General features: G+C 34.5%; 7 protein-coding genes across 28 annotated transcripts in view; 5 read left to right on the top strand and 2 right to left on the bottom strand.

Moving 5' to 3' along the window:
- Positions 1-7,770: 7,770 nt before the first annotated feature.
- On the top strand, positions 7,771-17,624 carry LOC115967250 (serine/threonine-protein phosphatase 7 long form homolog). Of its 3 annotated transcripts, none has more exons than XM_031086309.1 (11): positions 7,771-8,506; positions 8,607-8,697; positions 8,869-9,267; positions 9,523-10,278; positions 10,380-10,472; positions 11,996-12,083; positions 12,164-12,367; positions 12,449-12,704; positions 13,590-13,680; positions 13,807-14,023; positions 15,019-15,391. In XM_031086309.1, exons 1-5 carry the CDS (start codon positions 7,779-7,781, stop codon positions 10,470-10,472), a joined length of 2,067 nt encoding a protein of 688 aa, XP_030942169.1. In that variant the 5' UTR covers positions 7,771-7,778; the 3' UTR covers positions 11,996-12,083; positions 12,164-12,367; positions 12,449-12,704; positions 13,590-13,680; positions 13,807-14,023; positions 15,019-15,391. The 3 variants fall into 3 exon arrangements, with proteins under 3 accessions (XP_030942169.1, XP_030942170.1, XP_030942171.1); XM_031086310.1 differs by having other exon boundaries at positions 12,025-12,083; positions 15,019-15,116; XM_031086311.1 differs by lacking the exons at positions 11,996-12,083; positions 12,164-12,367; positions 12,449-12,704; ... (1 more) ...; positions 13,807-14,023; positions 15,019-15,391 and adding exons at positions 16,935-17,287; positions 17,374-17,624.
- A 94-nt stretch (positions 17,625-17,718) lies between these two features.
- LOC115968472 (tyrosine--tRNA ligase 1, cytoplasmic-like) lies at positions 17,719-18,514 on the top strand. Its single transcript, XM_031087876.1, has 3 exons — positions 17,719-17,906; positions 18,043-18,188; positions 18,412-18,514. Exons 1-3 carry the CDS (start codon positions 17,766-17,768, stop codon positions 18,512-18,514), a joined length of 390 nt encoding a protein of 129 aa, XP_030943736.1. The 5' UTR covers positions 17,719-17,765.
- An 834-nt stretch (positions 18,515-19,348) lies between these two features.
- LOC115967251 (plasma membrane ATPase 2-like) lies at positions 19,349-20,984 on the top strand. 2 transcript variants are annotated; one of them, XM_031086312.1, is made up of 4 exons: positions 19,349-19,884; positions 20,211-20,243; positions 20,380-20,461; positions 20,667-20,984. In XM_031086312.1, exons 1-4 carry the CDS (start codon positions 19,777-19,779, stop codon positions 20,744-20,746), a joined length of 303 nt encoding a protein of 100 aa, XP_030942172.1. In that variant the 5' UTR covers positions 19,349-19,776; the 3' UTR covers positions 20,747-20,984. The 2 variants fall into 2 exon arrangements, with proteins under 2 accessions (XP_030942172.1, XP_030942173.1); XM_031086313.1 differs by lacking the exon at positions 20,211-20,243.
- Positions 20,985-22,717: 1,733 nt separating this feature from the next.
- LOC115967980 lies at positions 22,718-24,410 on the bottom strand. The gene is made up of 2 exons (XM_031087165.1): positions 23,098-24,410; positions 22,718-22,988 (listed from the first exon to the last, which is right to left on the bottom strand). The coding sequence occupies exon 1, from the start codon at positions 24,358-24,360 to the stop codon at positions 23,098-23,100; it is 1,263 nt and encodes a 420-aa protein (XP_030943025.1). The 5' UTR covers positions 24,361-24,410; the 3' UTR covers positions 22,718-22,988.
- A 32-nt stretch (positions 24,411-24,442) lies between these two features.
- LOC115968470 (glutamic acid-rich protein-like) lies at positions 24,443-27,611 on the bottom strand. Its single transcript, XM_031087875.1, has 4 exons — positions 27,439-27,611; positions 25,127-25,878; positions 24,526-24,743; positions 24,443-24,448 (listed from the first exon to the last, which is right to left on the bottom strand). The coding sequence occupies exons 2-4, from the start codon at positions 25,869-25,871 to the stop codon at positions 24,443-24,445; spliced, it is 969 nt and encodes a 322-aa protein (XP_030943735.1). The 5' UTR covers positions 25,872-25,878; positions 27,439-27,611.
- Positions 27,612-45,249: 17,638 nt separating this feature from the next.
- LOC115967258 (TMV resistance protein N-like) overlaps positions 45,250-68,176 on the top strand; it is a 35,163-nt gene continuing 12,236 nt past the window's right edge. The window contains exons 1-13 of one of the 19 annotated variants that reach the window (XM_031086327.1): positions 51,309-51,441; positions 51,523-52,287; positions 52,389-53,421; positions 55,187-55,520; positions 55,692-55,988; positions 56,077-56,124; positions 56,275-56,314; positions 57,446-57,491; positions 57,872-57,969; positions 59,423-59,490; positions 59,605-59,688; positions 59,766-59,858; positions 61,048-61,134. In XM_031086327.1, the coding sequence (XP_030942187.1) occupies positions 51,400-51,441; positions 51,523-52,287; positions 52,389-53,309 (1,728 nt within the window). In that variant the 5' untranslated portion in view covers positions 51,309-51,399 and the 3' untranslated portion in view covers positions 53,310-53,421; positions 55,187-55,520; positions 55,692-55,988; ... (6 more) ...; positions 59,766-59,858; positions 61,048-61,134. Of the gene's footprint in view, positions 45,580-45,830; positions 46,337-49,875; positions 50,981-51,168; positions 51,442-51,522; positions 52,288-52,388; positions 53,422-55,186; positions 55,521-55,691; positions 56,315-57,445; positions 57,492-57,866; positions 58,511-59,422; positions 59,491-59,604; positions 59,689-59,765; positions 59,860-61,047; positions 61,135-68,176 lie in introns of those variants that run through there. The other 18 variants (XM_031086325.1, XM_031086326.1, XM_031086322.1 and 15 more) reach the window with 18 other exon arrangements.
- The window catches only part of LOC115967256 (TMV resistance protein N-like), a 15,866-nt gene continuing 11,246 nt past the window's right edge, over positions 63,557-68,176 (top strand). The window contains exons 1-2 of the mRNA XM_031086317.1: positions 63,557-63,859; positions 64,106-64,611. Of these exons, the coding sequence (XP_030942177.1) occupies positions 64,112-64,611 (500 nt within the window). The 5' untranslated portion in view covers positions 63,557-63,859; positions 64,106-64,111. The remainder of the gene's footprint in view (positions 63,860-64,105; positions 64,612-68,176) is intronic.

Here is a 68,176-nt window from a genome sequence, read left to right as displayed (position 1 = left end):
ATCTTTTGAAGGGAAGACAACCCAAGTGTGTTACGTAGAAAAAGAGAACGACTCATTCGAAACCTCCTTCGAAATACATTAGGAGGATACACTGGTGTTTCAGCAAAATAATCATGGAAAAGCCTATCATGACCTTGCAAAGGATTACGCCAGATAAACCTGCGAGGTTGAACCGAACAACGATGTGATGTTGATGCTCCTTCATTCTTTAATTCTTCTATGGCAATAGCTAGAGTAAGTTCCATCTCATCATCATCAGAAGATGAGTCAAATGGAGGCTCATCATTTGGAAAAATAAAATCAATGTCATAATGGAAATCCATTAAGAGAGAACAAAAACCGAATGGAATAGATAATTTTGTAGAAGTGGGTGGAAATTAGAGAGAGAATGGTCATATTTATAGAGCAAGAACGTGACTTGAGTTTGAATTTCAAAAATTTGACCTTTAGGTTTGAATTTACCATTGGGTTTAAAGTTAAAAAATATGACCTTTAGGTTTGAATTTACCATTGGATTTAAAGTTAAAAAAAAATATGACCTTTAGATTTGAATTTATCATTGGGTTTAAAGTTAAAAAAAAATATGATCTTTAGGTTTGAATTTACCATTGGTTTTAAAGTTAAAAAAAAAAAAAAAATGACATGACATTTAGGTTTGAATTTACCATTGGGTTTAAAGTTAAAAAAAATATGATCTTTAGGTTTGAATTTACCATTGGGTTTAAAGTTAAAAAAATAAAAATAAATAACATTTAGGTTTGAATTTACCATTGGGTTTAAAGTTAAAAAATATGATCTTTAGATTTGAATTTACCATTGGGTTTAAAGTTTAAAAAAAATATGACCATTAGGTTTGAATTTATCATTGGGTTTAAAGTTAAAAAAAATATGATCTTTAGGTTTGAATTTACCATTGGGTTTAAAGTTAAAAAAAAATATGACCTTTAAGTCTGAATTTACCATTGGGTTTAAAGTTAAAAAAATATGACCTTTAGGTTTGAATTTACCATTGGGTTTAAAGTTAAAAAATATGACCTTTAAGTTTGAATTTACCATTGGATTTAAAGTTAAAAAAATATGACATTTATGTTTGAATTTACCATTGGGTTTAAAGTTAGGTTTGAATTTACCGTTTGAATTTCAAAATTATGACAGGTGGATATAACAATAAAAATTATGACCGTTGGGTCAAAAAAAAAAAATATGACTGTTGATCGGAGACATCGATTCGACAGCATCAGTTTGGTCACCGATTCTAGCAATACGGTGGTCGGAGACATCTATTCGGCGGCGGTCATCGGAGACATCGATTCGGCGGCGGTCATCGGAGACACTATTACAACAATCGGCCCACCGGTGATGGCGGTACAATGGTTGGAGACACCAATCCGGTGGGCCATCAAACCTCCACCACAAGTGGCTCCATTGGCCGAGCCACCGGTGTTGGTAGTTTACTTAAAATATAAGTTTAAATTAAAAAAGTATAACCATTAGGGAAAATAATAAAAAATTGATGAATAATGAATATTTTATTGAAAAGTCTTGTAAAATAGATAAACTGATGTGAGTGTTTTGTAAAAGTAATGATGTAAAATAGAAAAAGTAGGTTTTTTAAGTAAAATAGACGGAATCTTTTCCACGAGCTGATGTGGTTGCTCTTATTCCCACACTTTCCTCTTTTATGTAATCCCCTGGAAACACGCCCCTCAACTTGTCAAATCTCCCCATCTCCATATCAATTTCCTTGAGCCTTTCCTCAAACCTATCCCCTGATTCTCGGCCACCGGATTTTACCAGCTCAGCAGTGCCATCCGCTGTATCAGACTCCTCAGAAGTCCCATTTAATGTCTCCTGGATTCCCGCTGTAACCTCGACTTGTGCGTGCGCCATCGTGGGGAGTTGGCTGCCGTTTCGCTCCACCGGCGAGTTCATCCCATGCTCCTTTGTCCCCTGTTTTTGCTGGGCTTTTTTTGTGGTGTAGAAACCCGGTACCTTCACCACATGATTCCTTCCCTTCACAAACGGAGCTGCACGAATCCATGCCCCATAAGCTTGACTCTCCTTTGTGAGGTTGCCTTCACTCTCAATCCAAAGATCACAGTCTCTGTCCCCATGGTTCAAGCACCCACACCAGTAGCAAATGTTGGGTAGTCTTTCATACTTGAAAGACACCCAACTTTGCTCGCCATGAGACAGAGAAATTAACCTCCCCCTGCACAGAGGTTTGTTAACATCAATAGTGACCTTCATCCTCAAGAAACTTCCACCATCCGTCTTTCCCTCATCGATATCTATGTGTAAAAACTGGGTTATAGTGACCCATTTAATCCTTATGGAATGGCCAGAAAAATCTTCAACTTTCTTACAGTTAATTATCCTCTTCATGATGTCCATAATTTAAATTTCTTATGACAAAAGTATTTATGACTAGAGGAATTGCATAGTGTGTGTGTATGTTGGATTGTATTGACAGCCCTATACTGTTAAGGGATGTTTAGCATATCACAAAACGAGGCCAACCAAGAACAACTTAACTGTTTTAATTTTTTAGTTCAAAAAATTGGTTCAAAATGGGACGCAATATGTTCCATTAAAAAACTAGTTTTAACTGTGGTTCTTTCATATATACATTCTCTCCAAAATCAAGTTCTAAAAATTATGAGGCCGGTTAGGTAATGTTGTTCTAGTAAGTTGTTTAAGTGGTATGAAAATACATGTGGGTGAAATACATGTTATTGAAATACGTGTTGTGTTATTTAAACAAAACAACCAAATAGATGTTTTCATATGCATATTCTTACCATAATCTAGTTTTAAATTAGAAAATTTTGCATACCTATTAAGTAAAACTGGTTTTGATATGATTCTAGACAGACTCGAAATAAAATAAACTAGTTCAGTTTTGATTTGGTTCCGCTTGTATTAGAACTGATTTAGTTCTGTTGTTTGCCAAACATCCCTTATTGTCTGAATTGGTCGGTGGTTTAATGGGATGATCGAGGGAGTAACTCCATTTGATCATGCCTATTGGATTTGTGACAGACAATTGAGGTTGTGGCACATCATTTGAAAGGGTTTATCACTTTTTTCTTTTAATTAGATATGATTTTTTTTTTTTTTTTTATGTGAGATTGATGTGACATGGTGACAACTGTCCAAATCCATGGAATTCCCTTTGGAATCTCCAGAGTTCCACATCCCTGATTCAATTGATAACATTTAAAAAATTGATGAGTCACACTTGAGCTCTTTTGTCATGATTACCGATTCTGTCTTTATGAAATTTTAAATTGAAATCAAAGTGCAATTAGGCATCATTTGTGATCCTAACTTTGGGGACCTCCAAGAATTTGGCTTTGGTTTCCCCTTTGGAGGAATTGAACTTGGTTTACTAATTGCAATGGCTAATTATACTGGTTCTCACCACCGGGTTCTATTATGAAGCTCAGTAAACATGTTGCCCACTTACCAGAGAGAGTAGTATATTCCTTCAATCTCATTTTATGACTTAATATTAATAGGGCAGCAATTCTGGCAGTTAGGGCAAGACACTGTAATTTATTGTGACAAAATTCTCCTTATATATTTTATTCAATCATTGGATGGCTTCTTCAATCATTGTGTTTCTCATTCAATTTTGATTTTTGTCAAATTTTTCTTGGGCTTCCGTTATCTTTATGATTTTTTCAGTATCTTGAACCTCTTTAAGTATTTTCATATCATTATTTGTCATTTGCTGTGAATTTCTGCTGCTGATACTACTGACATCATCATCACTACTGCTGCTGCTGCTTGTGCTACTATAGATATCGTTTGTTGCAACCTGCGCATGGTATTAACGCTTGTTGATGATCGAGGCTTGGGTACTCAAGCATCAGCAGGTCAGTCAGCTGGAGGCTCAAGCATTACTAGCCTAACCTCTCGAATCGAGAAGCTACAAGTATTGTTAAAACCAAAGAAGAAGCCACCTGGTCTCAGTCAGGAGGCTCTAAATTGTTTGCACCTGGAGGTTTTTTCAGCAGCAAGGTTGAAGGGGCGGTATCAAGAGCTTCACAGGATTGTAGTATATGTCTGGAGACATTCATAGAGGGAGACGCGCTTATACGCTTGCCCTGTTCCCATAGCTTCCACTCTGCCTGCTTGGATCCCTGGCTTCGAACTTGTGGTGACTGCCCATATTGTTGCTGAACTATAACTATAGTAACAAGTCACAACAAAGCATCAAAGAGTTGGATTTTTTTACTAGAAATGTTTTTGTAATCTGGGTTTTCCTACACGTGTGAAAGTTTTGGCACTGACCATTTTTTTTTTTTTTTAATTTTGTAATTGTGTGCGTATGTAATTATTGTATCTCCTGCTCTGTTGTACACACACGAGAAAATCTGGTCTCATTGTATTTCTTGATTGCTATTTTGAAATTTGTTGAATACGTGTTTTCTGTGTTTTTACTGTTTTAGATTACCTTTTAATCTCCCTCCTCTATTCAGGAAATTTAGAAGTTATTGGCAGTCAAAGCTCACAAAGCCTATGAATGAGATTTTCGTTGCTAAATAACTGTAATATGCTAAGTATTTTGTTAGTTGTCCTGTTGCGAAAGTATTTGTAATAATAGCATCTCGAGTTTCTTAAACTCGAGATTCAATTTAAAAATCGACGTTTTAAGACTCGTTTTTGTTGTTTTTCATCTGCTGACATGGCGCAAGTGTCCAGTTGGATAGCGAGTTTATAAAACTCGATTTCAAAAATTGAGTTTTATAAACTCGCTTTCGCTTTAACGTTTCTCTCCCTTCCCACTTAAAAGAATCTACAGAGACCCGGTTCAAAATCTCTCAATCTCAGACACCGCTCTCTCAAACTCTCTCAAGCTCTGTCAAACTCTCTCAAGCTCTCTCAAACTCTTCCCCTCACTGTAAAAATTTCAGAAACAACTCACTCTCAGACACTCCGCTCTCAAACTCGCCGTGCCGAAGGTGCTGCTGCGATTGACACTCAGCCATCGAAACTCAGTTCTGCTTCCATTGACAGTCAGGCACTCAAAGTCAGTACTGCTCCCATTGAACCACCATGCGCCTAAGGTACTCTCTCTTTCTCCAACTTCAATCTTAGGTTTTGGAATTTCATGATGTTTCCTATTTCGTTTTTCAATTTCGGATCTTTCTGGGTTTTGGTGGTTCATGTCATTTCGGTGAATGCATGTATGTTATTCTGTTTGGTTGTTTGGGAAATTAAATTTTTTGAACTGATTGAGCATTTGATTGGGTTTCATTAGTGTAAAAAGTGTTAATATCTTGATTACATTGATATTTAATCTAGTTTGTTGGGGTTTCATTTGATTTGTTCGTGGGTTTTGTTTGATTTGTTTGTGGGTTTTGTTTGATTTGTTTGTGTATCTTGATTCATGGTATTTTCACTGATTTGTTTTGGGTTTGTTTTAATTTTCTGATTGTATTTTCGTTTGTGGGTTTGTAAAGCAAATTATGGGTTTGATGAAATGCTTCTATGAACGGTGTATGAGTTGTGAAGTAATAAGTGAGAATATTCATTTCACAAAAATGAGAACTTACACCAGAACATCTGTATTTGAGCGTGGACAGGGTTTTGGGGTTGTGCCCCATTTGGTTCAGCCATGGGAATAAGGAATGAGTCATTGTTTGGTTTCCATAGATTGATATCTGTCAATCTTTATCATTCTAAACAGAAAGAGACCAAAGAAAACAAAGAAATAATTGATAAAACTCAATTTCTAATAGTTCAATGGGTTAAGTGTAATGAAGATAATAGTTTACTGTGGGAAAGTGTAATTTGCTCTTGTTTTTATAGGCTTATTGATGTTAATTCAAGAGGTAAAGTAGCTTCCTCATTCCTTTCTTCATATTGTTAGGAATAAACCAATTTTGTTGAGACTCATGATTGATTTCGATGTTGAGAGCTTGAATTTGTCCATCATCATTGTGAAAATTAACTTTAGCTATAATCCTCTTATAGTTAATTTAAACTAGATGATGTCCTGTGCGATACACGGACTATTTTACAATTTCTCTTGAACGTGTTACATGACAAAACCATAGGCTACCATAACCGAATGAATTATATATATATCCCCTAACCAATCTATATATCTATATATATATAATAGCAGAAGCTGAGAGAAAATAAGTTCCTAGAATTAAGGAGGTAATGACAAATAAGAAAAATGACCATTTAAAATGCTGCCACGTTTACAATTTTTTCTTTAAAATACCGTACGTTGCGTCGGGAAGACTCACCTATACACCTATTCAACCCGAAACAATCATAATAAAAGCCACTAATTGGCCCGCATGTTACACCTGTTCAGCCCAAAGCAAACGTAACAAAAGCCATCCATTTCTCTTTCCTTTCTCAATTCCTGTAATAGTATTTGAAGAAATCCTTGAACCAAATTTCCCCTACCTCCGTCCAAAAATTTCTGCCTTTGCAAAATTGTTAAGATGGACATGCAATTTATATTGGAGTTACACGCGCCAAATGTGTGACACATGCAAATGAAGGAGATGTTTTATTAGTTAGTTAGTGTCAAGAACTTACAAATCTTTATTCTAATTTTAATTAGAATGTAATAATGCAGGATTTTTAATGGATTGTAGCATTTGGGTAGTAATGAGCTTGAGGGAGGGCATCCATATTATTATATAAACAGTTCATAGAGAACACATATATGGCTCATTGATCTTACTTTCCTAACATTTTTTTTCCTCATAGATAGAGCTTAAATTTTTATAAGCAAAACTAATTAAGTTTTGTGTTATTTCAATATTGCATAGCATGGGGTAAGTTTGTCTAATTCCCATTATTAGTCCAAAATTTTATGGAGACTTTGTGGCTGAATGAGTTTCAAGATTCTAATTTTAATAGGCTGGGTGTTGTTTTTATGTGTTTTAATTCAAGTTGTGACCAAACGATAATTGGAAAAAAATTTCTCGTAATTTTAATGGTTTGGTTGCGGGAAAAATGAGCAATGCATTTATGCTTCAATGTAGCACAGGCGTCATAATCTGCAAATCATAAACCTAGGTGAATTCTATTCCATATTCCCTTTGGTGGAAGAATTGACTGGATCAGTAAAATACTAATGTTTTGGCATGCCTTATGAACTCCCTTTTTCTTTTACGTGAATATTGATATTGGGACTGGTATAGTAAGCAATTCTAATTGAATATTTAACTGCAATTATTAGAATTGGAAAATGTGTGTGTACGTGTATGTGTTGATCATCCTTATGTTGGGTGGTACATAATTCAATTTCTTTTAATTGTAAAAGTTTACGAAATTATTCCAACTCCAAAAAATTCATTACGTTTTTTTCTAACTTAACAATTCTAATTTCTTTGATTGCGTAAACATCATCGATTCGCATGTTTTTTGGTATGATTGCGAACTTATCTTTTTTGAAGAAAATTCTATTTTACAGTAGCACTCCTTTGCCCCTACACTATTAATGATCTCACAGTTGCACTGTTTGCAGTATGGAGCCTCAGATTGATGAGGAGTTAGAGGTCTTGGACCCCGGTCCGCGTCAGAGGTCATTGTTGACACGACAGCCATATCATCGATCAGAGGCCATTTGGAATGGCGAGGTGAAATTTCTAGTTGTAACAACTGCTTTAATATTTACGTTGTCTTCGACTGTTAGTTAGCTAGTTCTTTCAATGTTGTATTTCTAGTTCTAACGATCGCTATTATTTTGATCGATTTTGTAGGACTCAGGCCCACTTACGTGTCGTGGTCGCACTAAGGAGATGGCAAACGTTCAGATGGAAGATAATCGAGTCATTGATATTATCAAATTGCTAAGGCTAGAAGGATTATTTAGAGCCCCTTCAAGAGAGATAGATAATTGCTTAATATCGGCCCTAGTTGAGCGATGGCGGCCGGAGACTCATACTTTCCATCTTCCACATGGTGAGATGACAATCACCTTACAAGATGTGGAGGTAATTTTCGGACTTCCTATAGACGGTGACGTCTTGGTTGGGCCGACTGCTGTGGTGAATGATGGGGGTTGGAGGCAATTGTGTACGGAGTTGCTGGGTTTTAGTCCGCCGAATGACAATAAAACATTGGTGGGGCAAAGAATTCTCATCAGCCGACTTGTTGAGGCCGTTGCAGCGCCATTGCCTCATGACGCAACGGAGATGCAGATACACCGGTATGCCCGGTGCTATATGTTAGCGCTAATAGGGGACAAACTTTTCATGGACAAGTCAGGAGATAGGGTGCATTTGATGTTCCTAGAGTTCCTGCGTAACCTTCGTGATCCGCCACAGTATAGTTGGGGTAGTGGTTGCCTGGCGTGGTTATATAGGGAGTTGTGTCGGGCAAGCGAGAAAGGGGCATCGCAGATTGGTGGGGCGTGCACGTTGGTCCAGTATTGGGCATGGGCAAGGTTGCCATTCTTGTGCCCGAGAATAGAGCCCCCACCTGGATGTGATTATGGCCCATGGCCATATGCTCCACTTGCATCTAAGTAAGTCTTTTCCTGATACCAAGTGTGTTCTGCAATGTACTCTTATTAGTAACTAAATTGTATTATTGTTCTTATGTTATTTGCTTGCTTGTAATTGTAGGTGGGTGCGGGTGCCAAGCCCGAAGAGTAGGCCATTCGGCATGGCCTTGGTCCACTATCGCGAGCTATTAGTTAGAATGCAGCCAGAGCAGGTAATAAAATTAAAAAAAATTGTTTGGTTATGATCATCTCCATTAATAATATGATTGCTTCATCCTTTAACATATCTTTTGTTATAATTTTAGTTTTACCCTTTATCTATGTATTTTCCCTTGTTTCACATTTGAAGATGCTATGATAATTGTTTTTTTTTTCTATCGTAGATCGTGTGGCAGCCATACGAGGCACACTTCGGCCACCTTCCTGAGTTCTGTGTTGCGGCCAGGGATACGTGGACAGCAAGGGTGCCGCTTGTGTGCTTTTGTATAGTAGAGAGACACCACCCAGACCGTGTCCTGCGACAGTTTGGCTTGGCGCAAGAGCCGCCTGACCATGTTTTCTACGATGATAGGCTGCATAAAATCGACTTACGTGGGAAGGTGGAAAAGAATTGGAGGGACGAGCATCGACCATATATCATTTCCTGGGAAATGAGACGACAACAACTTTGTCATGCACCTCCTCAGATTGGTGAGATGCCCCGCAATCATGCCTATTACGTCTGGTATCGTCCGGTGACTCGAAAGTATGTCGACCGCAACAGCGCTAAATTAGATATTATGGTAATGTGTTCTACTTACATTTGATTGCCTACTTCGTTTTACTTGAGTACATGTATGAACATAGAATTAATTTCTATGAATTTCTCGGCAAATCTAGTTTGATTTGACTGTCATGTAATGAAATAGTTTTTGATACATATAATATTCTAATAGAACTGTTAGTTTTGAGTAGATTCATAACTATTATATTATTCAATCATTAATTGATACATAAATGTGTCAAGTCTAATTGTACTGGTTCTTTCTCCGTTTCAGATTCAAAGCCATTTAGCGCTGTTGGTGATGCTTCCTGAAGGCAGCCAAGCTCACAACTATGTCCGGCGTGTCCTAAATAATGTGGCTGGCCTTGATGGTGATCCTGCAGTAAATGAGCATGCAAACAATGGGGATGAGACTGAACTAGCAGCTGCTGCAACCCCAAGCACAAGTGCAGCACCCGTAAGTACACCGACCCGTGGTCATCGTGCTACTACAAGCCCAAGCACAAGTGCAGCTAGGGGTCGTCTTCGGCCTGCTACAGCAACCCCAAGCACAAGTGCAGTCAGGGGCCGTGGTCGGCGTGCAACAACCCCTCGGGTTGTAACTACTCTTGAGATGCCTCCACCCATCCCGCAGGCATATCCTCATCCTGAGGTCCCTTCACCCATCCCATATGCATCTCCTCAGCCCGAGGTCCCTTCACCCAGCCCACCTTCGCAGCCCAATTTTGATGTCAGTATTGACCAAAATGTCACCCCTCCTATACTCCCTGAGACACCCTCATACCCACACACCGGCTCTAGTGCACCCACTCCTAGCCTCTACATAGAGCAGGATTACCCACCTACCGCATCCTCATCTGACCCTATAGGACCTCCGGTTGGGATTGACACTGTAGAGCCACATACTGATGTACCGGACGAGCATCCCCCTCATGAGCCCTCACCCCCACGAGGTAGACCGCAACGCAGTAGAAGAGCACCGACTTGTGGGACAGGTGGACACAAAATAGGACACCGAGGCCCTGCTATGGTATGATAACTTTAATTTGAATGTAATAATATATTTTCTACTTCACTTTATTCTTACCATTATATTGAATATTGATTGCATGCATCTAATGGAATTTGCAGCACGATGATGACCCTAAGGTTGATGCCCCGCAACCTCCTCCCCCACCGAAACATTACACGAGGGCTAAAAAACACAAAATTGGTGAACCTTGAGTAAGTGCTACAGTCATGGAATTGGACCATAATATTGACTTCTCTATATGCATTACTGCGTTCTGAAACCTTAGCTCACATCTAGTGACTCTCTTCCTCTTTTCCTTAGCTCTCTTTCCAACCTTTGGTCATTAATGTTTTTTGTTTTTCTTCGCTGCTTCTCTTTTTTGTACTTGTGTTATGCTGGTGCTATTTGGCATGTAGTAGTTTTTTGAATATATTTTTTCTTACCTATCAAAAAAAAATAATGTTGACTTATAGAGGTTTCAAAATGATATGAAATCGAATGTTGTTGGATGCATGTAACATTAGGAGTTGTACTTGTTGGAAGGGATCCAACTTAGCTTTCTTGGAAAATACTGGGAAGATAGAAATAAACTAGCTGCTTCCCACAGTTGGGTGGCTGACTCCAAGATGTGGTATGATGTTATTAGGGAAGCTTTACTTTTGGTTTTGAGGGAAAGCTTTTACTCTGTGTCTCCGCGTTTAACTAATTGTTCTGAAGGGGTGAAATTGCTATTTGGGGTTTGAGCGAACTGCTGGACATTAGAACTTGTTATAGCTGAGATTGGGATCCTGCAAACATGGTTACCACTGTGCTATTCAGCATCCCATTAGTAAATTGGGTTTGGTAAGGTCAGGCGGTTAGCATTAAAGGCTTCTAGTTGTACGTCATATCTTCTGATTTGTGTACCCAAAAAAAAAAAAAAACAAAAAATCCATACATATTCATGTATTTAGTTTGGTAAGCTCAGGCGGTTAGCATCAAATCTAATTGTTTTTCATTCTTTTTTGCTTCTAATCAATCTGATTGGTTTAGTTTAGTCGCATTGTGCTGCACTAGTTTGGATTTTTATTTCAATGCTTGGACAATGTAATTAGTTTTTGGAATTAGGGTTTTTAGGTGAACTGGTTGAGTTATCAGATCCATTTTTTGGGGGGTTGGAGGTTGATTATATTTTTCTTCAACCAATTTGATTAGTTTAATGGCATTGTGCTGCAAAAATTTATTTTTAATACATAATAAATTTAAGTGGTTGCTAATTTTGGAAATTAGGGTTGGTTTATAGGGGAATTGGTTGAATTTATAAGTTCCAATTTTTGGTGTTTGGATTGTGCTGTTTTTGAATGCGTGGCAGTTTTGTTAGTAAAGAATAATTTCATTGTAGATGGTGGTGGTGGTTGTTGAAGAGGTTCGTGAGGAATGAGGGTTGTGGTTTTGTAGTTTCGGATGTTGACTTGGCTGTAGTGGATTTTTCCCAAGGGGTTTTGGTTCTAGTTTCGCTTATCAAGGAAGAAATTGAGATTGAGTTTTGGTTGTAGTTTGGCTGTAGTGGATTGCCTTGTTTCTAATATCATTTCATTTTGACAATTTCTGAATTCAACTCTTTATTTCTTTCACTGGATGATAGTAAATTAGGTTCCATTTGATTAGAATTTATGATACTCTCTTGTTATTATGCTCGTCACAACCAGCTGTTTCATTTGTTGATCAAATGAGTTTTATGTTTTATCTTCTTCAGAATTGAGCATTCTGCTGTTAACCTGGCAGAATCTATTCAGCATGGTGGATTACCAGCACCTGGCTCTGTTGCACCGTCAATATTAGAGGTTTGCATCAGTGTGATGATCCATACCATGTTGCTTATCAATGTTGCCAATTTGCTTATTCCTTACCTTCAATGTTACAGACTGGGAAAGCTTTTACAGCAAAGGGAATGCAAGTGGTTGAACTTGTAGGCAAGGAGACTATTGATCTACTAATTACTGAAACTGGTATTGAAGTTGAGAAGAATTCAAAAGAAACTGAACAACAAACTGATGAGGATCAGTTGTACGAGGAAGTGACATTTGATCGATGCTTCTACATATATGGAGGTCCAGAATCGTTGGAGGTCATTTTCTTAACTTTGGAGTTGAATTTTGATAGTTAAAACAATAGTATCATTGACATTGTTAAAGTTTAATACTGGCAGGAGCTGGAGGCATTGTCCAACCATCATGGCCTGTTATGTAACCGAAGAAAAGCAAAATTATCATCGGAACAGAGACCTGCATGTGACTACTGCTTAAACAGGTCCAGCAAATTTTTAGTTTGACTACTGAAATGGATTGAAATGGTGTAGAGACAGACAAAGGGAAGAAAGTAGACACTGGGGCTGAGGGAAGTGATGATGAGATGAAGAAATTACACGACTCAAGTGTGAGCAAGGCTGCTGACATGGCTGTGGGGTAAATTTCTTGTAAAGTTATCATCTTCTCAACGGTTAATGGATGTTGCATGTGATTCTGCACTGGTTTGTTAGTTGTCTTGCTTCAGCTTGCACTTATATACGACTTTTGATTTAGTTCCCATTATCTAATTTCCAAATCTTGTATAGCTGATATGACTGCATGTTGTAATCACTGTTGCTTTATAAAATCCTCTAAGTCTCTTTTTCTGATTACTTATCAAAAAAAAAAAAACCTGTAAGTCTCTTGTTTATCCTGACTTCTTTTCCCCTCAAGTTCTACATTTTGTGCAAACACAAAGCCAAGATCAAATTATACCAGCTGTAAATCTGTGGATATTTTTATACCAGTAACTGACTTTTTGTGTGATACATTTTGCACTAAGCCCATTTTTAGAATATGTCATTACTCTGTGCCAATTTCCCTTCTCAACTATTAGGTAATTGGAATTGGGAGCTGTCTTGTCCATATTGTACTCAAACTTGAAGTTTCTTTAAAGAAATTTATCTTTCGATTTAGTTTGTTTCAACATCACATTCATTTGACATTTGGCATGGATCAACACATACGGGAAACATATAGTTAAATGGTGGAATTGGGGACAGTTGAATGCTTTAGAAATTAGATAGTGCAACATTGTTAGTTTTAGACTAGATTTGTAGTGCCAAGAGCCCCCATTCTAACTATCAAATTTATCAAAAAAGAAGAAGCTATTTTTAGTGTAGTGGTTATTCAATCCTCTGTCATACATAAGGGATTTTAGGGTGTGTAGTTTTCTGTCCTGTAGTATTGGTGATACCAGCTGGGTTACTGTTAATGAAATTCTCCATGACCTTGGTAAACACCGTTTTCACTATGCTGCAATTATTGCTTTCAATATTCCAGGTTCAGTAATGCATTAGCAGGAGTAGCTGTTAATGATATGATCCAAAGGACTGCTGGCAGAATAGACTCGCTTCACTCAGAGGGAGTTCATGTATGTAGATATTAGGGACTTTATTGGAAACATGTGACCCAAATCTCTTATTTTGAATATGGTTGCTTACTTTTTATTGTTGGTAGTTGAAAATGAAATTTTTATTTATATATAAATTTTTTGCAGAGACTCTCAGAAATGTGCTGTTTTGCTGTTTCTCAACTGTTGATGCTTGGTAAATCCATTCTTTCTAATGCTAGCAAAGTTCAAGATGAAGTTGCTGATGAGGATATTGCCACAATTGACTGGCCTGGGGATTCTGTTGAAAAAGCTAAGATAATCAGAACAAAGGCACAGTCAATGACAGGATATGTGGACGCTGTTTCCAACAGCTTTATTACAGGTTGGTTGTCTAGCACTTCCTCTCTTTAGTTGAACTTTTTATTTTTTTTTATTTTTATTTTTATCAACAGTGCTTGCAAATTAAATATAGTCTTTTTTTCCCTGATACAATTTTGTGTTAGTTGGGAAAACTCATCTCTGATCACGTCTAGTCATATCTTGTTACGCTCCCTATAAAGGAAGTGGCACACTTTATTTATTCAGAAGTTCACTGTCCGAGATAATGAAGTGATTGCAAATAGCCTTTGAATACTTTGTACACTCGACTGTCTTATTTTTCATAAAAAATAGAGGATAATTTATTCTAAGCCAATTGATTTATTACTAAGTGAAAGGTTTTTCTGATTTCAATACTTAAAAAATTAGAAGACCATGAGATGGTTCTGGTCTATTTAACATAATAAAATTTGAATATCAAATATGAGAAGACCATGAATTTCATTCTGGTTTGTTTTAGCATATAGATTTGATGGGATGGAAAAGGATCCCCTTCCATTTAAATCCCCCCAACTTTCTCTAAATTTAATCCAGATGTAAGACATTTTACATTTAAAGATTGCAGAGGTCATAAAGAACCCATGTGAACTACACAAAATCAAATAAATGCTTCATTTGTCACATCTGGATCTTATCCTAATTGCAGGATCTTTACCTCATTGGGTAATTGCAGGACAATTTTCCATGTACTTTTTTTATCAATCGATTTGTATTTCAATACTTGAAATGAGGTGTATTTTGTATTGGGTTGAAGAGGGTTCAAGCTGAAGTTAAAAGTGCATACCAAACAATTTCGGTTGAGCAAAAATTCAAAGCAGTTATGATTTGGGAAGGAAAAAACATTTGTTAAGTTTTCTTACCTTACGTGTTTTGGACTTGTAATAGCCTTATAATGCAATTTTGTTGAATGTGCTAATACGTTTCTGTTACTTATGCTCTTCAGCAGTTGACATTTTAAGGTCGGTAACTTTTCTTCGCTAATGGTTTTATCTTGCACAGAAGAAGAGAATGGAGAAACCCATTCTGGACGAATTGTACCACATATTTACCAGTCCTGCAGTCCAATTCATCGACTATGGCATGATGGGTGATGGTTCCAAGTCTGAAAACGAAAAAGAATTAAAGACAAGTTCTTTAGGGCATTTCGCGAAGAATTTGGTGAGGAAGAGCCTGGGCGAAGGTGTAATGTTCCCTCCAAATCAACTACTTCCTCTTTTTCTTGTAGGTTAAAGCTTAGTCATTGCTTTTCTTATTCTTTTTTATCGCAATATTACTGTCACTTTTTTTATTACAATATTAGAAGACAACAACTGTGGAATTTGGATGAGTATGATCTTGTATACAACAAATACAAATTGTGCAATTTGGATAAGTATCACGTATCAATTACTTATATTGCAGTGACCTCTATTTCGAAGCATACAATATATAGGCAAAGGAGAGTGATTGACCATTATATACATATTACTAATAGATTTGTAAAAAAAAATTAAAAGTAATAAATAAATTGGCACAGATTGAGAAAAATGGAACAATTAATTTTTTTTTTTGATAAGTAAGAAAGATATATATTAAAAGCTACTTCATGAAAAGACAAGGCAGAACAGACAATACAGATAAGGAAACAAACAAAAAAGAGAGACAATGAGATAACTAAAACAATAAAACAAACGGAGACAACAAAGAGCATATTAATTACAGAGAAGAGAACTACGGAACATAGGGATAGAATCACTACATGTGAGGCCCCAACCCCTACACCAATCAAAAAGAGACCCACTAAAATAAGCGAGCAACTGGTCATCGGACTTGTCCCTATCCTCAAAAGTACGGAAATTACGCTTCCTCCAAATACACCACAATAGGCACACCGGAAGTAGATACAAATGGAACAATTAGTAGTAAATAATAGACTAAATTTTACGGGTAAAAACCTAAAACGCGGGGGTTTTTTAAATTTAAATTTTTTCCTTTAAAGATAAAATTGTAAAATCATGGAGAAAATTGCTTCTAACTAATAGGCAAAATTTTAGGACTAAAAATACCGGGTAAAAATGTAAAAACGTTTTTTTTTTCCTCTTCTCTTTAAAGTTATAATTATAAAATCATAGCCAAAATGGCTTCTAAATGATAGGCAAACTTGTAGGACTGAAATTACCTAAACATGGGTTTTGGGAAATTTTTTTTTTTTTGCTTCAAATTGTAAAAAAATTATCAACGCAACGTTCAAGGATCACAATTGATTAACTGAAACAATAAAAGTAATGCATTCACTTTTCACCAAAACTGTATTGGATATTGTTATCCTTAAACATAGCAAGTTATCCTTAACAATATTGCAAATCCAAAATCCTGAATCTCAACCGTGGAACATAATAACGAATGTTAAAAAACATATGTAAAACACAAAGATAATTTAGGATTCTAAAATCCTATAACATTTTATTTATTTATTTTATTTTGAATGCAATGGGAAACTGTGCTGGTTAGTAGGCCATTAGTAGACACAGAGAAATCCTAAAATTTAGGATTCGTTTGTGGCATGAATTGTAAAAAATAAAAAATAAAAATACAAAAATACTACAAAATTGTAGTCTTCCAGATATTGTATCTTAGGTGTTATTCATTAGGTTATTTCCTTAGGTGCAGTACAACTTCCTAGATGAGCGACTTGTCAATTGATTGGATTAGAGGATGTTTTTAATTTTGTAATCTTCATTTCTGTACGACATCACTAACATAATTGGTGTATGTGCTACAGTGGCTATTGCTTATTACTTTCTTCGTAACATCATTTTTATCCCACACTTTGCATTATTATGTAATACCTACATTTTTTTGATTTTTCGAATTTCATGGAAGACCTATTGCATAAATTTGTTTTAAACTTTATTCCTTTAACTTTCCAAATGCAGGTCCTTTATGGGGTAGAATCTGCAGGTCTGTTATGGGCTGGACTATGCAGGTCCTTTAAATTTTGTCAAATTTTTCCTGGTCGATGCATCTTCTGGCGCTCATGCATACGGTGCTGAAGCAAATGCATCTTTTGCATCGAATGTTGACGAGCTTCATCAAGAAATCTCAGTTCGTTCAGCAGTAGTCATAATTCCATTGATTATTGTGTGGACACACACACATATTCCTTGGAGTATTTTCAAGAAAATCCAAAGAGGATGTACAAGAGAAGAAGATGTTGCTGGAAAAGCTACAAGTCAGAATGAATGAAGCAGAAGCAAAGGCCAACAAGCTTAAAGTGTCATTGGAGAATGTAAGTGGTATTGTACTGGGTTTTACCTTTCATATTTTGTTTTTATTAGAAATAAATGTGAACAAGTTCACATCTGCTGGGTGTAGAGTGAAAATATGGATTGCAGCTTGGTTTGCCCAGCTAACCAATCTACTGGGAGGTCAGTTCAAGAAAATTGATGTTGTTGGGCGCTACCTCATTCAGATTTGGAAGGCCGTTGGGATGGATAGTGATGGAGGCAAGGTGGAGTTTCTGCGGTCATCGAACGAGATAAACCGAATGAAGCTCATGAGTAGTCGCCTCTTGTGATGGATATAGCACAAACGAATACGGTTTCAAGGATAAAAACGTGAATTATGGTATGATGATTATTATTATTACTTTAATACGCTGGTGATGTAGTCGTTATTTTTACTTCTATTATATTTTGCTGCAGGTGTGGTCACATTATGGGCCGAAGTGATGAGGACGACTTCACTGCAGCACAAAATTTCTACCCATGCATGCAATGTGCTTATGTGTGGTCTTTATTTGTTTTGGTTACTGGTCATTTACAAACATGTTACCCAGTTTAGAACAAGGTCAGGAGCAGATGTCGAAAAGTGATCCACTATCTTCAACTTTTATGGAAGATGACGAGGTAGGGTGCATGTATAGGGGTATCAACTTGCCATATAGGGGGCTACATAGTGTTTTCTTTATTAGCTGCACATAGCATAATGATACTGGATTATAAACTAGGTTAACCTTAGATTTAGTCTGCCTCCATGTTGTAGGCGAAAGTAAATTTGAAGATAAAGACAGCATACTGTCCTGCAGATATTGTGGAAGGGAATCCATGCTTGGAGTATGTGAAGTACCTCATTTTACGTTGGTTTAACCAATTTGTAGTAGAGCGCAATGCAAAGAATGGTGGTGACAAGTAAGTCATAAGGATTTTATTATGAAAGCTTTACTTATTTTATTTAGTTAATGGTACGACATCTGCCTTTTCACATGCATGTCAACCCTTGCATCTTGTTCAAAGTCCGTGCTCCTTACGAATAGACCTATAGATGCTTGCGCCATTTTTCCAAAATCATTTTCCATTGGGAATAGTAACTCAGATTGTTTTCTTGCAATGTAAATTTTCTCTACAATCCAAGAGGTTCGAAAGCTTTGAAGAATTGGTTGCTTACTATGAAAGTGGAAAGCTACATCGAGCTGATATTAAACCAGCCTTCGCAAAGGCTTTCAATAAAATACTAGAGGTATGTTGTTTCCTTTTATCCATTTAGCTGTAATTAATGCCTCTTAGGTAGATTGATTCCCCATCACTTTGGGGAGTCATGCCACTACTTTACACATTTTGGAGAAATGATGTTCGACTTCTGCAACCCATTACCATGTTGATATGATTAAATTGGTAGGACCTTAATTTCATTGGCCCACATCCTTTAGGGTAAGTTTGGAACTGCCCCATCCAAACATAGGGTGAACTTTCAATCACTATGAGGCTATTGCAAAGTATGCTCAAGGGACCGTATAAATCATAAAATTCCTAAATTCTGTGCTCTACCATCTTTGTTCTGTCTATTTGTCGCGTGTAATATAACACTTCAAGCATGACAATAATGCAAAAGATCTTTTGAAAAGGGTTAAGGTATGGTCGATTGGCTTTTAAAATTAATTTCTTTTCATAATGCGTTTTGAAAATGTTAAGAGTGAGAATTAGCAGTTGCACATATAAATCGTGCCTTCAATGAAGGCTTGCTCTAGTGGTCTGAATTAGCAGTTGCACTAGTGGTCAAGGCTTGTTGGAATGACAAGTGCCTTTCACCAACAGTAGTTGTGGGTTCAACCTTAACCACTAAAAAACCCCACAAATATAACTAAGTTTTGTGCACTTAGTACTATGACGTTGCAGCCAGTTGTATTCCTTCATTGAGAAACATACTCATTTTAGGCAAATATTACATGCAATGTTTTGAAAAAACAAAACTATTATGACATACATATTCAAAATTTCAATTGCATTGGGTTTTGATTAGAATTATTGCTTTATTTGTAGACACAGATATCACTGTTATATCAACCCTCTTGAAGCATTGGAAGGTGAACAGTCCAGGAAAAGAAGGCAGACCGTTTCTTCATCTTCCAGGGCTTGTTCAAGCTTTATCAGATCATGTTCTGCTTTTTCCTACGATAGATATTTCCCATCGTCTGATTGAGCTCTAACATATTATTATCCTTTGAAAAATGTCCTCAATGATTGGAATTATTTTTAATAAAAACAAAATATGCAATGTAAAAACGTTGTTAGTATACCACATAGATTCTCCAATGACACTTTAAGCTTGTTGGCCTTTGCTTCTGCTTCATTCATTCTGACTTGTAGCTTTTCCAGCAACATCTTCTTCTCTTGTACCTCCTCTTTGGATTTTCTAGAAAATACTCCAACGACTATGTGTGTGTGTCCACACAATAATCAATGGAATTATGACTACTGCTGAACGAACTGAGATTTCTTGATGAAGCTCGTCAACATTCGATGCAGCAGATGCATTTGCTTCAGCACCGTATGCATGAGCGCCAGAAGATGCATCGACCAGGGAAAAATTGATAAAGACATAAATAATGTAAGTAGGATTTACATTTGATATTCATCTAAAGTGTGAACCTCCTTCAAATTCAGGATCGTACGCTGAAAAGCAAATGCTTTTCCCATTTCATAATCTCAAACAAGAACTTGCTTCTCAATATCACCCTGGAAGGTTGATTCCTAGACTTGAAGTTGTTACTTGTCATTTTTATGTGTACGCAATAAGCATGCAAAATATATCAGAAACTTTTGTAGTACCAAACATGATTGTTACACATAAGTTGTCATGTGTTTTTTCCATAGTTTTGTTTGTATATATTTTTTGTTTAATGGTAAAACTAATTAGCTTGCATGAATATACAGATATATGCTGTCTCCATAACCATAAGGACATTGGTAAGCTAGGAGTATTTTGCATTTAAAACTGATATTGTTTAGTTCATTTTCACTAGCTGGTCTGGCTAAAGGTTAAATTTTGAGCCTCTTTGGTTTCAACTTTCTTAAGTCTCTTGTTAACGCAACCTTTTTGCAGCTTGGTTTTGTGGTTCTAGCTTTGATATGGGCAGATAAGTTCCCACCTTTCATGCTTCTGACCATCGCAATACTGAATGATGGTATTATTTCAACGAGGCTCTTGCAAATATTTATTTCTTTTGTCTATTACTTAGCTAGTATTCTTGGCCTCGTTTTCTTTGTAAAGAAACTAAATTGTTTGCAAAAACTATATAATTAATTAAATTGATAAATATATGAATCATAGATTTTTATTTTTGCATTATATGGGAAATGTGATAAAATTCTGTTTGTGATTTGTATTAGGTACCATCATGACGATTTCAAAGGACCTAGTAAAGCCATCTCCAATGCCTGACAGTTGGAAGTTGAATGGGGGGATTTGAGACGAACATTGTCATTGCCATCTTCTCTTGGTTTGGTTACCGTCTTCAAAGGGTGGATAACTTTCTTTTCCGTGCCGTTTCTTAGTGTGATTGCAAATTTTGTATAGAGAGAACAATGTATTGAGATGTGGATATTTAAGCCTTGATTGGCAGGAATTTTATGTTTTGTATAGAGAGAACTATGTAGTTGACACATTTTTTGGATCAAAACCTTGTGTCTCATATTATTTGGAGTTAATATCATTTCACTATATTGTCAAAAGCACTCATTTGGTGTTATGGAGTGGAATAGTTTATTCAATGCAATGCATCTACAGGTTACAATGCGCATAAAAATTTTAAAATGTCATAATCGAATATAAAGTATATGTGAATTTAAAATGATCAGTCATATGCAAAGTATCTAAATATAACCTAGCAATAATGCTAGCTGGAAGGCATAACAATATAGGAGCCGGTGATTCCAATTAATTGACGACTGAGTGCGGCAAAAGCTACTTCCATGAGGAGGACCATTTATGAAACGTGTATTTATTATATAATTTAGAGTTACCAGTATTGGCATTGGGGTTTGGGTAACACAGGAGCTCAATCAATTAAAGTTAAAAAGAAAAATAAAAATAAAAAAATCCTAGTGTACACATCTACTCCACATAAAAGGAGGCCAAGTGGTTAAAAACAAAATTACAAAACATAAACTCAAGTTTTTCCCTTCAAAAGTTCTAAAAAGCTAATTTCTAGAGAAGAACAACAATTGTCACCTTTAACAAAATTAAATAAATAAAATATAAAATTTTTAATCCCATGGAACTCGAGACCATAACACTCGCGTTCCACTCTTTAACAAAATTAAATACATAAAATAAAAAATTTTAAAAAAGTTAAATATAAAAAATGAAAAATTTTCAATCCTCATGGAACTCGAGTCTATAAGACTCGAGTTCCTCTCTTCAACAAAATTAAATAAATGAAATAAAAAATTTTAACAAAATTAAATTAAAAAAAAAAAGTTCATTCCTCAGGAAATCGAGTCTATAAGACTCGAGTTCCTCTCATTTAAAAAATTAAATACATAAAATAAAAAATATTTAAAAAAAATAAATATAAAAAAAAAATTTCCAATCCTCATGGAACTCGAGTCTTAAAGACTCGAGTTTCTGCAAAAGTAAATAACTAAAATAAAAAATTTCCTAAGAGAACTCGACTCTATAAAACACGAGAATCAAATACAGAAACTCGAGTTTCATAGAGTCGAGTTTCACTGGAAAATTTTCGTTTCTTCATTTTGCTCTGTTTACTCAGAGAGGTCCAAAAGGGTGCTCTGTTCTGCCCTGTTTTTTCCAGTGGAACTCGAGTTTCATAGACTCGAGTTCCACTGGGAAATTTTTTTTCTTCGGTTTGCTCTGTTTACTCAGAGAGGTCCAAAAGGGTGCTCTGTTATGCTCTGTTTTTTCCAGTGGAACTCGAGTTTCATAGACTCGAGTTCCATTGAGAAATTTTTTTTCTTCGTTTTGCTCTGTTTACTCAGAGAGGTCCAATAGAGTGCTCTGTTTTGCTCTGTTTTTCCCAGTGGAACTCGAGTTTCATAGACTCGAGATCCACTGGGGAAAATTTTTATCTTGGTTTTCCTCTGTTTACTCAGAGAGGTCCAAGAGGGTTGCTCTGTTTTTCTCTGTTTTTTCCTGAAGAACTCGAGTTTCATAGACTCGACTTCTTTTGAAATTTTTTTTTATTTTTTGTTTTGCTCTGTTTTCCTCTGGTCATTCCAGGAATCATTGACTGGGGGAATTTTTTTTGCTTTTTTCCTGGTTATGCAGACAAACCAGAAACTGAAACGTGTGCATGCACCTGGTGAGAAGCAAAGATGGACAAACTACGAATATAATCCATAAACACTCATTTAGAGGCAAAGAAGCTGAGAATGTAAATACACGTAGATTACATCAAACGAAACTACTGAAACTTCTACGCTCTCTATACAAACATGGTTTTACAATGCAAAATGCAGTTACATCGCAAGAAAAGGCATTCTCAATATCAACGTTCTAAACATGCCCAACCACGCTTAATTTGCAGTTCTAACCATACTACTGAAATCACAATCTTCATAGGCATACATTGAATAGAGATTTACAAGCACATTCAACAAAAACCAAAAAGTTCACATAGAGCCAATACAACGTAGTCACTTTTCCTAACATCGGTTGTCCACACAACAAAAACATCGTCCTTGGAAGCATGCCTGAAAAACGTAGAGTAATCACATTAGGAGAAAAGATAGTAAACATTAGGTGAACATGGAATGAACAACAAATATTTAACCGATGCATAAGTATTTGCCATCTACCTACCTAGTGTGGAACATGACCGCTTGTGGAAGCGCCACGGGACTGCGGACATTTTCTGCGGTTATGCCCGGAAGCATGACACAGTCCACATGTCTGCTTGGGCTGACTCTCTATCAAATCTGCATCCTCCCTCCGCCATCCCGGTTCTCGATCCTTATTCCTCACTCCATCCATCTCATTCCTTATTCTCGACTTCACTGGTCGACCTTTGGCCCGCAACAATGCTGGATTAGGCAACCACTTTGGCCCTATGGGATCCCTCCACAAGGCCGGAGACTTAGGAACCACAAATGCATGCTCATAAGTGTTAATGGCATTGTTCAAACCATAACACGGGTGAATATATGTGGTCGAATCAATATTTAAATAGTCACATACTCTGATTGCATGTGAACACGGGATCCCTATGTTTTGCCATTTCCCACAACTGCATGTTCTTTCCTGTAACCGAACTTCATAACTGTGGTTTCCCCCTCCTGCACTACACGTGTTGAGTTGGGTAACTATTTGAAATATCAGCTCTTCATTGCTAAATGGCTTGAGATAATGTTTCTCAGATTTACTCTTATTCTCATCCCACTTGGAGAAGGCATATTTACTCCATTTCTTACCCTCTGAGAACTCAAAAAGGTATTCTTTGCGACGGTCGTGGAAATAACTGACAAGTTTGTTCCAAGTGAACTCAACCAACGCGGCAATAGGAAGGCCCCGTGCACCTTTCAATACACCATTGAAGCACTCTGATATATTGGTTGTCATTGCCCCAAAGCGTCTCCCACCATCATGTGACTGGGTCCACATATCCACAGACTCGCTCATTAGGTATGTGTATGGAAGATAATCTTGATTCTTTTCCTTGCCATCCTTCCCCGTCAACTTCTTCTTATTTCTAATGGCCTCAATTTCCGCCTGCTTAATGGTCTCCATTATGGAGGTAAATTTCACTGCCTGACTAGCATATCCGGCTTTCAACGCCGCTGACTTCAGAGTCGAGTTCTGAAAATGTGTGTTAAAGTTGCTAGCAACATGTCGAAGGCAATATCTATGAAATACCAGTGCTCTTCCATCATCCCTTCTAGGCCAGTTTGCAATGGCATTTTTGATACCGAGATGTCGGTCAGAAATTACGCAAATGCCTTCGTACGGTATCACGCGGCCAATCGCATCTCTGAGGCATTGTAAAAACCACCTCCAACTAGACCCTGACTCAGAATCCACAATAGCAAAGGCAAGAGGGAATACCTTGTTGTTAGCGTCGGTTGCCATTGCAACCAACAACTTTCCCTGATATTTACCATACAGATGGGTCCCATCAATACTGATAATCGGCTTGCAATATTTGAATCCATCAATGCTTGGACCGAAAGACCAAAACACATAATTCAAAAATACTGTGTCATCTTCACCGGTGGATGTGGTACGATAGAACACCTGCGTCGTCGGATCCTGATCAATATATGCCATTAGCAACTTCTGCAACCTTTGGTAAGACTCTTCCCAATTTCCAAACATCTTCTCAATCGCCTTTTGTTTCGCATCCCACACCTTGTAGTAAGAAGGCTTTTGTCCCTCATATTTCGACTCTATCATAGATCTGAGATGCTTAATTGGGGTAGTGTGATCCTCACATAACTTCTTAAGGATGTCATCTGCAATAAATTTACAACTCATCATTCTACCATCATTTCGCACCCCAGTCCATATACACGTGTGAGGACCCTTGTACACGGTGACCATCCATAGATTGTGGAACTTGGGCTTCATGACTACGCAGACATACCACGTGCATGACTCATCAACGCATTTCGCACAAAGTTTTGTCGTGGTTGACCTACTGATGATAAAATGTTTGTTTTCCTTGAGGGCACACTTTGTTAATACGCGTTGCACCTCCATTTTATTGGCAAAAGTCAAGCCTTTGCACAAATTCATCCCCTCTCTCCAGCTAGACACAAATGGTGTCTCAATATGTGAAGGATCAAATACATTATCCCAAGTATTTTCAGAAAATGACAAGGCAGGTGGTGAGTACACAGGGATTGTGTCTGTAATGTTTTGGACACTAAGAACATTGTATGCATCAGGTTGACCACCGTCCAATGTCTCATCGTCATCAATGTCCCTCTCAAAGTCCCTAAAGTCCCCTTGTTCAATCCTGTCTTCAATCTCATCTCTATCGCCAAATCTTCACCGTTAATGGCAATATTTTCATCAACATAGTCATCATCCTCATCCTCATCCTCATCCTCATCATCATAATCATCATCATTCTCATCATCATTCTCATCCTCATCCTCATCATCATCATTTCCGGCATGAACATCAGCATGCTCTACATGTCTAAAATACTGGTATTGAGCATATGGAACTGTAACTTGTAAACTTGTTTGTGTTTGTTGGATTTCCTCCTCAATACCAACTTCTGCACGTGGCTCCAACTGTATGTACAACTCAATGTTAGTTACTTCAGGTATTCTCTCCAACTTGTCAAACATGATCTTCACATGTTTGTCTGCTTCTATCGCCATGTACTTGTAATTAATCCGATGCTTCAGGATTTCATTTGGCATGCGATAAGTAATGTGTATGTTGTGCATAGCAGGGTTCTTACACAACTCTTCCATAACCATCATCTTCAATTCGTCAAGGGTCTTCAACCTACGATCAATTTGGGTATAATAGGTCTTTATACCCGGCCCTTCAAATGGCAATCCCTTGTTCGCATTGGCATTCTTCAACGGACCACCGTGGTATATGATTATATCAATTTCAGGCATTGTGAACCTGTTACAGTCAAGTTACTATGTTAGTTAACAAACATTTTCAATTTCATCATACATACAAACTGAACATTTTTTCGTGCCATTTCTTAGTGTACTACGACTATATTTAACAATTGAACATATACAAATCCATCTATCCTTCCTATATACAAGAGGCTAATTACAGCAACATGGTATGAGAGGTAAACACATGTAAAGCAAGAGATAATTGCAAACGCAATTTTTTTTAACACATACAAAATTGCAAAAGATAATGGGGGACTAAATAATTGCAAAAGCCCCTTCAAAAATGAATAAGAGAACCTCTGCTCCATAATATCTGCTCCATAATATTTTGTTCACACATACACATCTATATTAACCTGTACTAATCTATACTAACCTATACACATCTATACACATCTAACATATATTAACCTGTACTAGCCTATACACATCTATATTAACCTATACACATCTAAACTCAATCTGCTACACCACTATATAAAGTGTTAGGGACTTTAAAGGTTTCACTGGAAAAAACAAAATGTAAACGTCCACATGATTTACGTATAACAAAATCAATGGTTCTTAAGTTTGCATCTTGTATAGAGGCAGACAATTCCTAAATAAAGGAACTGTCATGTTCTAGTGCTACGTTTACCATTTACAAAACTGAAAAAGGGCAACTCAAGCAGTTAAAATTACATTAATGTCTCTAGCACCATGTCAGAAAGCAAAATGAAAGAAATATTAGGCAGCCCTTAAAGTACTTCTTAGTAACTACACAAATAATCCTCTCCAAGTTATTTTTTTACTATATTCTGAGATGCTCACAATTTCCAGGCATGGCAAACAACACAGTCAACTCCAAAGCAATACTTACATCCTAGCATCCACACCTAAATCCCCTGAGATATCTGCATACTCATGTCCTGCTAGTCTTTTGTACGCATTATTTATTGTTTGAAGTTTTGTAACTTCAACAATTACTATAACCATGTGCCCATTTTATGTCTTTTAACAATAAATTCAAACAATCCACTAGCTCCTTCAAGATAAAGTGGTGACTCCACAATCAAGCAACACTCCACATATCAGATAACAAGGGAGACGTACATTGCTATGAATCTTTCATAAAATTTTCTAACCTACAAGAATTTGGTGAATCTAATTCATGAAAGATTCATTCTCTTTAAAATTGGCAGATTTGATCAAGATGAATTAATGCAGGGAAACACCTCAAAAAGAATAAAGTCAATGAGAACAGAATTTTTTTTATTTCACCAAAATGACTACTGCAAAAACATATTTTTATCAACATGGTTAAGATTAATCACATGAATTAGTAATAAATCAAAGAAAATATAACAAATAATATATAGCTCAAATGACATGCAAGCCAATAAAAACACGGAATTGAAATCAACAACAGTGTGATACTACAGAAGAACATCTTATATTAGGAAAATACATGGAGTCATTGGAAAACCCACAAAGTCATTGGGAAGTTCTCTTAGTGGCAAAACCCATACACAACTAATACCCAACTACAATAACAATCAAATCAAAAAACCCATACCTGAAATATGAAATTCTTGAGAGGGAAGAGCAGTGAGAGAGGCAATGTGGTGAGTGAGAGTGAGAGTTAGTGAGGCTGAGTGTATGGGTGAGAGTTGAGGATGTTCTGTTTTTGGGTGAGAGTTTGAAGATACTGAGTGTGGACTGAATAATATAGTCCAAGGAACACGTTCTGCAAACTACTGCTATCTGTTTTTAAGTGTGGACGGAACGTATTGGTGTAACAGTTTGACCAGAACTCGAGTCTTATAGACTCGAGTTCTGTTCAAAGTTTAGCCCACGTTTTGGATAAGTAAATCTCGAGTCTTATAGACTCGGTTTGCGCGACAAGAAACTCGAGTCTATAAGACTCGAGATCTGTTGTAATTATTTGTTCATGTAATTTCAATCTCGAGTCTTATAGACTCGGTTTAAGTCAATCGAAACTCGAGTCTTAAAGACTCGAGATCCGCGTGGCAATTTTTGCCACCTCAGCAGTGCAGAAGAACTGGAAAGCGAGTGTATAAGAGTCGGGTTTTAATTGAATCTCGAGTTTCAAAAACTCGAGATGCTAGTTTTCTTAATTGTTTCAAAACGTGCCTAACTAACTATTTTGAATGGCTGAATGATTCTACTATGCACAATACCTCCTATGAATGATGTTGGAAAGACCCAACAAGTAGTACTGCGGCCCAAAGCTTGCACACCCATATATATATATATATATATATGTGTGTGTGTGTAAGTATCTGAAAATAAAATAATATAAATTAAAAATGCTTTTAATTTTTTAGTTTTTGATAAAGTAAAAAAATGATTTTAACTTAAACATAATAGAATAGACTAATCGAATGACAGGTGAAGAGAGCAATTATTAAACTTATGCTTTGGTCCTTGTTCTATTTTTCATTTTAATTATTGCCAAAACAATAGTATAAACTAGAGAAATAATTTTTAAATATAATTATTTCAGGTTTCAGGAAAAAGCTCAAATTGGAGTGTCAATTGGTCCTTAGTAAGGACGTCATAGTGTGGTTAAATGGCTTCTGTAAAAAATTTAAAATTTGATTTTGGATCGATGATTGTGGTTAAAAGGTTCCGGTTAGAAACTTAAAATTTGATTTTAGATCAATGATTTTAGGTAGAATTTGAACATAAATCCTTTATTTGAGAGAAAAAAAATTATCATTTAAGTAAATTAGAACCCACAAATTAATTTGAATTGATTATAAAAATAAGAAATTCACCAATTACCTAGCATCATTTTTTGGGTGCTTTTTGTTTGGTTAAATTTAGTATAATAATAATAATGAACAAAGTTTCTCTGTAAACTATTTTGGAGAAAAATTCTTCAAACTTCTCATATATATATATATATAAATATATATATTGTGAATTTTCAAAATTTAATTGTTGAATTTCATGTTCTTTATGTTTTTAATATGCATATTAAATTTCATTCAAATCAGATGCTATTTATTATTCAATCAATAAACTTTTTTTTTATACATAATTTTAGATTACAAAAACTTGAAATTTTAACTTTTTTTTAATGACATAACAATTAGTTTTTTGTTTTATTAAAATTTTGCAAGCACAAGGATATAATAATCACATGTAATCCAAATGCTAGATTTTTAAAATTCACACTTAATATAAAAACATATAAAAAATTTGAAGATTTTTTTTCCAAACTAGTTTTGAGAAAATCTTTGTTAAGAAACAATTGATACTCTATAAAAAAAATTATAAAAAAAAAAAAAAAAAATTAGAATCATTGACAATTGATACTCTTATCTTCTATATATTTGTTAATATGAATAATACTAGAGATATAAATTATTTTACAAAAAAATTTATAAACTACTAATGTAGTGATTGATTATTGGTAAATGAAAAAGTGAAATTAATGGTGAGCCTAGATGAAAACCAATAAGAGGTTGGCCACATCAACATTTTATAAAAATGTTGTAAAATAGTTTGTGGCTTTATTGGAAATGAAAAATCAATTAATAATTATGTCAAAAATTTTCAATCTTAACGCAACTAATTTATCTCACCTTTCAAGTTTCCAATAAGAATCTTCGTACATGTGAGAGCAATGTTATTAAACCTGGCATGGCTGGTCGAACCGATGACCCAGCACATTGACTGGGTCGGGTGATCAATTGGATCGGAAAAGTATGTGATCCGGTTAAAATCGGTGCAACCTGGTGGGTTTTAAACAACCCATATGACTTGGTTGGGTTTTATTAACCTGGCCAAGTTTGTGAATTGTGTAAAATTACATTAATATATCCACTTTATTGAATCTTTTATTATTTAAATGTGTGATAATATGGTAATTTAAACAAGAGAAAACCTAAAAAAAATCCAAAAAAAGCATTGTTCCCTGTGACCTGCTTTGTGGATTCACACTTTGTACTTTGTAGTTTATATGTGTACCATCACTTTTTAGTTTTCACAATTCTCAAAATTTACTACTACGAGCTGCTACTGTGCATAAATTTTTTTATGCTTTGAAGTCTAAACAAATGTACTTGGCCAACAATTAGCATGTAAGTATGACCATATAACTCTATGCCACCAACTATCTTCTTTTGTTTAGGTTTTTTTTTTTATATACTTTATTTCTTGTTTGCTTTTTAGTTTAAGCATCTTTGGTTTGATTTTTTTTTTTTTTTTTGTGTGTACAGTGTGAGTGTGTGGCATTGTTTCTTCTTTGAGTTTTGACTATTTTGTTGCTTTATATTTGTTTGTTGTTTTAGGTTTTAGCTGACCTTAACTTTACTGACAATTATAAATTAATTTGTTCGTTTCTTCTAATGCTATTGCTTATGAAATATTGATTTTGAATTATAATGGCGAGTTTAATTTAGGCATATGCCTTTTTTTTTCTTTTTTTTTTTAAAATTTACATATTCAGGTTATGCTTTCTCTAACTTAATTTTATATTTTAAATTTTTTAAATTTTTTTTATTTGACCCTGCGGTTTGACCGATGACTCACTGGTTAAACCAATGACCTAGCTCATAAATCGGGTAAACGTTCGGTCTGAATAACTATGCGTAAGAGTGAAATGTGATGAAGCAAATCAACTTTAAATTGTTGGAAGGAAAGCTAAAACCGTGTGGGACCGTTGGTTAGAAAGATTGCACTGCGGAAACTTTGAGGAAGAGGGATTTCTTACTCTCTAGGAATTTATGTTATTTCACTTTCATATATATATATATATATATATTTGTGAATTTTAAAATTTTAATTATTGAATTTCATGGTTTTTTATGTTCTTAATATGCATATTAAATTTCATTCAAATCATATGTTATTTATTATTTGATCAATAAACTTATTTTTTTATACACAATTTTAGATCACAAAAACTTGAAATTTTAACATTTTTTAATGACATAACAATTAATTTTTTTGTTTTATTAAAATTTTGCAAACATAGAAGATATAATAAGCACATGTAATCCAGATGCTAGATTTTTAAAATTCACATTTAATATAAAGACATATAAAAAATTTGAAAAGTTTCTTTCCAAACTAGTTTTGAGAGAAACTTTGTTAAAAAATAATTGATACTTTATAAAAAATAAAATAAAATAAAAAGACTAGAATCATTGACAATTGATACTCTATCTTCTATATATTTTTTAATATGAATAATACTAGAGATACAAACTATTTTACGAAAAAATTTACAAACTGCTAATGTGGTGGTTAATTATTGGTAAATGAAAAAATGATACTAATGATAGGCCTAGACAAAATCAATAAGAGGTTGGCCACATCAACATTTTATAAAAATATTGTAAAATAGTTTGTGACTGTAGCATTACTCTTGTTAATGTTATTGGAAATAAAAAATCAATTAATAATTATGTCAAAACTATTCGATCTTAACACAACTAATTTATCTCACCTTTCTTTTCTCAAAAAAAAAAAAAAAAAAAATTATCTCACCTTTCAAGTTTCCAATAAGAATCTTTGTACACGTGAAAGTGAAATGTGATGGAACAAATCAACTTTAAGGAAAGCTGAGACCGTTGGTTGGAAAGATTGCACCAGGGAAACTTCGAGGAAGAGGGATTTCTTACTTTTTAGGGATTTATGTTATTTTACTTTCAGATATAAATATATATATATATATATATATATATTGTGAATTTTGAAAATCAATTGTTGAATTTCATGTTCTTTATGTTCTTAATATGCTTTTTAAATTTTATTCAAATAAGATGTTGGTTATTATTCGATCAATAAACTTATTTTTTTATACACAATTTTAGATCACAAAAACTTGAAATTTTAGACATTGTTTGGATTTTTATTTTTCATCACTCATCACTCTTCACTCAATTTTCGTCGCTCATCACTCATCACTTAAAATACCCCATCACTCTACACGAACTCTGTTTGGCACCATCACTCAACTTATCATCACTCAATATTTTTTCATTGTTTGTGGGACCCATGCCTGACACACTTACAGCCCCTAATAACTCTCTCTCTCTCTCTCTCTCTCTCTCTCTCTCTCTCCTCTCTCTCTCTCTCTCTCTCTCTCTCTGGTCTTTTTTGCATTAGGTTGTATGGAGACCTCCCTCCACCCTCTTCGGCCGATGAAGACAAGCCCAGCAACACCACCGTCTGGTCCAACAATGCCAAGATGGCTCCGCCGACTCTTCGCAAGTCCTCTTCGGTCTTCGCTCTGCCACAAACCATTCTCAAATCTCAAACCAAGGCCAAAACCCAGTGAAAGAAGAAGAGGGCGATGGAGGCAAAGGTGTGAATGGATCTCGAACCCAATGAAAAAAAAAAAAAAAAAAAAAAAACTTTCAGTGAGACCTGCCTCTACAATCTCATCTCCTTTGCAAAATTTCAGTACTTACCCACTATTCTATACACATTTTCACACTAAGAAACGTTTTATCTATTTTTCTCTGCCTCTTCTTTCTCTCTATTTTTCTTTCTTAGGTTATGGATTGTGAGAAATGAGAATGTGAATCTGATTTGACTTGGTACACAAAGATTGCGAATTTCTTGACTTTCGAAGATCTGGAAGCCTTTTGGGTCTTTGATTCAGATCTGTGTTTGCAAAAAAAAATCATTTTTTTTTTATAAATGTTATGATCTTTAACTCCGAAACCCACCAGTGTGAAAGGAAAAAGAAAAAAAAGAATAAGAAGAAGATCACTGAACCTAGAGAGAGAGAGAGAAAAAAGTTGCGGCTGACCTCTGACCATGGGACCTAGTATATTGTTTTAATTACAGAAATGCCATTGAAAACAGAGTTATGGAAACTGAGAACACCTAAAATATGTTTTCAGTTTCCATAACTCATCACTCAAAAATCAGAGAATTGAGTGATGGAAACAAAAACTGGAAACAGAGTTATGAAAATCCAAATGGACTTCTCAGCCATGGGTCCTACCATTTTTAAGTTATGAGTTATGAAAACAGCAAATCCAAACAGCCCCTTAACTTTTTTTAAATGACATAACAATTAATTTTTTATTTTATTAAAATTTTGCAAGCACGGAGGATATAATAAGCACATGTAATCCAAGTGCTAGAATTTTAAAATTCACACTTAATATAAAGACATAAAAAATTTGAAGGATTTCTTTCCAAACTAATTTTGAGAGAATCTTTGTTAAAAAATAATTGATACTCTATATAAAAAATTAAAAAAAGACTAGAATCATTGACAATTGATACTCTATCTTCTGTATATTTCTTAATATGAATAATATTAGAGATACAAACTATTTTACAAAAAAATTTACAAACTGTTGATGTGGTGATTGATTATTGGTAAATGAAAATGTGATATTGATGGTAGGCCTAGATGGAAACCAATAAGAGGTTGACAATATCAACATTTTGTAAAAATATTATAAAATAGTTTATAACTGTAACATTACTCTTGTTAATATTATTGGAAATGAAAAATCAATTAATAATTATGTCAAAACTTTTCAATCTTAACCCAACTAATTTATCTCACCTTCCAATCAGAATCTTCGTGAAATGTGATGGAACAAATCAACTTTAACTTGTTGGAAGGAAAGCTGAAACCGCATGGGACTGTTGGTTGGAAAGATTGCACCACGGAAACTTTGAGGAAGAGGGATTTCATACTTTTTAGTGCTTTTGTTTGTTTTGTTTTTTCTTTTGGTGGCAAATTCAAACTGCTTTTTTCTTTTTCTATGGAATAAAGACGGTGAGTCTAAAACAAAAAGTCATTGTTTTGCAATTTCTACTTAACTTCTTAGAAAAAATGGAGACGCGTAGGAATTTCTCAGCTTTAAAGACTCTTTTTCAAAGCCTTCATTCCTATTCCCCTTCCTAATGATTCTTCAGCTTTAATTTAGTAGTGGAATTGATTCGAAAATCATATTAGATATAACTTTACATTTTGCTAATCAAAGCTGTAAATGTAATTTGACATACGGTGCTCAATTTATATCCTCATTGTGACAATGTGACATAAATGTCAATAGTACACCATGAATATAATGGTGGGGAACCAATAGTGGTAGCTCTAGGAATTTTTTTTAGAGTAGTCACTAAGAAATTTAAATTATACAAAATTTAATAAAGAGACAACTTAAATATATCAACGTCACAAAAAAATCACACAAATACATGAAATATTACAATTTTTTTGTACTAACAAAGTGAAAGAAAAAAAAAAGATTAATAAGAAATAAAGTGAAAATTGAAAATTGAAAATGCTAAAATGAGAACAATAAAGCGACCACAATATTTTCATAACAAATCTTATACAACAAACTGTTATTGGTAGGTAAAACATATCAATGTTGAGCCCAAATTAGAATTAGTAACAGTTTACCACATAATATTTATTGTGAAAATATTATAGATGTAACATTACTCTTATTTTTGTTGAACTCAAATTTTTGTAATTCTCATGTTAGGGTGTTTAACATTTTTATTCGGGTAGTCCAAATAGGTAAATTTAGTGTATAATTTTTTTTTTTCTGTAAGTATATATATACATTTTTTTTTTCAAGTCAAGATAGTTACAGAATAGATTAGTTTAAACTAATTATTTATATAATTTTTGTTTGCTAGGTATAATTTTTTTTTTGACAAGATCCATTACTTACATATAAAAGAAATGTACTTTATCAAGATCCATTACTTACATATAATAATTGCAATTTGCTTCCAACAGCCTTGGAAGCGTGAAGGCGTGATTGTTGTAATGCGTTCATTTCTTAATGAAATTACAATTTTTTTTTAAAAATAATCCATTACTTACATATGTCCATGTTGAATGGACACTACAAGAAACGAGGGTTATAGCCATGTTTAGAGCATTTGAAGCAGTGGTGCTATATAAGTATAATGGTATTTTTTTAGCTCTTTATAAAAAAAAAACACTATGCAACAGTGGAGCTAAATCTAAAAGATTTAGCTCCTTAGCTACAGTGCACATCTATCTTTAGATGTTCACTGTAGCTCACAGGTAAAAAAAAAAAAAACTTTTTTATTACAATTCTCTCTCCTCTCCAATTAAATTTACATTTCCTACTCTCTCTCTCTCTCTCTCTCTCTCTCTCTCTCCGGCTTCTCTCTTTCTTCTTTCTTCCTCAATTTTTTTTCCTCTCTATCTCGCCGGCCAGCTCCCTCATCTCCCTCATCCCTCAGCTCGCCGGCCAACTCCCTCATCGCCGATCTGTTCCGCCGACCCAGCTCGCCGACCCACCCCAAGCCCCATCGCCCACATTGATTCTGACGACGATTCCGACGAGGAAGCCCCCGAAGCTGCAAACACTGAAACTCCGATGAAGATGACTCCTCCATTCGCACCTTCACCACAGCTCGCCTGGACGCCGCCAACGCGGGTGGACGCTCCGATTCGGCTCAGCTCGAAACACGAAGATCAAGACGGAGAATCTGAGCTCCTCCGCCACAATTAAGATCAAGAATCTGGGTCCCACAGCTCAGGCCGGGAGCTCAGTGCCTGGAATCGTTGTTTAGAAGTGATTGATTCAATGAATTGAGAATAGAAATGGTGTTTGTGGAATTTGTGAATGTGGTTGTGGTTTTGTTTTTGTTTTTTTTTTTCTATGTTGTGTTGTGGTTGCCAAAGTAGATGGTGGTTGTGGCCGGTGGTGGTGGTGGTGGTGGTGGGTGTGGCTGATGATAGAGGTGGTTGTGGACGGTGCTGTGGAGGTTTTTTTTGTAGTGGGATATATTATTTTATTATAGTGGTTATATTATTTTATTGGGATGTTTATATTATTTTATTGGGTTGAAAGCTAAAATAGATCCACTGCTGCAGTATGTGTGGAGGTAAAATAGATAAAGTAACTTTTTGTGTAGCTAAAAAGCTAAAAATATAGATTCACTGCTGTGGATGCTCAGTGTACTTCTTGGACAAGTACACTACAATACTATAATAGTGTACTTGTCCAAGGAATGTGCATATATTATTGTAAATAATTTTTAATTTAATATTACCTTTTTATTTTTGAGTTGTTGGATATTGATACTATGAATTACTCTTTTACGTTATTTACATTTGTTATTACTATATCTTTTTTTCAATTTCAAGATTCCTCATTTTGTTAATTTTCCCTTTGCCATTGTTCCACCTTGTGATTTCAGTTTTTTTATGAAACTCTCTCAGTTGGGTACATCACTTTTCCAGGCCAAGACATTATTGCCAATCTGTTGGGCAAATGGACCAAATGAGACTTATCAATGAGCAAAACGCAATGAGCGTGACCAAACAAGCCAATATATGATTTTATCTGTTTGTGTCCATCTTCTCACAATATGTTTCAAATTTGTTAAATAGTAGAAATAATCGTTCTTTTTGGAGCTTTCTAAAGGGACATCTTCAATTCCTTTTTATTAGAATGATACATATACACAGGAATGTAGGTTAGATGACGAATAACATTCGAACAGAGAGTGAAAAAAATGGCATCAACTTGTGATGATTAGTAGATATTGCATCCCCACTTTACTCCTCATCTATGTGTTACAATGCATAGGGGACCATAAGTTATTAAAAATTGAATCCATTTTAGGCCTTAGACTAGTCTTAATTATGAAATTAGAGCTATGATTATGAAAAGTTTGTGGCACAATTTGTTTTTGAGTAATCTTATTGACTCATGTAGAAGACTTGCTGAAATACTATGATATATAATTACCCCGTCTTGTGACTTTCTTTGCATAGTGAATAGGATTGGGTTATGTACTATGATTTTCAAAGTACCAAGTTATTCTAAATCTAAATCTCGAATCTCATTCAACTTTAAAGCAAGTTTGGTAATAAGGTAGCTAGAACCTAGAACAAGCTGAAAGCCATCATTGCTTGAACCCAAAGCTTCGATAACAACAGATATGGTGGGTGAAGTGGAAGCAGTAATACCTTTAAATGACACAAGATTGGTACTTCTCTAGTAAAACTCTTTCAACTAATACAAAGATACAGAAAGAGAGTTCTATCAAAGGAAAACGGACAAACAAAAATATGTCTGAAGGACAAGGATTTGGATTTCAATCTTTAGTTTTAATGACTAGAATAAAGTATGAAATGATAACTTTTTTTTTTTTTTTTGAAGTTTTGAAAAGATTTGAGATTTAGTAGTGTTCATTTGAGATCCGCTTATTTTGCTGAAACTGGAAACTTTTTACTGAAAATACTATAGATAAAGGTAAAAATTAGCTGAATAGTGCAATGGAACCTATAAATTATACAAAAAGTGCTGTGGGACCCATGAATGGTAGCAAAAATAAGTTGAATAGTAAAATAAGTTGGCAAAAATAATCCATGCCAAACGCACACTTATTATGGGTCTGTTTGAGATCTATTTATTTTGCTGAAATTGAAAATTTTTAACTAAAAGTACTGTAGATAAAAGTAAAAGTTAACTGAAATAGTACAGTGGGACCCATAAGTAGTACCAAAAAGTGCAGAATAGTAAAATAAGTTGGCAATGAAACCTATGAATAATACTAAAAAGTGCAATGTGACCCATGAATAGTAACAAAAATGAGCTGAATAGTAAAATAAGTTGGAAAAAATAATCCATGCCAAACATACACTTAGGCTGCGTTTGGTTCGGTGTAAATCGAATTCCGAGTGTATAATGAATGCAGGGGAAAATGAATTCCTGTAAGGAAATTAAAATCAGAACATTTGGGTGTGCAATGGAAAATAATCCGGAAAACGATTTCTAGTGTTTGGTAACATTCTGAAAATGCTATTTTCCTACAAATTTTTCATATTTTCTCAACCATTTTCTCAGTTTCCAAACAAATTTATAATAGAAAATTGCAAGATATAAACTTTTTAAAGAAACAAAAATCAAAATAAAACCATTAAACTTTCAAACTCGGTCAAATAGAGAGGGGGAGGAAGAATGAGTGAGAGATTGAGAGAAAGAGAGTGGTAGATCGAGAGAGGTTGAAATTGGGTCAAGGCTCCGATCTGTGTTTGGCGTTGACGACGAGCTTTAGCAGCGACAAGAATGAGATGACAAGGCTTCTATCTATGTTTGGCGGTGACTTTTCAATCAGTAAAACTTGATTTGAAGGTATGGGTTGGTTCGAATGAGGGATGGGTCGATGGAGGTGGGTTGGTGAGGACGAGGATGAGGGATGGGTCGGCGGAAGACAAGGATGAGGGATGGGTCGGCGGAAGACGAGGACAAGGGATGGGTCGACGGAGTGGCTTGTGTGCAACGGCAGGGCCGTGTGTCGAGGGGTGGTTCTGGGCATCACCGACGAGGATGGGTTTGAGCAAGGACGGCGATCTGACCGGCGAGGATGTGCTTGGGTTCTTCAAGTGGAGTGTGCTTGAGCTCTCTCTCTTCGGGTGTGTATTTTCCGAAAATTTGTTAAAGGTAAAATAAGAATGAAAATGGTTTTACGAGTGAGAGGGGTTATTTTACGGTTAACTTGTATTTGAATTTCTGTTTGACCGAATTTTCTGTAGCTACCAAACACACAAAAGGCTGTAAAATAATTTCCTGAAAGCGTTTTCACTCGAAACAAACGCAACCTTATTATGCGTCTATTTGAGATCCGTTTATTTTGCTGAGATTGAAAACTTTTTGCTGAAAGTACTGTAAATAAAGGTAAAAGTTAATTGAAATAGTACCGTGTGACCCATGAATAGTATTAAAAAGTGTAGTAAGATCCATGAATAGTAGCAAAATAAGCTAAATAGCAAAATAAGTTGGCTTTTTAAGCTGGAGCCAAACGCACACTTATTATATATGGATTTAAAATTGTTGGGAGAAATTATATATTGCTATGAATGAGTTTCAACAAGCACAACTGAAGCACAACCACACAAGAATACTAATATTTACGTGGAAACCCTTTCTCCTTGAAGGAAAAAATCACGAAACAAATTTCTAATAATTTCATTATATTAAATAGAAATTACAACACTTAAAGATACAACTTGAGCAAAAAAAAAAGTCTTTTTCTTTTCACTCACTACTTTTTTCTTCACTGTGTATCTCTCACAATTTTCTCTTTCTCTCTATTTTTCTCATCTCTTTTGCTTGCTCTCAGTCACGCAGTTCTAGTAATAAGTTTTTATTTGAAAAAATTCTAACTCAGAAAGAGTTTTTTTTAGTAAAATAATGCCCCACGTCATTTTTCTCCGTAATATCCTTATAATTTCTCCAGTTGCTGGGACTTGTCCTCTTCACCCTTCTTTTTTTTTTTGGTGAAAACCTCTTCACCCTTCTTCAAAGGGCTGAGCGGCCTTATTTTAATATATCTTCGTCTTTTCCTTCTTTTCTCCCTTTCACACTTTTAGCATCAAATTACAATAAATGCATCTCACTTACCTTGACTTTGCTTTAGCCAATTTCTTTTTTCTTCAGCTCTCCCAGCCGAATAGCCTTTAATGCATCAACCCACTTCTTTTCTTCTTTTTCTCCCCAGCGTCTCCAACACGTCTAAGTCACTGCCCAAGAAGAAAATAGGCTGACCTTTGTGGCTTGTCCAACCACCCTTTAATGAGGTGCTTTATCAAATGTGAACTGGACCCACGGTGCTATGATGCACCCAACAAAAATGACCATGTATTAGATGTCATTTCGAATTTATAATATCTCAAATGATTTTTTTGTATTAAAAAATAACAAAATCTCCAAACTCTTATCATAATGTGTGAATAAACTTATATCAAATAATTTATATTAACAATTGTTCTTCAAATTTATTGATTTTAAATATTCAAAACCAATCATAACCATGAATCAATTATGAAAGGTTCCTAGTGACCACCTTAAATTTTTTTAGGTCCAACAAAATTAAACTTTGGTCATCTTAATAATATATTAGGTCCTTTCAAACAGAAAGAAAAAACCTAAAAAAAAAAAAAAAAAAAAACTAAAAAAATGTAGTTTGTAGCATTGATAATAAAACTAATGTAATAATTTCAAAATAAAAACTCATAGAAGAAAATTGTGATAATTTTATGTATTTTTTTTTTTAATAATTAAAAAAAAAAAAAAAAAATTCTTGAAGCCGCCTCTGTTTAAGACCACTACACTTGCATCACTTTATTTATTTATTTTTTACATAGCCAAACATAAGGTGAATGCTTAGTGACCTTTTTTTTAGGAGGCATATTTTCTTGATGGAAACTAAAAGGGGGAGAAAATGTAAAAAGAGCCAAAGAATTATTATTATTGCATTAATTGGCACTTTAAAATGTTATTGTTAGTTTTTTTTTTTTTTTTTTAATTTGTGATTATTAATTAAGCCTTGATCTCTTACGATTCGTGTTAGGTGCCTTCTTTCTGCATGTAACCTCAATGTTTAGGCTGGTCATTTGCCTTCTAATACTAATGCATAATAGAAGAAAATGATTCAATGTACTTGGTGTATAAAATGATGCTTGAGAATCATTTTGCTAGAAATAATATCATTTTTAGAACCAATTACTATCATTTCAAACGTCAAATAACTTTGTTTAGGGCAATTTAACCATTATTGAGAGAAAGCTGTAAAAGAAAAATTAGTAGAAGTGTGAGAAAAACTTCTTTTTTTTTTTTGAGAATGAAGTGTGAGAAAAACTTAAATTTATAGCCACCGAAGACCACGAATAAAAATAAATATAATTAAATAACTTAAATTATATAGTTAATGGCTATTCAAACTTTTCACATATTTATCGCTTTAGAAAGAGTGTTGACGCAAACTTTTGAAAGGTCAGAAGTTCTCCAATTAGGGGCACACAAAAGATGCCCCCATTGTGCTTAGGAAGCAATTCTGTAATAATATCACTGATATTATTATGGAAATGAACAAATATATATCATTGAGGTGTTTAGTTGTAATATCACCAATTAAACATTTAGGGCAGATGCATGATACTATCAAATGAACATTGGAGATTATGAAGTGTCTTACTTCTTAGCACCACTAAAAAATAACCCAAAAAGAAAATGAATTTTAATTTTTTTTTCTTCTTAAAAGTAGAGGATCGTGGTGATTGATATATATATATATATATGTAAGTGTTGTGAGTAACAACACATATTTGAGTGGAGGGAAAACTGTGGGGAGTGAACTCTCTGAGCAATGAGGTCTAATGCTTGTGAACAGCATTGCAAATCTTAATTTTGCAGACAATGACAAAGCAAGAGTCATGTGGCTCTTACTCATCAAAAAAAAAAAGTCATGTGGCTCTGTACTTGAATTTGTTCAAAGGAAAGTAATAGTTTTTAGACCCCTTAAAACACAATTAGATTAACCTAGTTAATTAGCCAAGTTGTTACTTAGTCCAAATTCCAAGTCTAGGTTATTACAATCAAACAATCATATCATGCATAGCAACGGAAAATAAATAAGACAATGATATGATCACCCAGGAAAACCAAACCGGTAAAAAACCTGGGGAGGATTTAACCTAGCTATTCTCAAGATAAAAAGCAAATCCACTAGAAAGAATCAAAGTTCATACAATAAGACTTACAAGCCCCCACGCTCGACTTCTTATTGCTACCCACTAGTAGAACTTACTGACATGACCACGTGCAAGCTCCGAATCCACGGACTCCTTCTTTCTTTGGCCTTTGCAAAACACAAACACCCCCGTTTGTGACTTTGAGATCCCACTCAAAGGTTTAGCAACACAAACTCTCCTGTTTGTGACTCCAAGACCACCCTTGAAGGTTTAGATCATCAACACCTTTGATGACAAGAGAAGGCAGCAATTTCTACAATACCGGATCTTGAGATTCTTCAAGAAATAGCACCGGTAGAAGACATAAGAGAGCTTTTTAGGAACAAAACCCTAAATACAAAAGAAGCACACTCTTTTCTCTCTGAAAAGCCACATAAAAACGTGCTTAGGGTTTCCTTTATATACTGGGAGAAGTAGATTAGAAACCCTAATCCTTAATGGGCTTGAACTGCTATTTGGGTTTAATTAAAATTCTGCAGATACGACTTTCGATCGATCGAGCCTGTCTTTCGATCGATCGAGCCTGTCTTTCGATCGATCGAACCAGACAGATTGTGAAATCTTCTTCTGCAGCTTGTATGTTCTTGAATCTTGACTTGAATCACCTTGAGCATTGTCTAATAATACCTATAGAGTCTAAGATCTATATCTAGACAAGTTTGTGTTCACGATTTGCCAATTGTTCTAAACATTTAGAACCTAACAGAAAGTAACAGCGGGGTGGAAGCAATAGTTCATCCTTCCTTCCTTCCATTCAAACCTTTAACAAACTAAGGAAACAAACATTATTATTTCCTACTCATTTGGCTATTCCTGAAACGGAGAACCACATATATTTTGCATTTGATAAAAATCTTATTATTCCCTCGGTGACCTTTGCTATAAGCATTAGATCAATACAAGCATGTCACCACCATGTTATTGAACGAAGCTAATAAGCATCATTTTGCTTGCCCTTGTGAATGATTAATTATATATAAGAACATGAGCAATGATCATCTAAATTAATGCTACCTAGCTACCATTTCTACTGTTAGTATAACTAAAGACAAAGTTTTCTGCGAATCAAATTGAAGGAGTCTCTTTCAACCTGTTACATGATGATGCAGATGATTTGATGTAAATGACTTAAACCATTTAGCAAATCACATAATTTTTAGAATTAAACACGAATACTAGTTAAAGTCACCAAGTAACAAAATAGAAGAAGAAAATTATGTCCAATAACTAATAACTAATGCTTTCAACTTTATAATGGGGTCTATCTTAACATTCAATATATTTTGGATCAGTAGAGTAATAATTTCATTTCTTTGTAGTTCATTATTTTATAGAGGCATGAAAATTATCTTATGTACTATTGTGCTATAAAATTTGTTGAGGAATGCTAAAGATACTACAAATTTTATTATATAAACCTTTAAATTGATGTGTCATTAATAAAACATAATTTAGATTTTTTTTTTTTTTATGTTACTGAATTTCACTACATAAACCTTAAAATTGATGTATTACTACTAAAATTAATTTAGACATTTATTTATTATATTATTTAAATGACACTAATCATATTTATTGTCAAGTCAACTTATAAGTATTTATAGTAAAATTAGTAGTAGTTCTAATATATCTATTAATGCAATAAATAATTAGCATTAAAACTTGAACTTATGAGTGAAATCCACCTTCAAGTAGTGATGAAGTCAAGATTTGAATTTAGAGAGGTACGAAGTTGTTGTTGATGTTAATTTCTTTTTCTTTCTCTCTCTTTTTTTTTTTATTATAAAAATTATGAGTAAAAATTATCACATACACATATACATGCAACATAACAAACTAAAATTAACAATATTAATATATAGAAACTAAAAGAACTATTTTAATCAATTTATAATTTGGTAAATTTAATTTAATTGCTTACCCACAAATTTTCAGAAAAAATAACAAGTTATTGCCAACAAAATTGTTTTTTTAATTAATTTTTAGAGGTAATAGTAATGTTTTTTCCTTCTCTTTAATTGAAATTATTGCTTCCTTATTTTATTTTTCTCTTACCCTTACTTCCCTTTGGTTTTGAATGCTAAAGTTATTGATGAAATAGTTTTTTTTTTTTTTTTTTTGGTTATGTTTTCTTAATAATGTTAAAGGAAAGCAATTAATACATTGATAAGAAATAGTGAGATCATCCAAATTGAGGGAAACCAAAAAAGCGTAGAGAAATACCCAAAATAACATTAGTAGAAATAATTAAAAAAAAAAAAGGACTTGACTATTACGGAAGTAATAGAAAATATGACTTATAGAATAGAATGAAGGAAAAGAATATATGTGTCCAACACAAATTAATATGTTGAGAATCCATAACTGACCCAAAAACATTTGGATTTAAGGCTTATTTAGTTTTCTTAATAACGTTTGACAAATAAATAAAAAAGATAATCATCAATTACTTTTTCTATAAAACATGCCAACAGGAAATACATATAAGAGAAACAATTATATCTATATAAAAATACAAGACAAAAGATGAGGAAAAATCAACTATGCCAATAAGTGGGTTTTTTTTTTTTTTTTTTTTTTTTTTTTTTTTTATAAATTTATTTTAAATTGAGAGAAGGATGACGTTTTCTTATGTAGATGCATATTTGGTTTATATTGAGGGGACCCCGCCACCTCAAAACGCCGGCACCAGAACGCGGAGAAAGATCATCTTCTGTGCTTTTGCTTTTTATGTTTGGCATATTCAACTGCCTTTTTTCTTTATCCATGGAATAAATAAAGACCGTGAGTCTAAAACAAAAAGTCATTGTTTTGCAATTTCTACTTAACTTCTTAGAAAAGTCTAAAACAAAAAGTTATTATTTTGCAATTTCTACTTAACTTCTTAGGAAATTCAAAAACAAAAAGTCATTGTTTTACATTGTTTCTTTAAGTTTTATTGAAATTTTGCAATAGAATATAATAAGCACATGTAATTTAGATGCTAGATTTTTAAAATTTACACACTTAATATTAAAGACATAAAAAATTTGAAGAGTTTCTTTTCAAACTATTTTTGAGAGAAATTTTGTTAAAAAATAATTGATACTCTATAAAAAGAAAAGAAAAAAAAGAAAAAAAAACTAGAATCATTGACAATTGGTACTCTATCTTCTATGGAGTATTTGTTAATATGAATGATACTAGAGATACAAATTATTTTACAAAAAAATTTACAAATTATTTTACAAAAAAATTTACAAATTGTTGATGTGGTAATTGATTATTGGTAAATGAAATAGTGATATTAATGATGGACCTAAACAAAAACTAATAAGAAGTTGACCACATCAAAATTTTGTAAAAATATTATAAAATAATTTGTGACAATAATATTGCTCTTGTTAATATTATTGAAAATAAAAAATTAAATAATAATTATGTTAAAACTTTTCAACTTTAACCCAACTCATTTATCTCACCTTCCGAGTTCCCAATAAGAATCTTCGTACACGTGAGAGTGAAATGTGATGGAACAAACTTTAACTTGTTGGAAGGAAAGCTGAAACTACGTGGGACTATTGGTTGGAAAGATTTCTCCACGGAAACTTCGAGGAAGAGGGATTTCTTTACTTTCTAGTGCTTTTGCCTTTTCTTTTTTCTTTTTTCAGCATATTCAAACTGCTTTTTTCTTTTTCTATGGAATAAAGACTTTCTAAAACAAAAAGTCATTGTTTTGCAATTCTAGTGATTAAAAGCTAAACTCAAATATTATTTTTTATTTTCACTCTCATTAAAATAATAATTATTTCTTTCTCTTTCTATTCGTTTTATTCCTCTGCCGTTTCACACTCACTCTCTCTTTCTTAAAGACGAGACTCTCCGACTCTCATCTCTACTCCTCACCCATCTTTCTATTTCTTTTATTCCCCTGCCGTTTCACCATCGCCAACCCAATTCATCATCCATCTCACCCATCTTTGAAGCCCAGCTCCGTTCATCCATCATCCTCACCGTCGACCCCACGCACCATCGCCGACCCGATTCCTCATCCTCCTCACCCATCTCTGAAGTCCAGCTCCGTTCATCCATCATCCTCACCGAAGCTCTCTGCTCAATAAGCCATCGCTGACCCACGCCCCATCTCCGAGCTGTTATCGACCCAAGCCCCATCGCTGATCTTTCTCCACTCTATAGGTACTTTCTCTCAGCTTTTCCCTTTTTCTCAATTTGCATTTGGCTCTTTGTTTATGTTGTTGTTGATTTAAAGGCTCTTTTTCAAGGCCTTCATTCCTATTCCCCTTCCCAATTGTTCATTCAACTTTAACGTTCTATTCAAATTGCTCTTTGTCAAAAGACACTCTTTTTTTTTTTTTGGGTGTGGTTTACTCATCTCTTGTACTTCTCATTTCATCACATCTCTAATCTTTCCAATCTTCTTCTCATAGATCTTGATGGCAGCTTTCCCAACCGAAGAGGGAGAATCCTTTTCTTCTTCCACTCACAGGTGGGACTATGATGTCTTCTTGAGTTTTAGAAGTGAAGATACTCGCCATGGATTTACTGGCCATTTATATCAGGCTTTGTGTGACAAAGGTTTCAAAACCTTCATTAATAATGAAGATCTCCAAAGAGGTGAAGAAATTTCAGTGGAACTTATCAAAGTCATTAAATCATCAATGATTTCAATTATCATATTCTCTCATAACTATGCATTTTCCACTTGGTGCCTCGAAAAACTTACCAAAATTCTTGAGTGTAAGAAAAATGGACAAAAAGTTTTACCAGTTTTTTACAAAGTGGATCCATCTGAAGTACGCAAGCAAGAAGGTAGTTTTGGATTAGCACTAACTACACATGAAAAAAAATTCGAGAATAACATAGAGAAAGTGCTGAGGTGGAGGGCAGCTTTATGTGAAGCAGCTAGTTTGTCTGGGTGGCATTATGAGGATGGGTACGTATCTAATCACTAATCCTGTGTCTTTTTATAGCTTTCAAACCTCTAATGGTTTTGTTATGATCACTAAATACCAAATTATGAAAATATTTTATTACGATAATATTTGCTACTACTATCTACTAAGGCTCTAAGAGCACTGCTACTACTAAAGCATTGAAGGCCAACACAAATAGAAGGTTTATTTTTATATTTTTATTTGATTGGTAATTTACAAACACATCTAATGTGCTTTCATCCGAGGACTCAAAAGAAGAAAAAATGCACATTTAAGTCTCAAATTAATTATAAATGCACATTTAAGTCTCAAATTAATTATCGACTTAAATCTATGACTATGAGTTACATGCACATTTACTTAATTTAAAAAATGTGTCCCTTGTAAATCTATGACTATGGCAATTTTTATCCATATCCATGAACCCACCCATCACCCACCTTATTTGGATAAGTCTTAACCCAACCCATTTGAATATTTGGGTTAAATGGGTAAAGACTCATTTGGTTATTTAATTAGATGGGTCTAAATGGATAATCTCACTGATACCCACTAAACCCATCTAAAATTTAAATAAACAACATAAAATCTAAATTTCTAGAAAATGACTAAAATACCCCTGAAACTTAAAAAATGACCAAAATACTACCAAAACCCAAAAAATGACCAAAATACCCCCGAAACCTAAAAAATGACCAAAATACCCCTAAAACCTAAAAATTACCAAAATACCCCCAAAACCAAAAAAATGACCAAAATATCTTTGAAACCCAAAAAATGACCAAAATACCCCCAAGACCCAGCAAATGACCAAAATACCCCCCGAAACCTAAAAATTACCAAAATACCCCCAAAATCCAAAAAATGACCAAAATACCTCTGAAACCCAAAAAATTATCAAAATACCCCTAAAACCTAAAAATTACTAAAATACCACCAAAACCCAAAAATTGACCAAAATACCCCCGAAACCTAAAAATGACCAAAATACCTCCAAAACCCAAAAAATAACCAAAATACCCCTGAAATCCAAAAAAATGACCAAAATACTCCCAAAACCCAAAAAATGACCAGAATACCCCTAAAACCTAAAAATGACCAAAATACCTCCAAAACCCAAAAAATGACAAAAATACCCTCGAAACCCAAAAAATGACCAAAATTCCCCCAAAACCCAAAAAATGATAAAAATACCCCCAAAACCCACAAAATGACCAAAAAACCTCCAAAATCCAAAAAATGACCAAAATACCTCTGAAACCCAAAAAATGACCAAAATACCACCAAAACCCAAAAACTGACCAAAATACCCCCGAAACCTAAAAATGACCAAAATACCTCCAAAACCCAAAAAATAACCAAAATACCCCTGAAACCCAAAAAAATGACCAAAATTCCCCCAAAACCCAAAAAATGATCAAAATACCCCCCAAAAAATACCTAAAAAATGAGCAAAATACCCCCCCCCCCCCCCCCCAAAACCTCTAGAATGTCCAAAATATCCCCAAAACCCAAAAATTACCAAAATACCCTAAAAACCCAAAAAATTACCAAAATGCTTCATAAACCTAAAAAATGACCAAAATACCCCCTAAACCTTAAAAATGGCCGAAATACCTTTGAAACCTTAAAATTACCAAAAATACCCCCGAAACCTAAAAAATGACCAAAATACCTCTGAAACCTGTAAAATGATTAAAATACCCCAAGACCTAAAAAATGACTAAAATAACCCCAAAACCTATTACAATGACCAAAATACCTCCAAAACCTAACAATTACCAAAATACGCCCTAAACCTAAAAAATTACCAAAATACGCTCTAAACCTAAAAAATTACCAAAATACTCCATAAACCTAAAAAATGACCGAAATACCTCTAAAACCTAAAAAATAACTGAAATACCCTATAATCCTAAAAAAATTACCAAAATACCCTGAAACCTAAAAAATGATTGAAATACCCCTAAAAACCTAAAAAAAAATGACCAAAATAATCCCAACACCTAAAAAATGATCGATAAAACCCCCTGAAACCCAAATTATGACCAAAATGCCCCTAAACATGTAAGATGACCAAAATACACCTGAAACATCTAAAATTACCGAAATAGAGGTTTCAGGGTATTTTGGATGTTTCTAGGATATTTTTGACAAATTAAAGGTTCTAAGAGTCTTTCATTCATTTTATAGGTTTCAAGGGAATTATGGTAATTTTTTAGGTTTCGGGGTTATTTTGATAATCTTTTAGATTCTAAGGGTATTTTAGCCATTTTTTAGGTTATGAGGGCATTTCTGTCATCTTTTAGTTTTAGGGTTATTTCGGTAAATTTCTAGGGTTCAGAAGTATTTTGGTAATTTTTAGGTTTTGGGGTATTTCGGTAATTTTTTAGGTTTCGGTGGTATTTTGGTCATTTTTAGGTTTCGAGGGTATTTCGGTCATTTGTCGGGTTTCAAGGGTATTTGGTATTTTTTGAGGTTTCGGGGGTATTTTGGTCATTTTTAGGTTTTGGGGGTATTTTGGTAATTTTTTGGGTTTCGAGGGTATTTTGGTAATTTTTAGGTTTTGGGGGTATTTTGGTCAGTTTTTGGGTTTCGGGGGGTATTTTGGTAATTTTATAGGTTTCGGGGTTTTTGGTCATTTTTTGGGTTTCGGGGTATTTTGGCCATTTTTTGGTTTTGGGGGTATTTTGGTAATTTTTTGGGTTTTAGGGGTATTTTGGTAATTTTTAGGTTTTGGGAGTATTTTGGTCATTTTTTGGGTTTTGGGGGTACTTTGGTCATTTTTTGGGTTTCGGAGATATTTTGGTCATTTTTAGGTTTTGATGGTATTTTGGTCATTTTTTTGGGTTTTGAGGGTATTTTGGTCATTTTTTGGGTTTTGGGGATATTTTGGTCATTTTTAGATTTTGGAGGTATTTTGGTCATTTTTTAGGTTTTGGGGGGTATTTTGGTAATTTTTAGGTTTCGGGGGTATTTTGGTCATTTTTTGAGTTTTGAGGGTATTTTGGTCATTTTTTGGGTTTTAGGGGGTATTTTGGTCATTTTAGTGGTTTTTAAGCATATTTGGTGATTTAGAGATATCAGGGGTATTTTGGTCATTTTAAAGGTTTCATGGGTATTTTGGGATAATTTTAGAGATTTTTGGGATCATTTTGGATGTCCAAGGGTATATTGGTAATTTTGGAAGATTAGGGGTATTTGCATCATTTTAGGTATTTATGGGTATTTTGGAGGTCAAGAGGGTATTCAAGTAGTTTTAGAGATATTTGGATCATATTGGGTTAAATGGGTGGGTTACTAATTAAATGGGTTGGGTTGGTAATGGATAATTAATTTATATATAAACGGGTCATAAATGGATAAATGGGTAATTATACACCCAACCCATCTATGACCCAACCCATTTATGACCCAACCCGCCCATTTGCCACCCCTACTTGTAAGTCACACAACTAAACCATCTTGAATTTAATTCATTTTTGTATTTATATTTCTAGCTATTCTAACTATGTTTCCTATGCTCTACAATTGGCAGTTCTCTTGAATATAAGTGTATCCAAGGAATTATTAGAGTGGTATCAAGTACCAAATTAAATCGCACAAAGTTATTTGTTGCTAAATACCCAATTGGAGTAGATTCTCGCGCAGAAGTCGTAGAAAATCTTTTAGATATTAAGTCAAATGATGTTCGCGTGGTTGGAATTCATGGCCTTGGAGGAACAGGAAAGACTACAATTGCAAAAGCTGTTTATAATAGAGTTGCTAATCATTTTGAAGGAAGTAGCTTCCTAATGAATGTCAGAGAAAATTCAAGAACAGATTGTAGCATAATCAAACTACAAGAGCAACTTCTTTTTGAGATCTTAGAGAGCAAAGAATTTAAGGTGCACAATACATCCAGAGGAATCAATGTGATCAAAGAAAGACTTTCGTGTAAAAAGATTCTTTTGATTCTTGATGATGTGGATAAATTGGGCCAAATAGAAAATTTTCTTGGAGAGTGTGATTGGCTTGCTAATGGAAGTAGAGTTATTATAACCACAAGAGACAAACATGTGCTAACCTCTCTTGAAAATGATCCTTTAATCTACGAGGTTATGCCATTGGATCTATATGAAGCTCTTCAACTCTTTAGTAAGTGCGCCTTCAAAAAAGACAAACCTGAGGCAAATTATTTACAACTTACAAATCAATTCATAAGTTATTGCAATGGCCTTCCATTAGCTCTACAAATTATAGGTTCTGATTTACATGGAAGAAAAAACATTCGCCAATGGGAAAGTGAATTAAAAAAGTATAAGAATATTCCTAACAAAGAAATTCAAAATATACTAAAAGTAAGTTTTGAAGGATTGGACAAAAATGAACAGGATATTTTCCTTGATATTGCATGTTTCTTCAAAGGATGGTCCAAAAATTATGTTGTGGATATCTTAGCTACCTGCAATTTATATCCAGATTCTTGTATTCCAAAACTTATTGATAAGTGTCTCATAAGGGTTGAATTTGACAAGTTATGGATGCATGACTTGATACAACAAATGGGTAGAGAAATTGTTCAACAAGAATCAAATGTGCTTGGAAAACGTACAAGGCTATGGTGTTATGATGATGCTTTAGAAGTTCTTACAGAAAATACGGTATAACTTCTTTTTCTTCACTTCTTTTTTAAGCAAAAAAAAAAAAAAAAATCAATTATTTTTTTTCTTTTTAATGTTAAGAAAAATATAAGTTTATCATTAACCTATTTTGTTTAAAATTTCAAATTGTTATGATGTTGACAATTTCTATTGTGCAATGTGTTCCACCCAATGCTCTATCCAAACAGGGTTCAAATAAAATTCGAGGCATAATGTTGCACTTCCATAAACCAATAAAAGTGACATTGGCACCTAAAGCTTTCAAAAGGATGAGAAATCTCAAATTTCTTATGGTTGATAATGTGCAAATTTGTGAAGAACTTAAATATCTCCCCAATGGATTAAGGTTGCTTCAATTGCCTAATTATCCTTTTCCCTTACCATCCAATTTTTGACCTCAAAAACTTGTTACACTCGAGATGCCACGTAGTCGCATTCGGTTAAAGAAGTTATTTAAGCAGGTATGGTTTTCTTTAAAAATTATGTTCAAAATTTTTTAATTTAAAGTTTGTTGAACATAATTTTTTATTTTTTTTCTACAGGGGTTTCAATTCCAGAATTTGAAAAGTATCAACCTCCGTGAATGTTTGTCTATTACAAAATTACCTAATTTACAGGCGCCAAACTTAGAGAACTTGGACCTTTCATATTGTTACAATTTAGTTTGGTGTCATGAGTCCATTGGATTTTTTGATAAGCTTCAAGAATTGCATCTTACTTGTTGTAGCAAACTTCAAAATTTTCCAAGCCATTTCACGTGGAAATCTCTTGACATTTTGGGTATTTCAAACTGCTCAAGTCTTGATTTTATTTCTTTCTTATTCGCCGAATGGTGTCTCACCTGGCTTAAGAACATCTTTAGGGTTCATGGTTTATATAGCTATTGCTGTAAAAATGTTGTGGATCTTGAAGATATCATCTATAAATTACCACCGCCTGAGATATTATGTATATATACTGGCAAATTGAGACCCTGGTGTGAATATGGTATTATTCCAAAGTCATATGCGTTTCTAGATCTAAGCAATGTTGAAAATCTAGATCTGAGTAATGTTGGAAATCTAATTGAATTAGATTTTTTGATGAAGTCTGATTACTTTCCTGTATTGGAACGTCTATATTTAAATGAAATCAATATTATTACCATCCCGGAAAGCATCACTAAGTTTACTAGATTAGAGATGCTCGGAATAAAATGTTGTAAGTATGTTCAGGAAATTCCAAGGCTTCCACAATCTATAAGAGGAGTGTATATACTAAACTCCCATTCGCTACATCCACAATCATCAAGCAAATTGTTGAGTCAGGTGTTTCTCTCTCTCTTTCATTCAATGTTATATAGAAACACTCTTTTTACCTTCTTGAAAAAACATTATTAAATTTGTTTGAATTTGATTATTGCAAACAGTTTGGAGAATTTTGGCAAGCACAACAAAATCCATTTGATTTTGAGGATTATGAACTTATACTACATGGATCAGAGATTCCAAAGTGGTTCAATCATATAAGTGTTGGAAATTCTATTTCATTCTGGGTCGGTCGTGATTATCCAAAATTTGTTTGCTGTGTTGTTTTTGAACCGAATGAACAGTTTCGGAATTTTACTACTCAAGTCACCTTGAAATTTAATGGGAAAAGGTTGACTAATTGGATTCCTTCAGGAATTGACCGTGTTACGGATATGACGTCTAATCATGTATGGTTTTTTAAGGTATTTGTTCGTCCTGGGTTTGAAGAATTAAATCTATTTGATCGGAATCATGTGGAGGTTAAATTTCATTGTGGATCACGTTCATATCCAAGTGTATCTTATATCCTAAGGTGTGGGATCCATGCTGAATGCATCTGTCCTCTTGCTCAAGATCTCTCCACCAACACTCTCCCACCTACTTCAGTACCTGCCTTCCCCATTTGTTCTATTTCAAACACTGTCATGCCTTCCCCCCACCTCTTAAACTCTTGTTTGGAGCTTTCACGTTCGAATTCAATGGAAACAACATATAATGATTTTGACTCTCCTTTGGAGGGCTCTCATGATGATGGATGTGATTTGAGTTTGTCACTGTGCACTTCTCCCATGGGAAGAAATTACTCGCCTCCTCAGCCTCAGGCCACTGTCCCTAATGACACTAGCCACATTTCTTTGCCATCTAGTATAGACCTTCCAAATAATATGACAGACGTGTTCGAATTATGCTTCGGTTTGCCAAGTTTGGGAATTGGCTCAATTTCTAGTGAGGGGTTTCATTTGGGTTCTTCTTCAATGGCCCATAACTTTGTCAGTGATGATGATTCTGACTTCAATTTGTATTCTCCATCGAAGAAATGAGAAAATCTTGATCGAACTTGGAAGAAGAAATATGCCTCCATTTGAAAAAGAACCTTGAAACAATTTTCTTCTTCATGGTTCGCATTCCATTTCTTTAGCATTTGATGCCAAGGTACATCTCTTTTTTTTTAGCTGCATTTTTTCATTTGCATCTTTGGATGCTCATTCATTGGATTGGGTACCAACATAATTTGAATAGAAACTAACCCAAAGTAAATGCAGAATAGATGAAAGAAATTATGAAAAACCTATTTCAATTTTTAGACAAATTATGAAAACAAGCAATTACGTGTTCATCGCATAATCTCTCTCTATTAAATTGATAATGAAGCTACTCATACTTCTTGATTTATTAAAATTTTGAATTTTATTCCATTTCTCCATTGTTAGCATAATATGCGAGTATTAGGATTTTTGTCTATTAGTCCATTACTAGCCAACACCAATTCTGAAAATTCAAACTTCACTAGGCATGACCTTATATGCTTACACCATCCTTAATTTTATAGAGCAGGAGGTTTTGAAATGGATTTGACTTTGCCAGTAGTCGTAGTTTCAAGGTCCTTTGAACACACCATTACATTTTAAATGCTTTCTTTTTAAAATTGTTGCTGATAGTATATATTGTCTCAAATTTCATAATCTTGTCAAAATGTTGGGAATTATATGTGGATTTATGATATTAGCTTGTTTGTTATTGATGATTTCCTCTTCCATTATGGTTGGTATTGATGTTACCTTCTAGGTTGATCCATTAGTGGATTTAGCACTTCTGGAATGAATTAGGGAGGTCTTTAATCTGGTGGTAATAACAATTTATATTGTTAAGACTTTTTCGTTATAACGTTTTGGGTGACGCTCTTTGGTTTTTTCTCCTTGGGCATGCTGTTTTATTGCTTTAACTATGAGCGAAATGTGTCTTTGTTATTGATTGTTGGACTTTGAAGTGATGATTGAAAAACTGAATGTGTAGAACCGAGCTAGGTTGCTGTGTGAAATCCTACAAACAAGGTTTTGTTCTTTCACATCAAGTTGTTCTTCAACCTATGTAATAGTGGAATATTTTTTTGCTTTTGAGGATGAAACAACATAATTTTTGGGGGATTGGTAGGGTTCTTTGGGTTGGTGTCGGATAATTTATTGAAATTTGGTCTCAATTTTAGCAATAACTCACTACTTTTGGTCTGGTTCTTAGGAATCAAGTGTGAATTAACCAAAAAATGAAATTTGTGCTAAATAGGATTTTAAATCATGGGAGTTTAAATTCCTTCATTTGTTAATTTCCATGTAAATAGCAAAGTTTCATCCAAAAGCAAAATATCTATTTCTATTCCATGTAAATTAACCAAATATGCTTTTGATTTTGTGTCAAAAAAAATTCTTGAACCTGATTTGAGGGGTGAAGACCCAACTACAAAAGATAAAAGCCCAGGTCAAGAGCCATTAAGCACCCTGGAGAAGAGTATGTGCCACAATGCACTCAAAATCTAGTTAGGAGCCATTATCTATTTCTTCTATAAATAATACTACAAGTACTTTGGTTTTGTTACTTTGTTTGTAAGCTACAGACTTTTTGAATTTTAGGGGAGAAGGGCATAAAATTAGATAGGTGGCATGATCTGCTTGTCTTTGTAGTTTTCTATTTTTCCATCTTTGCATAGTACATATTTTGAGTGAAAAGTACGAGGAATAACAACTGGTTATGTGAGATTCATTTGTGACATATTCATCATTTGAGTGTTTATATAAGTTTTTTCTTTAACCCAATGTTTAATTGGTATCTATATTATTGGGGTGAATTTCAGGGGAGAAAATACTTTCCTTAAAAAATGAACCTGGGATACTAAGTCATAATGGTGGTTTTGTTTATGTTTCAGTGTGGTGAAAGCATGAGATTCAAAATCAATCTGTACAGTGGCTCAGTGCCTAGAGTTTCATACTTTTTTCCCCTCATTTTCTATATTGTGTTGGCTGGATAAGGAGTGTGCGGCAGTTCGACCTGAGCAAAGTACAAGTCAATTTGTTTCAAGCAACAGTGCCAACACAGAAAATTTAGGCAGCACAAGTAGGCCAAGGTTGATTGAAAATGAGGACGGCTTCCTGGAGCTGTGCTGCTTGCAAGGGCTAGGATTCTGGAGAGGTTGAGAGGGGTGCCTCTTTCTGCAAACAGGTCATTGCTTACTGTGATATGCAATTTGGAATTTTCCAAGGGTGAGTCTGGACATTACATGAAAATTATTATCTATTTTTTGTCATCAATAATATGTTTATGCCAAAATTGTCATGATACATCTGCGCAATACCAAGATTGACTGCCACCAATGCTTTTGATGGTGAAGTTATGAAAGTATTGAATCAATCAATCTGATACCATATTTTCAGGTCTGATGATGGATCCATTTTTCTTCTCTGACTCCACTTTTAGATGGACCTCTATGTGTAAAAACTGGGTTACAGTGACTCATTTAATTCTCATGGAATGGCCAGAAAATCCTGCCTATAGAACATCACTCATCACTGCCACAAGTGAGCCTGACTCATTGCCAGTGGATTCACATACCTGTCCTCATGCAAATGCATACTTGCTCACTTCATATTAGCTGTTCCTTGCTTTCCTCTATCCTCTGTTTTCTGTCATTTCACTCCATTGATCCATAAAACAACTGAGTCGCATGTGAGGTAACAATTATATGGTAACTGTAATTCATGAGCATACCTTTGATAAATTTAGGTGAACGTACTTTGACCATGAGGTATATTGGTTAAGGTCTAATGTTCTGCAATGGAAAGAACAAATTAAATGGACATGCTTTTAGTATCCTTTTTGCTTGCCTGCTGGGATATTTCTTCTACTTGTTTTGATTTTTTTAAATTTGAGAGCCTGTTCTCTAAGTGTTTGGTTGCTACTACCATATTATATGTAGAAACTGTTTTTTGTTCCTTCACTACCTTCAACTCATTGAAGATATTGCATTGCGGACATGTCACATTACAAAACTGGCAAGGTGATTGTTTACTCAGTATATATATTTGTAATCTTTCCTACTTTGAAGTTTAACTGAACTGATGAACCTTCACTTTGATGCTTTTAAAATTTTAGTCTCTTTAGAAGAACTTTCTTTTATTTATATATGAGCGTGCTTACAGTGGATAGTTTGTCTGTGATGGTTCCATCACCATATTAAGAGGCCTATTTCTGGTGATTATAACCTTTTTAAATTTGATTTATTATTTAGATGTATTTGGACTAAAGCTTGTAATAGCCCAATTTAGAGTTTTTGAAGCTCGTCTTCAGTGAATTTTCTAGTCATACAAACAAAGTGTTAAGTAGGTTAGCTTCCTATGTTTCCTTTTGTTTCATTCTACTTTTCTTCCCTTTGTCCTGTAAGTTTGAATTCCAATATGCTTGCCTAGTTATTGTAGATTAGTGGTAGAGCTGTCTTTAGTACATGTAACTATCCTGAAAGGGACAAGATGCACGCACCAGTCATGGCTTGCCTTTTGGTTCATATATCTGAATCCTATACGATCTGTGTTAGTATAACTGCACCTTTTTAAGAAGAGGGTAAAAAATGTTTTTATTAATAAAAAGGAAATCGAAATGAGCTGTGTCATCATCTTACTTATCAACAGGAAAAAAAGCTATATTATCTTGCAGGGGAAATCAACCAGATTTTCTTTTTCTTTTCTTTTTTTTAAATAATTTTTTGCTAGATAGCACTGGGTGTATGTTAGGATTTTGTCCTAGGTTTTTTCTAAAAAAGCAAAAAAACGCTCGTTCCAAAAAAAAAAAAAAAAAAAACCCTAGGTTTTTTAAAAATAAGTTGACTTTTATCTTTTTGCCTCAAATTTAGCAAATAAGCTACAGGAAACTATGGGAAGTCAAAGAAAGTGGAAGTGATTTTTCTTTAGTTGGGATTTAAAAAATGATTTTGAGTATCCCATATGACCTGAACTACTTTGTTGTATCTTGCTTAGTATTTGGACATTTAAATTGGAGACATTATCAGCTTTACTATATAGGTTACTGTTCTGGGAAAAAAGGGACTTGTTTAATTGCTGTTTGATACGTTCATACCTAGTGTTTAAATACATACAATAAGTTTTTGACTTATTATCTAAAATTTTCTGTCTAGATTGGTCTGAGATGGAGGGCAGAGAAGGAAGTCATATCTGGGAAAGGTATTTTATTTCCCCTTGTTATTTTAGTAATGATGTTTTTTCATTTTTGTCTGTTAATGATTCCTTGGAGGGATTTTATGTTCTAACCCCTTAGCCTGCTAATAGAGAGCACCCCTGTAGTCCAACCCACCTGGCCCAGCTTTTCCCAACTTCCAGCCAAATTTCGATTTCCGATTTGAATATTTTAGGTTTGACCAAATATTTTGATTACTAATCTTAACACCTCCTGAAAACTTAGTCTTCCTCCCTTGCTTGATTAAATTATTGCATTGTGGTATTATCAAGTTTATTCATTCTTTTCGTTATATTTTAAAATAAATCTTGTAGTAGGGTATGGACTTGAGTTTAGAATTGATTTTTTACCCTTTTTGTCAGGGCAGTTCATATGTGGTAACAAACACTGTGATGAAAAAGATGACTTGGCCAGCAATGAGGCAAGTGTTTTAGTAACATCATTGATCTCTATAGCATTTTATGGGTATGGAAATTTTTTTGTTGGTTTATGAAAATTTCTCTTACGGCTTTGGATGAATTTAAATCTCATTTATTTATGTTTTTGTGAATGAGTCCTCACTCAAATGATACTTCCTCCTCTCAGAAGTATGGGTGGAGAGTGAGGTTATGGGTTCACAACCTACTAAGTGCGTGTGTAAGTTATCAATAAAAAATAGTGAAGTGTATTTATCGTTCTGGCAATGCTAGGTAACAGCTGTGAGTCTTTTGACCATGCATGTGCAACTTTAAGAACCAATACTGAAATTTCTTGTGAGATTATTTTTTAAAGGATTTTCTCTATTTTACAATTAATATATTCAATTAGTTATTACCAGTTCATTTCTTCATGGAATATTGGTTTTGAGGGAGGTAAGAGGGTGGGTAAGGAGAGAGACCACTTCTGATCATGTGTATAGTTGCAATGAGCAGTTTATTTGGTGAGGTCTTGTGATGCAATTTTACTGAATTTCACACTGTTTACACACCAACCAATATGGGGGTGAGGATCTAAAGAATTTAATGGTGTTATCTTCATGGTGGAATGAAAAGATAAAAAAATCGTCACTTTTATAATTTACTATCATCCTCTTTAGACATTGTTATCAATTTATTAGTGTTTCCATTCTTTGTTCAAATTTGCTGTCGTGCTTGGTCATTGCATGAATGGGATTAGACTTGGAGGTCTAACTTTTGGCAGTTACAATGGAAAATATTATTGTCAAATTTTATGTATAATAAAATCTTTCTGTTTGTGCATATTAATATTGTCAGAGGCCTCGTCATGCTTTCACTGTTTTCTCATTTTTTATTAGCAGCTGCAATTTTGAGTCCTTTGACCATGCCTATCAAGGCTTTAGTCATATATGATTCATGGTGTAACAATCCCACCCACCTCTAAATGATTAAGTGGTAAAAGATTAATTTACTTGACTCCTCTGTGGCTGAACTCATTGGGATTAATTTCTACATAAAGGAAGCATGTTGCCATTGTTATATTTTGTAACTCTTTTGAGACCTATGAAGTTCTATGAAATATTAAGTGCTTGTTTGTGGTGCATGTATGTATATACATTGGTGTGGATGTTAAGCATCATTCATACAATGAGAAGGTAAACTTGTCTATACTCTTGTTGGAATTTCATTATGCATCTAGGCAGATTGGCACATTCTGTATTAATGTCCATGTTATGCTACGCATCATACTGCTATCTTACTGGTTCTAAAGTCTACTTTAAGCACATACGGGATGAGTGATACTGATCTCTTTTCATCTTTCCTTATGCTTAGAAGATTGAGATAAAAGAGGAAGATAATATTTATTGTTAATTTTTCCCCAAATATGCGCCTCTGTACAAGCATCCAGCTATATTATCAACAGTGTCTAAAATTATCCATTTAAGTTTTGTATCTTATCTTACTTGATTGTTACATTGCAGGTCAACTTTTGTTATTTTGAAGCTGGAGAAAACAAACAAGCACTTGTGAAATTGGTAACTTGTGAGAGGTGAGTTGGCTTTTGCTGATTCTATTAGTCTACTTATGAATCTGTGATGACAACATAATTTAAGATGTATAAACATGTAATAATTTTTTTTTTTTAATTGATCGTTTTCAATAGATGTGCGGATAAGCTTCATTACAAAAGGCAGAAAGAGAAGGAGCAATCAGAAAAAAGAGAACGAGAAGAAAACAAAAGAAAGAGGTGCCAATTCAAGCCAAGAGCCTTTTTTTGTGCTCGTGCCTATTTACTGCTGATTAAAATTCCATTTACTTACTCAGTCTATTTCCAGGAATCGGTCAAGGAGTATTGATGAAACAGATAACGACTGCGAAGGGAGCAAGGAGAGAAGAAAAAGTCTGAACATTCCTCTGGTTATACTCCATTTTTTGCATGATGAGACGTTCTTGTGCTTATATTCAGTTCACATTTGTATATATGATTTTATTTTGTGTCAAAATCTTTTAGTCTGTTGTTGGATCATAGATAGCCATGGAATTGATTGGTGTGCCAAATCCAATTTTCAAAATCTGATGTTTGGATGTGCACTAGTTCCATAGAATAAATGAAATGATGTATAGATGAGTATCTTAATTCTATGACATTATTAACTATTAAGAGGGATTTGATTTCCAAAATTGATTATTTAGCCCCCCATTTGTTTGACTGATCTTGTCTTAAATTTTGATGATTGCTTAATTATTAGTTTATCACAAGTTTAATTTAAACACCTAGATCGATCTGTATATTGGTATCGGGTAAGATAGGTGGTTAATGATTTAAAGGAAAACTTTTGGCATAGGTCGCTTAGAAGTTTTTCCCCAGTTGCTACGTTGAACTCACCCAGGGAAACATGGGTGAGGAATTTTTCATGAATGTTCCTCCAGGTTTCACATGTTTTGCTGGAAGAGCTGAAGTAGATGTGCAAATATTCCCTATTGGTTTAGATTTTTGGGATTTGTTGGTTATTTATTTTCTTCTGCCATAATTTTCTTTCGTCTGGGGCTGGTGTTGAGAAAGAAGGCAAGGACATTTTTAAATATCTGTGGATCTTTAGTCTCCGCCACTGGGAAGCTTTTGACTTTCCCATTCTTACCAACTAATCAGCAATCATCTTTACCTAAAATCACTATTCTAGGTGCAGGAGGTTGCCCATTATCTCTAGGACATGCTCGATGTTGCACGTTCGGGCTGTCCAGTGCTTTGACAATTTCTCATTCTTATAACAGCCATGTAGCTTGTAGAGTTGAGATTTTTTTTGCTTCCAAATTAGAAGTAGAAATGAGTTTAAGATTTTATGCAAGTTAAGTGCATCCTAGCTTTAGTTTCCTTCATTTGGCTAAGCAAGTCTTCTATTCATAGGTCTGCCAATAGTTGTGATTATTACAATAGAGTGAAAGGATAGCTTATGGAAAAATTTGCACTTGTACACTCCTATCTTTTTTTTAAAATATATTTGCTATGACCTGGCTTTCTACTGTTTTTTATTTTTTTTATTATTATTTAGATGAGGCATTCTACTGGTCTTGTGAGCTGACATTTTTTTAAAATTGTTCTTTGCAGGAAAAAAGGCTTCAATTTCAACTGATGATCATAAAGTTGATGATAACTTTGATGAGTTTCTAAAAGGGATGTTTCCATGACCGACTGCTGCCATATTTAGATGGATAGTTGCTTGCCAACATTGACAACATGATAGCAAAATGCTGAAGTTCCAAAATAGAATGAACCTTGGTGTTTCATAGTTCCAAACATTTCTTTACCCTTTAAATTCCATTAAACCGTTATCTGTGTACCCATTAGGAACAGAAATTAATATGTAACCTAGGGAAGCAAATAGAATGTATAAAACCAAAGAAGAAGCCACCTGGTCTCAGTCAGGAGGCTCTAGATTGTTTGCACCAGGAGGTTTTCAGCAGCAAGGTTGAAATGGTGGAATCAAGAGCTTCACAGGATTGTAGTATATGTCTGGAGACATTTGTGGAGGGAGATGCGCTTATACGCTTGCCATGTTCCCATAGCTTCCACTCTGCCTGCTTGGATCCCTGGCTTCGAACTTGTGGTGACTGCCCATATTGTAGAACCATAAATAGTAACAAGTCACAACAAAGCGTCAAAGGGTTAGATTTTTTTAAATTTTTACTAGAAATGTTTTTGTAATCTGGGTTTTTCCTACACGTGTGAAAGTTATGGCACTGACCAAATTATTTTTTTTAATTTGTAATTGTGTGCATATGTAATTATTGTATCTCCTGCTCTGTCGTACACCCACGAGAAAATCTGGTCTCATGGTATTTCTTGACTGCTATTTTGAAATTTGAATGTGTTTTCTGTGTTTTACTGTTTTAGATTACTTTTGATCTCTCTCCTCTATTCAAGAAATTTAGAAGGTATTGACAGTCAAAGCCCACAAAGCCTATAAATGATGTTGGAAAGACCCAACAAGTAGCACTGCGGCCCAAAGCTTGCACACCTATATATATATATATATATCTGAAAATAAAAAAAAAACATAAATTAAAAATGCTTTTAATTTTTTAGTTTTTGATAAAGTAAGAATATGATTTTAACTTGAACATTATAAAATAGACCAATCGAATGAAAGGAGAAGAGAGCAATTATTAAACTTATGCTTTGGTCCTTGTTCTATTTTTCATTTTAATTATTGCCAAAACAATATTATAAACTAGAGAAATAATTGTTCAATATGGTTATTTCAGGTTTTAGGGTAGAGCTCAATTTGGAGTGTCAATTGGTCCTTAGTAAGGATGTCATAGTGTGCCTAAATGGCTCCTGTCAAAAATTTAAAATTTGATTTTGGATCAATGATTGTGGTTAAAAGATTCCCCAAAGAAATTTAAAATTTGATTTAAGATCAATGATTTTAGGCAAAATTTGAACATAAATCCTTTATTTGAGGGGAAAAAAAAACTTTATCATTTAAGTAAATTAGAACCCACAAATTAATTTGAATTGATTATAAAAATAAGAAATTCACCAATTACCTAGCATCATTTTTTGGGTACCTTTTGTTTGGTTAAATTTTAGTATAATAATAATAATGAAAAAAGTTTCTTTGTAAACTAGTTTGGAGAAAAATTATTTAAACTTCTCATATATATAATATATTTTTTTTGTGAATTTTGAAAATTTAATGGTTGAATTTCATGTCTTTTATATTCTTAATATGCATATTAAATTTCATTCAAATCAGATGTTATTTATTATTCGATCAATAAACTTATTTTTTTATACACAATTTCAAATAACAAAAATTTGAAATTTTACCTTTTTTTAATGATATAACAATTGATTTTTTTTATTTTATTAAAGTTTTGCAAGCACGGAAGATATAATAAGCACATGTAATCCAAAAACTAGATTTTTAAAATTCACGCTTAATATAAAGACATATGAAAAATTTAAAGAGTTTCTTTCCAAATTAGTTTTGAAAGAAATTTTGTAAAAAAATAATTGATACTCTATAAAAAAAAAAAATAGAATCATCGATAATTAATACTCTTATCTTCGATATATTTATTAATATAAATAATACTAGAGATACAAATTATTTTATAAAAAAATTTACAAATTGTTGATGTGGTGATTGATTATTATTGAAGAGGTTTTAACACAAATGTAAATAATTAATTATTGATAAATAAAAAGTGATATTATTAATGGATCTAGATGAAAACTAATAAGAAATTAATCATATCAATATTTTATAAAAATATTAAAAAATAATTTATAACTATAACATTAATCTTATTAATATTATTAAAAATAAAAAATCAATTAATAATTACAAAACTTTTCAATCTTAACCCAGCTAATTTATCTCACCTCCCGAGTTTCCAATAAGAATCTTATTACACGTGAGAGTGAAATGTGATGGAACAAATCAACTCTAACTTGTTGGAAGGAAAGTTGAAACAGCGTGGGACCGTCGATTGGAAAGATTGCAGCACGGAAACTTGGAGGAAGAGGAAGTCTAAAACTACCTTCTTTTTTTCTTTTCTTTTTTTTTCTTTTTTGCTTTTTCTATGGAATAAAGACGGTGAGGCAAAAACAAAAAACACTGGTTTGCAATTTCTACTTTAACTCAAGGCCTTTCCTATTCCCCTTCCTAATTGTTCATTCAACCTGAGCGTTACATTCAAATTGCTCTTTTTCACCATCGCCCCTGATTCATCGTCCTTCTCACCCATCTTCGAAGTTCAGCTCCGTTCATCCATCATCCTCACCGAAGCTTTCTGCTCAGCTCAATAAGCCATCGCCAACCCACGCTCCATCGCCGACCCACGCAAGCCACGCCCCATCGCCGAGCTGTTACCGACCCAAGCCTCATCGCTGATCTTTCTCCACTCTACAGGTACTTACTCTCAGCTTTTCCCTTTTTCTCAATTTGCATTTGGGTCTTTCTTTATGTTGTTGTTGATTTAAAGCCTCTTTTCCAAGGCCTTCATTCCTGTTCCCCTTCCTAATTGTTCATTCAACCTGAGCGTTCCATTCAAATTGCTCTTTGTCAAAAGACAACTTTTTTTTTTGGTGTGGTTTACTCATCTCTTGTACTTCTCATTTCATCACATCTCTGATCTTTCCAATCTTCTCCTCATAGATCTTGATGGCGGCTTTCCCGACCAATGAGGGAGACTCCTTTTCTTCTTCCACTCACAAGGGGGACTATGACGTCTTCTTGAGTTTTAGAGGTGAAGATACTCGCCATGGTTTTACTGGCCATTTATATCAAGCCCTGTGGGACAAAGGTTTCAAGACCTTCATTGATAACGAAGATCTCCAAAGAGGTGAAGAAATTTCAGCGGAACTTATCAAAGCCATTAAATCATCAATGATTTTAATTATCATATTCTCTCAAAACTATGCATTTTCCACTTGGTGTCTCGAAGAACTTACCGAGATTCTTGAATGTAAGAAAAATGGACAAAAAGTTTTACCAGTTTTTTACAAAGTGGATCCATCTGAATTACGCAAACAGGAAGGTAGTTTTGGATTAGCACTAACTACACATGAAAAAAAATTCGAGAATAACATAGAGAAAGTGCTGAGGTGGAGGGCAGCTTTATATGAAGCAGCTAGTTTGTCTGGGTGGCATTATGAGGATGGGTACGTATCTAATCACTAATCCTGTGTCTTTTTATAGCTTTCAAACCTCTAATGGTTTTGTTATGACCGCTAAATACCAAATTACAAAAATATTTTATTATGATAATATTTGCTACTACTAAGGCACTAAGAGCACTGCTACTACTAAGGCATTAAAGGCCAACACAAACATAAGGTTTATTTTTATATTTTTACTTGATTGGTAAATTACAAATATATCTAATGTGCTTTCATCCTATGATTTTACCTTTCACCCACGCTTGTGAGAAAAGGAAGTGTGATTTAAATCAAGGCTTATCAACTTAATAATTTGTAAATTTTCTTAATCGTTTCATTTTCAGAGTATTATAAATGGGTTAGTGACATAGGATGAAAGGGCGGCAAGTGGCATGAGGCGAAGAACAAGAAGAAGGGGTAGTGACATAGTGTTAGGGAGAGAGAGAGAGAGAGAGAGAGAATGAGGACTCAAAAGAAGAAGAAAATGCACATTTAAGTCTCAAATTACTTATCGTCTTAAATCTATGACTATGAGTTACATGCACATTTACTTAATTTAAAAAATGTGTCACTTGTAAGTCATACATCTAATCATCTTGAATCATATTTCTAGCTAGTCTAATTATGTTTCCTATGCTCTACAACCTGGGATGCACGGATGCGGCTCTCAGGCCAGCGCACCCGCGTCCGACGCGGCGGGACGCGGCGACGCGGGAGGGACGCCGCAGACCGCGCGTCCGTGCCGCGTCGTGCCACGTGGCAACTCCCGAATCGGGCTAACGCGGGCCGACGCGGCTGAAATCGGCGCCGACGCGGCCCAAATCGGGCCGACTCGGTCCGTATCGACCGTATCGGCCTGTATCGGCCGAAACGGCTGAGTCAGGCCGAAATTCAAAAAAAAAAAAAAAAAAAGGTGCAAAACGCACCGTTTGACTTAACCTAAATACCCAGACCCCCTCAGACCCTCACACTTCGTCCAAAACTCCCAAACACCCTCTCTCACTCCGTCCCTCATCTCCCTTCTCTGTGTGCTCCGTCCCTCATCTCTCTTCTCTGTGTTCTGAGCTCTCTGTGAGTGCTGTGTGCACACTACACTGCTTCAGCCTTCAAGTGTGCTCTCTCTGCTCTTTTCTTGAATTTTTATTCTTTGTTCTTTACGATTTCTCTCTTTCAAATTGCTTAGAAATGAATTTGTGAATCTGAAAATTTATGTGCTTGACTGCTTGCTGTGTTTTTTTGCTTGTTTTTTCAATTCTTGTGGGAGTTAAAGGGTTTTGTTAACCTGTGATTTGTGATTTGTGGTTTGTGGGAGTTAAAGGGTTCTGTGTTTTTTTGCTGTGAACCTGGTTGGCTGGTTGCTGTGTTTTTTTTACTGTGAACTTGGTTTGATTTATCATTAATTTATTTAGTTAATAGTTATTATTTGTAGGTTATTTATGGGAGTTAAAGGGTTTTTTTGGTTCTGTGGTTTTGTGTTTTTTTGCTGTGAACCTGGCTGCTGTGTTTTGTTGCTGTGAACTTGGTTTGATTTATCATTAATTTATTTAGTTAATAGTTATTATTTGTAGGTTAAATTGAATCTATTGAATTTACAATGGACGAAGTTAATAGCACAGAAAGTTCACAAGAAGTGTCAAATGCTAAATCTCCTCTTTGGCAGTATGTGACTAAAGTAGAAAAACCAATTGGTGCATCTGTTAAATCTGGTGGAAGCACATATTTTAAGTGCAACTATTGTGATATAGTTTTTATGGGATCCTATTCTAGGGTTAAGGCTCATTTATTACAAATTTCTGGCAAAGGTATTAGAGCATGCCGTAATGTGTCAAAGAGTCATAGGTTGGAAATGCAGCGAATGCATGATCAAGTTGAGACTAATAAGTTAGAGCAAGAACAGAGAAGTCAAATTCCCTTACCCCCACCTCCCCCAGGCCGTGGGATACCTATTTCCCCATTTCGGAGACAAGAAGGGAGTGATAGTAGTCATAGTACAAATCCGGTTGATGCTAAGAGGAGGAAGGTGACTATGAATACTACTTTGGAGAAAGCATTTCAGAATAATGCTAGACATGATTTGGATAGTAGAATTGCTAGGATGTCTTACACTGGTGGGCTTCTGTTTAACTTTGCAAGGAACCCACATTATCGTAGTTCCTATGCATTTGCTGCTACTCATAGCATTCCGGGTTATCTTCCTCCTGGATACAATGCTTTGAGAACAACACTTTTGCAAAAGGAAAGAGCTCATGTTGAAAGACTTTTGAAACCAATTAAGGACTCTTGGCTTGAAAATGGTATAAGTATAGTTTCTGATAGATGGTCAGATCCACAAAGGAGGCCTCTTATTAATATTATGGTTGTATCAGATGGGGGTCCAGTGTTTATAAAGGCAATTGATGGGTCAGGTGAGTTCAAAGACAAGCATTACATTGCTGGGGTGTTGAAGGATGCTATAAAAGAGATTGGACATGAAAAAGTTGTCCAAGTCATCACTGATAATGCTGATGTGATGAAGGCTGCTGGAGCTCTTATTGAGGGTGAGTATCCTAAAATATTTTGGACACCTTGTGTTGTTCACACTCTCAATTTAGCTTTAAAGAATATTTGTGCAGCAAAAAACACTGAAAAGAATGAAGTTACATATGAGGAATGTAGTTGGATTACACGTGTTGCTGATGATGCATCCTTCATACGTGTTTTTATCATGAACCATTCTATGAGGTTGGCAATGTTTAATGAATTTTGTCCATTAAAATTGCTCCAAGTTGCTGATACTAGATTTGCTTCGGTGGTTGTAACATTGAAAAGGTTGAAGTTGATAAAAAGATGCCTTCAAGCCATGGCTATTAGTGACCAATGGGCTTCTTATAGGGAGGATGACGTTGGAAAACCTCAAAAGGTGAAAGATATGATTCTAAGTGATCTTTGGTGGGATAATATTGATTATATCATTGAATTCACAGCACCCATTTATGATATGCTACGAATAGTCCATTGGATTTCTTGATAGGCTTCAAGAATTGCATCTTTGTGGTTGTGAAAAACTTCAAAATCTTCCAAGCCATCTCAAGTGGAAATCTCTCAAAAATTTGGATATTTCATCCTGCTCAAATCTTGATTTTTTTTTCTCTCTCTTAGTCGACGTGCCTTCCGCTTTCAAGGTTTATATAGTTATTGTTGTAAAAATGTTGTGGATCTTGAAGATATCATCTATAAATTACCACTGACCAAGACATTATGGATATATACTGGCAAATCAAGACCGTGGTGTGATTATTGTTTTTATATAAATTCATATGCGTTTCTAGATCTAAGTAATGTTCAAAATCTAGATCTGAGTAATGTTGGAAATCTAATTGAATTAGATTTTTTGATGAAGTCTGATTACTTTCTTGTATTGGAACGTTTATATTTAAATGAAATCAATATTATTACCATCCCGAAAAGCATCACTAAGTTTACTAGATTAACGACACTTGGAATAATATGTTGCAAGTATCGTCGGGAAATTCCAAGGCTTCCACAATGTATAAGAAGAGTGTATATACTAAACTCCCATTCGCTACAT

This window comes from Quercus lobata, chromosome 11 (genome assembly GCF_001633185.2).
Source record: "Quercus lobata isolate SW786 chromosome 11, ValleyOak3.0 Primary Assembly, whole genome shotgun sequence".
NCBI classification, from domain to species: domain Eukaryota; kingdom Viridiplantae; phylum Streptophyta; class Magnoliopsida; order Fagales; family Fagaceae; genus Quercus; species Quercus lobata.
Note: the sequence above shows the minus strand (reverse complement) of the source record. Positions and strands in the feature narration are given on the sequence as shown.

What these genes read in the sequence shown, in the direction of transcription:
- LOC115967250 (XM_031086311.1), top strand. Translation starts at nt 7,779, where the DNA reads ATGGCAAACGTTCAGATGGAAGATAATCGAGTCATTGATATTATCAAA. An exon ending in GCGCTAAATTAGATATTATG is followed by an intron (nt 9,268 to 9,522) that starts GTAATGTGTTCT and finishes TCTCCGTTTCAG; the next exon opens with ATTCAAAGCCATTTAGCGCT. An exon ending in GACACCGAGGCCCTGCTATG is followed by an intron (nt 10,279 to 10,379) that starts GTATGATAACTT and finishes TGGAATTTGCAG; the next exon opens with CACGATGATGACCCTAAGGT.
- LOC115968472 (XM_031087876.1), top strand. Translation starts at nt 17,766, where the DNA reads ATGCATGCAATGTGCTTATGTGTGGTCTTTATTTGTTTTGGTTACTGG. An exon ending in CTTTTATGGAAGATGACGAG is followed by an intron (nt 17,907 to 18,042) that starts GTAGGGTGCATG and finishes TCCATGTTGTAG; the next exon opens with GCGAAAGTAAATTTGAAGAT. An exon ending in GCAAAGAATGGTGGTGACAA is followed by an intron (nt 18,189 to 18,411) that starts GTAAGTCATAAG and finishes CTACAATCCAAG; the next exon opens with AGGTTCGAAAGCTTTGAAGA.
- LOC115967251 (XM_031086312.1), top strand. Translation starts at nt 19,777, where the DNA reads ATGAAGCTCGTCAACATTCGATGCAGCAGATGCATTTGCTTCAGCACC. An exon ending in CCATAACCATAAGGACATTG is followed by an intron (nt 20,244 to 20,379) that starts GTAAGCTAGGAG and finishes ACCTTTTTGCAG; the next exon opens with CTTGGTTTTGTGGTTCTAGC. An exon ending in CATCGCAATACTGAATGATG is followed by an intron (nt 20,462 to 20,666) that starts GTATTATTTCAA and finishes GATTTGTATTAG; the next exon opens with GTACCATCATGACGATTTCA.
- LOC115967980 (XM_031087165.1), bottom strand. Translation starts at nt 24,360, where the DNA reads ATGGCAACCGACGCTAACAACAAGGTATTCCCTCTTGCCTTTGCTATT.
- LOC115968470 (XM_031087875.1), bottom strand. Translation starts at nt 25,871, where the DNA reads ATGCCTGAAATTGATATAATCATATACCACGGTGGTCCGTTGAAGAAT. An exon ending in ATTACAGACACAATCCCTGT is followed by an intron (nt 24,744 to 25,126) that starts GTACTCACCACC and finishes AATTTATTGCAG; the next exon opens with ATGACATCCTTAAGAAGTTA.